The sequence below is a fragment of the Felis catus genome, chromosome F2 (genome assembly GCF_018350175.1).
Source record: "Felis catus isolate Fca126 chromosome F2, F.catus_Fca126_mat1.0, whole genome shotgun sequence".
Lineage (NCBI taxonomy): Eukaryota > Metazoa > Chordata > Mammalia > Carnivora > Felidae > Felis > Felis catus.
In genome coordinates this window covers 3,538-73,806 of record NC_058385.1, presented here as the reverse complement: position 1 = coordinate 73,806, position 70,269 = coordinate 3,538, and positions in this window count along the sequence as shown.

Here is a 70,269-nt window from a genome sequence, read left to right as displayed (position 1 = left end):
ACACGGTGGGGAAACGACATGTCCACGTACACCTGGTTTCACTAATTCAGAGGTGTTTGAAAAGCATGTGGGACCTACGGCGAAGGTGCGCCATACACTCAAGCTCTAAGAAACACTGTGGGGAAACCGTCCGTCACCGAACATCTTGTTTCATCAAGTTAGACATGTTTGCGAACCCGAGCGGTCAACTGTGACGAAAGTGGCATAAATCCGTCTCTGAGTGGAGGGCACAAGGGAGGGTGCCCGTCAGGATCAGTCTTCGGCTGCCAAGGCCACACACGTCGACGGGCCCCTGGTCGAGGAGGCCTCCGGAATCCTCTCGGGCAGCTGCAGCCGGGCCTGGGAGAACACCTGCTGTGAGCTTCCAGGTTCCATGCCGAGTGAGCCTGCACCGCTTCTGGACCCCAGGCCCGAGGTGTTGTCTCACGTTGGAATTGGGTCCGCACGGGGAGACAGCCTTAGCTAGGGTTAGGGCTCGGCCCAGGGACGTCGCCAGGGCCGAAGCGACTCTGGGCTCGTGATCTTCCCTCCAGGGCTAAAGTGAGGGCCCCTGCGACCCGGCGGCCTAAGTTCAGGGTTAGGGTTCGAGGTAGGCGTAGGTTCGGTGAAGGTTCCCAGTTCCGGGTGGGGATAGGGTTAGGGTTAGGTCCCAGGAGGCTCCAGGCGCCGAACGCACAGCAGGGCAGAAGTCTCCCCGAAGGGCTGAGTGGAGGGCGCAAGGGAGGGTGCCGGTCAGGATCAGTCTTGGGCTGCCAAGGCCACGCACGTCGATGGGCCCCGGTCGAGGAGGCCTCCGGAATCCTCCAGGGCAGCTGCAGCCGGGCCTGGGAGAACCCCTGCTCTGAGCTTCCGGGTTCCATGCCGAGTGAGCCTGCACCGCTTCTGGACCCCAGGCCCGTGGTGTTGTCACACGTTGGAATTGGGTCCGCACGGGGAGACAGCCTTAGCTAGGGTTAGGGTTCGGCCCAGGGACGTCGCCAGGGCCGAAGCGACTCTGGTCTCGTGATATTCCCTCGAGGGCTGCAGTGAGGGCCCATGCGACAAGGCGGCTCAAGTGCAGGGTTAGGGTTCGAGGCAGGCTTAGGTTTCGGTGGCGGGTCCCGGTTCGGGGTGGGTTTAGGGTTAGGGTTAGGTCCCAAGAGGTTCCAGGCGCCGAACCCACCGCCGGGCAATGTCTCCTCGAAGGGCTGAGTGGAGGGCACAAGGGAGGGTGCCGGTCAGGATCAGACTTTGGCTGCAAACGCCACAAGAGTCGATGGTTCCCCGGTAAGGCAGGCCACAGGAATCCTCTCGGGCAGCTGCAGCAGGGTTTGCACACGACCTGCTGACCTTCACTTAGACCTTCACCGACTTGTACGCCACCCGACAGCTTACTTGACAGACCTTCTCCACAAATCGCACTTTGACAGAGTTGAGACTGTGGCGCTTTCACCATAAGCCCTGCATTGATTTTCAAACACTTCGAACCTCGCAAGACGAGATTGGTTGTTGATCGATGGTGTTTCCTTACCCTGCTGCTCCACAGAATCGAGTCTATGGCACTTTCATGTATCCCAAGCACAGTTTTCCAAACACTTGAACCTGAGTGAAACCAGATGTTGATCGAACAGTGGTCTCCTCACGGAGTTGTGTCTATGGCACCTTGCCGAGGCCACTCAAGTGTTTCTAAACACTTCAGACTTTGAGAGACCAGGTATTAGTTGAAAGACGGTTGCCCCACAGTGTTGTTTCACAGGGGGGGGGCTATTTAGCACCATCCGCTTAGGCCCCTCATGGGTTTTCAAACACTTCCACCTTAGCGTAATGGGCTGTTACCTGAAAGGTGGTTTCCCCCGCAACATATCAGACAGGTGTGTATGTGGCACTTTTGATGTCGCCCCCCGCGTGGGTGTTCACGCACACTAAGTTAGCGCAACCCGACGTTAACTCTTAGATGTTGGCGCCACACAAACGTTTCACAGGGTTGAACGCCGGGCACTTTGGCTGTAGTCCCCGCAGGAGTTTGTCGCCACTTCTAGGGTCGTGAAACAAGACATTAGTTGAAAGGTGTGTTGTTTGCCAGAGTTGACGATGGGGCACTTTATTCATAGGCTTTAGGCATAGGTTTTGGAACACGCCTAGCAACGTGAAACCGTGAACTTCGTTGACAGATGGTTTCCCCACAGCAGTTTTTAGAGTCGGGGATATGTCACTTTCCCCACAGTCCCTAGTGTACGTTATAAAGCCGTTCTAACAGTGGAACAAGTGGTTCATGGAAAGATTTTTATCCCACAACATTGTTTCACAGAGTGGAGTCTATGGCACCTTCCTCTAGGTCCCTCATCAGTTTTTCAGCTTTTCTAAATTTCTGAAATCACATGGTAGCTGAAAGAGGTTTTCCCCTCAGTGTTGTCTCACCGAGTTGAGTAGACGGCACTTTCCTCATAGACCCGGCATAGGGTTTCACGTACTTCGGTTCGTGAAACAAGATAGTCGTTGAAAGACCGTCTCTCCCTCATACTCTTTCACACAATCCAGTATATGCCCCTTTCATCGTAATTCCCCCAAAACGTTTACAGAAACTTCTAACGGTGAAACAAGATGTTAGTTGAAGGATGGTTTCACCACACTGTTGTTTCACAGAGCTGGGTGATGGCGCTTTCCATCTAGTGGCCCGCGTGGGTTATCTAGCAGTTGCAAGTTAGTGACATCAAATGGTCGTGGAAAGATGGTTTCACCGCAGTGTTGTCTCACAGAGTGGCGATGATGGTGCTTCTCTCATCGTTGCTCGCGTATATTTTCCATCCCGTCCAAACCGTCCACATCTGGTTTCGCTACGATAGAAGTGTTTGAAAAAACCCATGCGGGGTCTACGGGGGAGAGGCAGTACCATATGTTCCACTCTGGGAAACAACACTTTGGGGAAACCGTCTTTCGACTGACACCTGGTGTCACTACGTTAGAAGCGTTGGAAAACGTATGAGGGGCCTACATGGAAAGGCCCCAGACTCAACTCTGGGAAACCAGCCCGTATGGAAACCAGCTTTCCACCAAGCTCTGCTCTCACCCTGATAGACGTGTCTGAAAACTATGCAGGGTCTGTGCGGAGAGTGCCATACACTCAAGTCAGTGATACAACACGGTGGGGAAACGACATTTCGACGTACACCGGGTTTCACTAATTCAGAGGTGTTTGAAAAGCATGTGGGACCTAAGGCGAAGGTGCGCCATACACTCAAACTCGAAGAAACACTGCGGGGAAACCGTCTGTCACCGAACATCTTGTTTCATCAAGTTAGACATGTTTGCGGACCCGAGCGGTGAACTGTGAGGAAAGTGGCATAAATTCGTCTCTGAGTGGAGGGAGGGCACAAGGGAGGGTGCCGGTCAGGATCAGTCTTCGGCTGCCAAGGCCACACACGTCGACGGGCCCCTGGTCGAGGAGGCCTCCGGAATCCTCTCGGGCAGCTGCAGCCGGTCCTGGGAAAACACCTGCTGTGAGCTTCCAGGTTCCATGCCGAGTGAGCCTGCACCGCTTCTGGACCCCAGGCCCGTGGTGTTGTCACACGTTGGAATTGGGTCCGCACGGGGAGACAGCCGTAGCTAGGGTTAGGGTTCGGCCCAGGGACGTCGCCAGGGCCGAAACGACTCGGGTCTCGTGATATTCCCTCCAGGGCTAAAGTGAGGGCCCCTGCGACCCGGCGGCCTAAGTTCAGGGTTAGGGTTCGAGGTAGGCGTAGGTTCGGTGAAGGTTCCCAGTTCCGGGTGGGGATAGGGTTAGGGTTAGGTCCCAGGAGGCTCCAGGCGCCGAACGCACAGCAGGGCAGAAGTCTCCCCGAAGGGCTGAGTGGAGGGCGCAAGGGAGGGTGCCGGTCAGGATCAGTCTTGGGCTGCCAAGGCCACGCACGTCGATGGGCCCCGGTCGAGGAGGCCTCCGGAATCCTCCAGGGCAGCTGCAGCCGGGCCTGGGAGAACCCCTGCTCTGAGCTTCCGGGTTCCATGCCGAGTGAGCCTGCACCGCTTCTGGACCCCAGGCGTGTGGTGGTGTCAGATGTTGGTATTGGGACCCCATGGGGAGAACGCCTTAGGTAGTGTCAGGTGTCATTCAGGGAGGTTGCCAGGGCCGATGCCCCTCCAGTCTCATGATCTCCCTCGAGGGCTGAAGTGAGGGCCCTTCCACAAGGCGGCTCAAGTGCAGCGTTAGGGTTCGAGGCAGGCTTAGGTTTCGGTGGCGGGTCCCGGTTCGGGGTGGGTTTAGGGTTGGGGTTAGGTTCCAGGAGGTTCCAGGCGCCGAACCCACTGCCGGGCAATGTTTCCTCGAAGGGCTGAGTGGAGGGCACAAGGGAGGGTGCCGGTCAGGATCAGACTTTAGCTGCAAACGCCACAAGAGTCGGTGGTTCCCCGGTAAGGCAGGCCACAGGAATCCTCTCGGGCAGCTGCAGCAGGGTTTGCAAACGACCTGCTGACCTTCACTTAGACCTTCACCGACTTGTACGCCACCCGACAGCTTACTTGACAGACCTTCTCCACAAATCGCACTTTGACAGAGTTGAGACTGTGGCGCTTTCACCATAAGCCCTGCATTGATTTTCAAACACTTCGAACCTCGCAAAACGAGTTGGTTGTTGATCGATGGTGTTTCCTTACCCTCCTGCTCCACAGAATCGAGTCTATGGCACTTTCATGTATCCCAAGCACAGTTTTCCAAACACTTGAACCTGAGTGAAACCAGATGTTGATCGAACAGTGGTCTCCTCACGGAGTTGTGTCTATGGCACCTTGCCGAGGCCACTCAAGTGTTTCTAAACACTTCAGACTTTGAGAGACCAGGTATTAGTTGAAAGACGGTTGCCCCACAGTGTTGTTTCACAGGGGGGGGGGCTATTTAGCACCATCCGCTTAGGCCCCTCATGGGTTTTCAAACACTTCCACCTTAGCGTAATGGGCTGTTACCTGAAAGGTGGTTTCCCCCGCAACATATCAGACAGGTGTGTATGTGGCACTTTTGATGTCGCCCCCCGCGTGGGTGTTCACGCACACTAAGTTAGCGCAACCCGACGTTAACTCTTAGATGTTGGCGCCACACAAACGTTTCACAGGGTTGAACGCCGGGCACTTTGGCTGTAGTCCCCGCAGGAGTTTGTCGCCACTTCTAGGGTCGTGAAACAAGACATTAGTTGAAAGGTGTGTTGTTTGCCAGAGTTGACGATGGGGCACTTTATTCATAGGCTTTAGGCATAGGTTTTGGAACACGCCTAGCAACGTGAAACCGTGAACTTCGTTGACAGATGGTTTCCCCACAGCAGTTTTTAGAGTCGGGGATATGTCACTTTCCCCACAGTCCCTAGTGTACGTTATAAAGCCGTTCTAACAGTGGAACAAGTGGTTCATGGAAAGATTTTTATCCCACAACATTGTTTCACAGAGTGGAGTCTATGGCACCTTCCTCTAGGTCCCTCATCAGTTTTTCAGCTTTTCTAAATTTCTGAAATCACATGGTAGCTGAAAGAGGTTTTCCCCTCAGTGTTGTCTCACCGAGTTGAGTAGACGGCACTTTCCTCATAGACCCGGCATAGGGTTTCACGTACTTCGGTTCGTGAAACAAGATAGTCGTTGAAAGACCGTCTCTCCCTCATACTCTTTCACACAATCCAGTATATGCCCCTTTCATCGTAATTCCCCCAAAACGTTTACAGAAACCTCTAACGGTGAAACAAGATGTTAGTTGAAGGATGGTTTCACCACACTGTTGTTTCACAGAGCTGAGTGATGGCGCTTTCCATCTAGTGGCCCGCGTGGGTTACCTAGCAGTTACAAGTGAGCGACATCAAATGGTCGTTGAAAGATGGTTTCACCACAGTGTTGTCTCACAGAGTGGCGATGATGGTGCTTCTCTCATCGTTGCTCGCGTACGTTTTCCAACCCGCCCAAACCGTCCACGTCTGGTTTCGCTAAGATAGAAGTGTTTGAAAAAACCCATGCGGGGTCTATGGGGATAGACAGTACCATATGTTCCACTCTGGGAAACAACACTTTGGGGAAACCGTCTTTCGACTGACACCTGGTTTCACTACGTTAGAAGCGTTGGAAAACGTATGAGGGGCCAACATGGAAAGGCCCCAGACTCAACTCTGGGAAACCAGCCCGTATGGAAACCAGCTTTCCACGAAGCTCTGCTCTCACCCTGATAGAAGTGTCTGAAAACTATGCAGGGTCTGTGCGGAGAGTGCCATACACTCAAGTCAGTGATACAACACGGTGGGGAAACGACATGTCCACGTACACCTGGTTTCACTAATTCAGAGGTGTTTGAAAAGCATGTGGGACCTACGGCGAAGGTGCGCCATACACTCAAACTCTAAGAAACACTGTGGGGAAACCGTCCGTCACCGAACATCTTGTTTCATCAAGTTAGACATGTTTGCGAACCCGAGCGGTGAACTGTGAGGAAAGTGGCATAAATCCGTCTCTGAGTGGAGGGAGGGCACAAGGGAGGGTGCCGGTCAGGATCAGTCTTCGGCTGCCAAGGCCACACACGTCGACGGGCCCCTGGTCGAGGAGGCCTCCGGAATCCTCTCGGGCAGCTGCAGCCGGGCCTGGGAAAACACCTGCTGTGAGCTTCCAGGTTCCATGCCGAGTGAGCCTGCACCGCTTCTGGACCCCAGGCCCGAGGTGTTGTCTCACGTTGGAATTGGGTCCGCACGGGGAGACAGCCTTAGCTAGGGTTAGGGTTCGGCCCAGGGACGTCGCCAGGGCCGAAGCGACTCTGGTCTCGTGATCTTCCCTCCAGGGCTAAAGTGAGGGCCCCTGCGACCCGGCGGCCTAAGTTCAGGGTTAGGGTTCGAGGTAGGCGTAGGTTCGGTGAAGGTTCCCAGTTCCGGGTGGGGATAGGGTTAGGGTTAGGTCCCAGGAGGCTCCAGGCGCCGAACGCACAGCAGGGCAGAAGTCTCCCCGAAGGGCTGAGTGGAGGGCGCAAGGGAGGGTGCCGGTTAGGATCAGTCTTTGGCTGCCAAGGCCACACACGTCGATGGGCCCCCGGTGGAGGATGCCTCCGGAAAGTACTCGGCAGCTACAGCCGGGGCCTGGGAAAGCACATGCTGAGCTTCCAGGTTCCATGCCGAGTGAGCCTGCACCGCTTCTAGACACCCGGTGCGTGGTGTTGTCACAGGTTTGTATAGGGTCCCCTCGGGGAGAGAGCCTTAGCTAAGTTTAGGCTTAGGGTTAGGGTTAGGTCCCAGGAGGCTCCAGGCGCCGAACGCACAGCAAGGCAGTAGTCTCCCTGAAAGGCTGAGTGGAGGGCACAAAGGAGCCTGCCGGTCAGGATCAGTCTTGGGCTGCCAAGGCCACGCACGTCGATGGGCCCCGGTCGAGGAGGCCTCCGGAATCCTCCAGGGCAGCTGCAGCCGGGCCTGGGAGAACCCCTGCTCTGAGCTTCCGGGTTCCATGCCGAGTGAGCCTGCACCGCTTCTGGACCCCAGGCCTGTGGTGTTGTCACACGTTGGAATTGGGTCCGCACGGGGAGACAGCCTTAGCTAGGGTTAGGTGTCGGCCCAGGGACGTCGCCAGGGCCGAAGCGACTCTGGTCTCGTGATCTTCCCTCGAGGGCTGAAGTGAGGGCCCTTGCGACAAGGCGGCTCAAGTGCAGGGTTAGGGTTCGAGGCAGGCTTAGGTTTCGGTGGCGGGTCCCGGTTCGGGGTGGGTTTAGGGTTAGGGTTAGGTCCCAGGAGGTTCCAGGCGCCGAACCCACTGCCGGGCAATGTTTCCTCGAAGGGCTGAGTGGAGGGCACAAGGGAGGGTGCCGGTCAGGATCAGACTTTGGCTGCAAACGCCACAAGAGTCGATGGTTCCCCGGTAAGGCAGGCCACAGGAATCCTCTCGGGCAGCTGCAGCAGGGTTTGCAAACGACCTGCTCTGAGCTTCCGGGTTCCATGCCGAGTGAGCCTGCACCGCTTCTGGACCCCAGGCGTGTGGTGGTGTCAGATGTTGGTATTGGGACCCCATGGGGAGAACGCCTTAGGTAGTGTCAGGTGTCATTCAGGGAGGTTGCCAGGGCCGATGCCCCTCCAGTCTCATGATCTCCCTCGAGGGCTGAAGTGAGGGCCCTTCCACAAGGCGGCTCAAGTGCAGCGTTAGGGTTCGAGGCAGACTTAGGTTTCGGTGGAGGGTCCCGGTTCGGGGTGGGTTTAGGGTTGGGGTTAGGTCCCAGGAGGCTCCAGGCGCCGAACGCACTGCCGGGCAATGTCTCCTCGAAGGGCTGAGTGGAGGGCACAAGGGAGGGTGCCGGTCAGGATGCCGGTCAGGGTGCCAGTGTTGTTTCACAGGGGGGTGGCTATTTAGCACCATCCGCTTAGGCCCCTCATGGGTTTTCAAACACTTCCACCTTAGCGTAATGGGCTGTTACTTGAAAGGTCGTTTCCCCCGCAACATATCAGACAGGTGTGTATGTGGCACTTTTGCTGTGGCCCCCGCGTGGGTGTTCACGCACGCACACCAAGTTAGCGAAACCAGACGTTAACTCTCAGATGTTGGCGCCACACAAACGTTTCACAGGGTTGAACACCGGGCACTTTGGCTGTAGTCCCCGCATGAGTTTTTCGCCACTTCCAGTGTCGTGAAACAAGACATTAGTTGAAAGATGTGTTGTTTGCCAGAGTTGACGATGGGGCACTTTATTCATAGGCTTTAGGCATAGGTTTTGGAACACGTCTAGCAACGTGAAACCGTGAACTTCGTTGACAGATGGGTTCCCCACAGCAGTTTTTAGAGTCGGGGATATGTCACTTTCCCCATAGTCCCTAGTGTATGTTAGAAAGCAAAGCAGTTCTAACAGTGAAACAAGTGGTTCATGGACAGATTTTTATCCCACACTATTGTTTCACAGCGTGGAGTATATGGCACCTTCCTCTAGGTCCCTCGTCAGTTTTTCAGCTTTTCTAAATTTCTGAAATCAGATGGTAGCTGAAAGAGGTTTTCACCTCAGTGTTGTCTCACAGAGTTGAGTATCCGGCACTTTCCTCATAGACCCGGCATAGGGTTTCAAGTGCTACTGTTCGTGAAACAAGATCTTCCTTGAAAGACCGTCTCTCCATCCTACTCTTTCACACAATCCAGTATATGCCCCTTTCATCGTAATTCCCCCAAAACGTTTCCAGAAACCTCTAACGGTGAAACAAGATGTTAGTTGAAGGATGGTTTCACCACACTGTTGTTTCACAGAGCTGAGTGATGGCGCTTTCCATCTAGTGGCCCGCGTGGGTTACCTAGCAGTTACAAGTGAGCGACATCAAATGGTAGTTGAAAGATGGTTTCACCACAGTGTTGTCTCACAGAGTGGCGATGAGGGTGCTTCTCTCATCGTTGCTCGCGTACGTTTTCCATCCCGCCCAAACCGTCCACATCTGGTTTCGCTAAGATAGAAGTGTTTGAAAAAACCCATGCGGGGTCTATGGGGATAGACAGTACCATATGTTGCACTCTGGGAAACAACACTTTGGGGAAACCGTCTTTCGACTGACACCTGGTTTCACTACGTTAGAAGCGTTTGAAAACGTATGAGGGGCCTACATGGAAAGGCCACAGACTCAACTCTGGGAAACCACCCAGTATGGAAACCAGCTTTCGACGAAGCTCTGCTCTCACCCTGATGGAAGTGTCTGAAAACTATGCAGGGTCTGTGCGGAGAGTGCCATACACTCAAGTCAGTGATACAGCACGGTGGGGAAACGACATGTCCACGTTCACCTGGTTTCACTAATTCAGAGGTGTTTGAAAAGCATGTGGGACCTACGGCGAAGGTGCGCCATACACTCAAACTCTAAGAAGCACTGTGCGGAAACCGTCCGTCACCTAACATCTTGTTTCATCAAGTTAGACATGTTTGCGAACCCGAGCGGTGAACTGTGAGGAAAGTGGCATAAATCCGTCTCTGAGTGGAGGGCACAAGGGAGGGTGCCGGTCAGGATCAGTCTTTGGCTGCCAAGGCCACACACGTCGATGGGCCCCTGGTCGAGGAGGCCTCCGGAATCCTCTCGGGCAGCTGCAGCCGGGCCTGGGAAAACACCTGCTGTGAGCTTCCAGGTTCCATGCCGAGTGAGCCTGCACCGCTTCTGGACCCCAGGCCCGAGGTGTTGTCTCACGTAGGAATTGGGGCTGCACGGGGTGGCAGCCTTAGCTAGGGTTAGGGTTCGGCTCAGGGACGTCGCCAGGGCCGAAGCGACTCTGGTCTCGTGATCTCCCTCGAGGGCTGATGTGAGGACCCATGCGACAAGGAGGCTCAAGTGCAGGGTTAGGGTTCGAGGCAGGGTTAGGGTTCGAGGTTTCCCTGGAGGGTCCCGGTTCGGGGTAGTGTTAGGGTTAGGGTTAGGTCCCAGGAGGCTCCAGGCGCCGAACGCACAGCAGGGCAGAAGTCTCCCCGAAGGGCTGAGTGGAGGGCGCAAGGGAGGGTGCCGGTTAGGATCAGTCTTTGGCTGCCAAGGCCACACACGTCGATGGGCCCCCGGTGGAGGATGCCTCCGGAAAGTACTCGGCAGCTACAGCCGGGGCCTGGGAAAGCACATGCTGAGCTTCCAGGTTCCATGCCGAGTGAGCCTGCACCGCTTCTAGACACCCGGTGCGTGGTGTTGTCACAGGTTTGTATAGGGTCCCCTCGGGGAGAGAGCCTTAGCTAAGTTTAGGCTTAGGGTTAGGGTTAGGTCCCAGGAGGCTCCAGGCGCCGAACGCACAGCAAGGCAGTAGTCTCCCTGAAAGGCTGAGTGGAGGGCACAAAGGAGCCTGCCGGTCAGGATCAGTCTTTGGCTGCCAAGGCCACACACGTCGATGGGCCCCTGGTCGAGGAGGCCTCCGGAATCCTCTCGGGCAGCTGCAGCCGGGCCTGGGAGAACACCTGCTGTCAGCTTCCAGGTTCCATGCCGAGTGAGCCTGCACCGCTTCTGGACCCCAGGCCCGAGGTGTTGTCTCACGTTGGAATTGGGTCCGCACGGGGAGACAGCCTTAGCTAGGGTTAGGGCTCGGCCCAGGGACGTCGCCAGGGCCGAAGCGACTCTGGTCTCGTGATCTCCCTCCAGGGCTAAAGTGAGGGCCCTTGCGACCCGGTGGCCTAAGTTCAGGGTTAGGGTTCGAGGTAGGCGTAGGTTCGGTGAAGGTTCCCAGTTCCTGGTGGGGATAGGGTTAGGGTTAGGTCCCAGGAGGCTCCAGGCGCCGAATGCACAGCAGGGCAGAAGTCTCCCCGAAGGGCTGAGTGGAGGGCGCAAGGGAGGGTGCCGGTCAGGATCAGTCTTGGGCTGCCAAGGCCACGCACGTCGATGGGCCCCGGTCGAGGAGGCCTCCGGAATCCTCCAGGGCAGCTGCAGCCGGGCCTGGGAGAACACCTGCTCTGAGCTTCCGGGTTCCATGCCGAGTGAGCCTGCACCGCTTCTGGACCCCAGGCGTGTGGTGGTGTCAGATGTTGGTATTGGGACCCCATGGGGAGAACGCCTTAGGTAGTGTCAGGTGTCATTCAGGGAGGTTGCCAGGGCCGATGCCCCTCCAGTCTCATGATCTCCCTCGAGGGCTGAAGTGAGGGCCCTTCCACAAGGCGGCTCAAGTGCAGCGTTAGGGTTCGAGGCAGACTTAGGTTTCGGTGGAGGGTCCCGGTTCGGGGTGGGTTTAGGGTTGGGGTTAGGTCCCAGGAGGCTCCAGGCGCCGAACGCACTGCCGGGCAATGTCTCCTCGAAGGGCTGAGTGGAGGGCACAAGGGAGGGTGCCGGTCAGGATGCCGGTCAGGGTGCCAGTGTTGTTTCACAGGGGGGTGGCTATTTAGCACCATCCGCTTAGGCCCCTCATGGGTTTTCAAACACTTCCACCTTAGCGTAATGGGCTGTTACTTGAAAGGTCGTTTCCCCCGCAACATATCAGACAGGTGTGTATGTGGCACTTTTGCTGTGGCCCCCGCGTGGGTGTTCACGCACGCACACCAAGTTAGCGAAACCAGACGTTAACTCTCAGATGTTGGCGCCACACAAACGTTTCACAGGGTTGAACACCGGGCACTTTGGCTGTAGTCCCCGCATGAGTTTTTCGCCACTTCCAGTGTCGTGAAACAAGACATTAGTTGAAAGATGTGTTGTTTGCCAGAGTTGACGATGGGGCACTTTATTCATAGGCTTTAGGCATAGGTTTTGGAACACGTCTAGCAACGTGAAACCGTGAACTTCGTTGACAGATGGGTTCCCCACAGCAGTTTTTAGAGTCGGGGATATGTCACTTTCCCCATAGTCCCTAGTGTATGTTAGAAAGCAAAGCAGTTCTAACAGTGAAACAAGTGGTTCATGGACAGATTTTTATCCCACACTATTGTTTCACAGCGTGGAGTATATGGCACCTTCCTCTAGGTCCCTCGTCAGTTTTTCAGCTTTTCTAAATTTCTGAAATCAGATGGTAGCTGAAAGAGGTTTTCACCTCAGTGTTGTCTCACAGAGTTGAGTATCCGGCACTTTCCTCATAGACCCGGCATAGGGTTTCAAGTGCTACTGTTCGTGAAACAAGATCTTCCTTGAAAGACCGTCTCTCCATCCTACTCTTTCACACAATCCAGTATATGCCCCTTTCATCGTAATTCCCCCAAAACGTTTCCAGAAACCTCTAACGGTGAAACAAGATGTTAGTTGAAGGATGGTTTCACCACACTGTTGTTTCACAGAGCTGAGTGATGGCGCTTTCCATCTAGTGGCCCGCGTGGGTTACCTAGCAGTTACAAGTGAGCGACATCAAATGGTAGTTGAAAGATGGTTTCACCACAGTGTTGTCTCACAGAGTGGCGATGAGGGTGCTTCTCTCATCGTTGCTCGCGTACGTTTTCCATCCCGCCCAAACCGTCCACATCTGGTTTCGCTAAGATAGAAGTGTTTGAAAAAACCCATGCGGGGTCTATGGGGATAGACAGTACCATATGTTGCACTCTGGGAAACAACACTTTGGGGAAACCGTCTTTCGACTGACACCTGGTTTCACTACGTTAGAAGCGTTTGAAAACGTATGAGGGGCCTACATGGAAAGGCCACAGACTCAACTCTGGGAAACCACCCAGTATGGAAACCAGCTTTCGACGAAGCTCTGCTCTCACCCTGATGGAAGTGTCTGAAAACTATGCAGGGTCTGTGCGGAGAGTGCCATACACTCAAGTCAGTGATACAGCACGGTGGGGAAACGACATGTCCACGTTCACCTGGTTTCACTAATTCAGAGGTGTTTGAAAAGCATGTGGGACCTACGGCGAAGGTGCGCCATACACTCAAACTCTAAGAAGCACTGTGCGGAAACCGTCCGTCACCTAACATCTTGTTTCATCAAGTTAGACATGTTTGCGAACCCGAGCGGTGAACCGTGAGGAAAGTGGCATAAATCCGTCTCTGAGTGGAGGGCACAAGGGAGGGTGCCGGTCAGGATCAGTCTTTGGCTGCCAAGGCCACACACGTCGATGGGCCCCTGGTCGAGGAGGCCTCCGGAATCCTCTCGGGCAGCTGCAGCCGGGCCTGGGAAAACACCTGCTGTGAGCTTCCAGGTTCCATGCCGAGTGAGCCTGCACCGCTTCTGGACCCCAGGCCCGAGGTGTTGTCTCACGTAGGAATTGGGGCTGCACGGGGTGGCAGCCTTAGCTAGGGTTAGGGTTCGGCTCAGGGACGTCGCCAGGGCCGAAGCGACTCTGGTCTCGTGATCTCCCTCGAGGGCTGATGTGAGGACCCATGCGACAAGGAGGCTCAAGTGCAGGGTTAGGGTTCGAGGCAGGGTTAGGGTTCGAGGTTTCCCTGGAGGGTCCCGGTTCGGGGTAGTGTTAGGGTTAGGGTTAGGTCCCAGGAGGCTCCAGGCGCCGAACGCACAGCAGGGCAGAAGTCTCCCCGAAGGGCTGAGTGGAGGGCGCAAGGGAGGGTGCCGGTTAGGATCAGTCTTTGGCTGCCAAGGCCACACACGTCGATGGGCCCCCGGTGGAGGATGCCTCCGGAAAGTACTCGGCAGCTACAGCCGGGGCCTGGGAAAGCACATGCTGAGCTTCCAGGTTCCATGCCGAGTGAGCCTGCACCGCTTCTAGACACCCGGTGCGTGGTGTTGTCACAGGTTTGTATAGGGTCCCCTCGGGGAGAGAGCCTTAGCTAAGTTTAGGCTTAGGGTTAGGGTTAGGTCCCAGGAGGCTCCAGGCGCCGAACGCACAGCAAGGCAGTAGTCTCCCTGAAAGGCTGAGTGGAGGGCACAAAGGAGCCTGCCGGTCAGGATCAGTCTTTGGCTGCCAAGGCCACACACGTCGATGGGCCCCTGGTCGAGGAGGCCTCCGGAATCCTCTCGGGCAGCTGCAGCCGGGCCTGGGAGAACACCTGCTGTCAGCTTCCAGGTTCCATGCCGAGTGAGCCTGCACCGCTTCTGGACCCCAGGCCCGAGGTGTTGTCTCACGTTGGAATTGGGTCCGCACGGGGAGACAGCCTTAGCTAGGGTTAGGGCTCGGCCCAGGGACGTCGCCAGGGCCGAAGCGACTCTGGTCTCGTGATCTCCCTCCAGGGCTAAAGTGAGGGCCCTTGCGACCCGGTGGCCTAAGTTCAGGGTTAGGGTTCGAGGTAGGCGTAGGTTCGGTGAAGGTTCCCAGTTCCTGGTGGGGATAGGGTTAGGGTTAGGTCCCAGGAGGCTCCAGGCGCCGAATGCACAGCAGGGCAGAAGTCTCCCCGAAGGGCTGAGTGGAGGGCGCAAGGGAGGGTGCCGGTCAGGATCAGTCTTGGGCTGCCAAGGCCACGCACGTCGATGGGCCCCGGTCGAGGAGGCCTCCGGAATCCTCCAGGGCAGCTGCAGCCGGGCCTGGGAGAACACCTGCTCTGAGCTTCCGGGTTCCATGCCGAGTGAGCCTGCACCGCTTCTGGACCCCAGGCGTGTGGTGGTGTCAGATGTTGGTATTGGGACCCCATGGGGAGAACGCCTTAGGTAGTGTCAGGTGTCATTCAGGGAGGTTGCCAGGGCCGATGCCCCTCCAGTCTCATGATCTCCCTCGAGGGCTGAAGTGAGGGCCCTTCCACAAGGCGGCTCAAGTGCAGCGTTAGGGTTCGAGGCAGACTTAGGTTTCGGTGGAGGGTCCCGGTTCGGGGTGGGTTTAGGGTTGGGGTTAGGTCCCAGGAGGCTCCAGGCGCCGAACGCACTGCCGGGCAATGTCTCCTCGAAGGGCTGAGTGGAGGGCACAAGGGAGGGTGCCGGTCAGGATGCCGGTCAGGGTGCCAGTGTTGTTTCACAGGGGGGTGGCTATTTAGCACCATCCGCTTAGGCCCCTCATGGGTTTTCAAACACTTCCACCTTAGCGTAATGGGCTGTTACTTGAAAGGTCGTTTCCCCCGCAACATATCAGACAGGTGTGTATGTGGCACTTTTGCTGTGGCCCCCGCGTGGGTGTTCACGCACGCACACCAAGTTAGCGAAACCAGACGTTAACTCTCAGATGTTGGCGCCACACAAACGTTTCACAGGGTTGAACACCGGGCACTTTGGCTGTAGTCCCCGCATGAGTTTTTCGCCACTTCCAGTGTCGTGAAACAAGACATTAGTTGAAAGATGTGTTGTTTGCCAGAGTTGACGATGGGGCACTTTATTCATAGGCTTTAGGCATAGGTTTTGGAACACGTCTAGCAACGTGAAACCGTGAACTTCGTTGACAGATGGGTTCCCCACAGCAGTTTTTAGAGTCGGGGATATGTCACTTTCCCCATAGTCCCTAGTGTATGTTAGAAAGCAAAGCAGTTCTAACAGTGAAACAAGTGGTTCATGGACAGATTTTTATCCCACACTATTGTTTCACAGCGTGGAGTATATGGCACCTTCCTCTAGGTCCCTCGTCAGTTTTTCAGCTTTTCTAAATTTCTGAAATCAGATGGTAGCTGAAAGAGGTTTTCACCTCAGTGTTGTCTCACAGAGTTGAGTATCCGGCACTTTCCTCATAGACCCGGCATAGGGTTTCAAGTGCTACTGTTCGTGAAACAAGATCTTCCTTGAAAGACCGTCTCTCCATCCTACTCTTTCACACAATCCAGTATATGCCCCTTTCATCGTAATTCCCCCAAAACGTTTCCAGAAACCTCTAACGGTGAAACAAGATGTTAGTTGAAGGATGGTTTCACCACACTGTTGTTTCACAGAGCTGAGTGATGGCGCTTTCCATCTAGTGGCCCGCGTGGGTTACCTAGCAGTTACAAGTGAGCGACATCAAATGGTAGTTGAAAGATGGTTTCACCACAGTGTTGTCTCACAGAGTGGCGATGAGGGTGCTTCTCTCATCGTTGCTCGCGTACGTTTTCCATCCCGCCCAAACCGTCCACATCTGGTTTCGCTAAGATAGAAGTGTTTGAAAAAACCCATGCGGGGTCTATGGGGATAGACAGTACCATATGTTGCACTCTGGGAAACAACACTTTGGGGAAACCGTCTTTCGACTGACACCTGGTTTCACTACGTTAGAAGCGTTTGAAACCGTATGAGGGGCCTACATGGAAAGGCCACAGACTCAACTCTGGGAAACCACCCAGTATGGAAACCAGCTTTCGACGAAGCTCTGCTCTCACCCTGATGGAAGTGTCTGAAAACTATGCAGGGTCTGTGCGGAGAGTGCCATACACTCAAGTCAGTGATACAGCACGGTGGGGAAACGACATGTCCACGTTCACCTGGTTTCACTAATTCAGAGGTGTTTGAAAAGCATGTGGGACCTACGGCGAAGGTGCGCCATACACTCAAACTCTAAGAAGCACTGTGCGGAAACCGTCCGTCACCTAACATCTTGTTTCATCAAGTTAGACATGTTTGCGAACCCGAGCGGTGAACTGTGAGGAAAGTGGCATAAATCCGTCTCTGAGTGGAGGGCACAAGGGAGGGTGCCGGTCAGGATCAGTCTTTGGCTGCCAAGGCCACACACGTCGATGGGCCCCTGGTCGAGGAGGCCTCCGGAATCCTCTCGGGCAGCTGCAGCCGGGCCTGGGAAAACACCTGCTGTGAGCTTCCAGGTTCCATGCCGAGTGAGCCTGCACCGCTTCTGGACCCCAGGCCCGAGGTGTTGTCTCACGTAGGAATTGGGGCTGCACGGGGTGGCAGCCTTAGCTAGGGTTAGGGTTCGGCTCAGGGACGTCGCCAGGGCCGAAGCGACTCTGGTCTCGTGATCTCCCTCGAGGGCTGATGTGAGGACCCATGCGACAAGGAGGCTCAAGTGCAGGGTTAGGGTTCGAGGCAGGGTTAGGGTTCGAGGTTTCCCTGGAGGGTCCCGGTTCGGGGTAGTGTTAGGGTTAGGGTTAGGTCCCAGGAGGCTCCAGGCGCCGAACGCACAGCAGGGCAGAAGTCTCCCCGAAGGGCTGAGTGGAGGGCGCAAGGGAGGGTGCCGGTTAGGATCAGTCTTTGGCTGCCAAGGCCACACACGTCGATGGGCCCCCGGTGGAGGATGCCTCCGGAAAGTACTCGGCAGCTACAGCCGGGGCCTGGGAAAGCACATGCTGAGCTTCCAGGTTCCATGCCGAGTGAGCCTGCACCGCTTCTAGACACCCGGTGCGTGGTGTTGTCACAGGTTTGTATAGGGTCCCCTCGGGGAGAGAGCCTTAGCTAAGTTTAGGCTTAGGGTTAGGGTTAGGTCCCAGGAGGCTCCAGGCGCCGAACGCACAGCAAGGCAGTAGTCTCCCTGAAAGGCTGAGTGGAGGGCACAAAGGAGCCTGCCGGTCAGGATCAGTCTTTGGCTGCCAAGGCCACACACGTCGATGGGCCCCTGGTCGAGGAGGCCTCCGGAATCCTCTCGGGCAGCTGCAGCCGGGCCTGGGAGAACACCTGCTGTCAGCTTCCAGGTTCCATGCCGAGTGAGCCTGCACCGCTTCTGGACCCCAGGCCCGAGGTGTTGTCTCACGTTGGAATTGGGTCCGCACGGGGAGACAGCCTTAGCTAGGGTTAGGGCTCGGCCCAGGGACGTCGCCAGGGCCGAAGCGACTCTGGTCTCGTGATCTCCCTCCAGGGCTAAAGTGAGGGCCCTTGCGACCCGGTGGCCTAAGTTCAGGGTTAGGGTTCGAGGTAGGCGTAGGTTCGGTGAAGGTTCCCAGTTCCTGGTGGGGATAGGGTTAGGGTTAGGTCCCAGGAGGCTCCAGGCGCCGAATGCACAGCAGGGCAGAAGTCTCCCCGAAGGGCTGAGTGGAGGGCGCAAGGGAGGGTGCCGGTCAGGATCAGTCTTGGGCTGCCAAGGCCACGCACGTCGATGGGCCCCGGTCGAGGAGGCCTCCGGAATCCTCCAGGGCAGCTGCAGCCGGGCCTGGGAGAACACCTGCTCTGAGCTTCCGGGTTCCATGCCGAGTGAGCCTGCACCGCTTCTGGACCCCAGGCGTGTGGTGGTGTCAGATGTTGGTATTGGGACCCCATGGGGAGAACGCCTTAGGTAGTGTCAGGTGTCATTCAGGGAGGTTGCCAGGGCCGATGCCCCTCCAGTCTCATGATCTCCCTCGAGGGCTGAAGTGAGGGCCCTTCCACAAGGCGGCTCAAGTGCAGCGTTAGGGTTCGAGGCAGACTTAGGTTTCGGTGGAGGGTCCCGGTTCGGGGTGGGTTTAGGGTTGGGGTTAGGTCCCAGGAGGCTCCAGGCGCCGAACGCACTGCCGGGCAATGTCTCCTCGAAGGGCTGAGTGGAGGGCACAAGGGAGGGTGCCGGTCAGGATGCCGGTCAGGGTGCCAGTGTTGTTTCACAGGGGGGTGGCTATTTAGCACCATCCGCTTAGGCCCCTCATGGGTTTTCAAACACTTCCACCTTAGCGTAATGGGCTGTTACTTGAAAGGTCGTTTCCCCCGCAACATATCAGACAGGTGTGTATGTGGCACTTTTGCTGTGGCCCCCGCGTGGGTGTTCACGCACGCACACCAAGTTAGCGAAACCAGACGTTAACTCTCAGATGTTGGCGCCACACAAACGTTTCACAGGGTTGAACACCGGGCACTTTGGCTGTAGTCCCCGCATGAGTTTTTCGCCACTTCCAGTGTCGTGAAACAAGACATTAGTTGAAAGATGTGTTGTTTGCCAGAGTTGACGATGGGGCACTTTATTCATAGGCTTTAGGCATAGGTTTTGGAACACGTCTAGCAACGTGAAACCGTGAACTTCGTTGACAGATGGGTTCCCCACAGCAGTTTTTAGAGTCGGGGATATGTCACTTTCCCCATAGTCCCTAGTGTATGTTAGAAAGCAAAGCAGTTCTAACAGTGAAACAAGTGGTTCATGGACAGATTTTTATCCCACACTATTGTTTCACAGCGTGGAGTATATGGCACCTTCCTCTAGGTCCCTCGTCAGTTTTTCAGCTTTTCTAAATTTCTGAAATCAGATGGTAGCTGAAAGAGGTTTTCACCTCAGTGTTGTCTCACAGAGTTGAGTATCCGGCACTTTCCTCATAGACCCGGCATAGGGTTTCAAGTGCTACTGTTCGTGAAACAAGATCTTCCTTGAAAGACCGTCTCTCCATCCTACTCTTTCACACAATCCAGTATATGCCCCTTTCATCGTAATTCCCCCAAAACGTTTCCAGAAACCTCTAACGGTGAAACAAGATGTTAGTTGAAGGATGGTTTCACCACACTGTTGTTTCACAGAGCTGAGTGATGGCGCTTTCCATCTAGTGGCCCGCGTGGGTTACCTAGCAGTTACAAGTGAGCGACATCAAATGGTAGTTGAAAGATGGTTTCACCACAGTGTTGTCTCACAGAGTGGCGATGAGGGTGCTTCTCTCATCGTTGCTCGCGTACGTTTTCCATCCCGCCCAAACCGTCCACATCTGGTTTCGCTAAGATAGAAGTGTTTGAAAAAACCCATGCGGGGTCTATGGGGATAGACAGTACCATATGTTGCACTCTGGGAAACAACACTTTGGGGAAACCGTCTTTCGACTGACACCTGGTTTCACTACGTTAGAAGCGTTTGAAACCGTATGAGGGGCCTACATGGAAAGGCCACAGACTCAACTCTGGGAAACCACCCAGTATGGAAACCAGCTTTCGACGAAGCTCTGCTCTCACCCTGATGGAAGTGTCTGAAAACTATGCAGGGTCTGTGCGGAGAGTGCCATACACTCAAGTCAGTGATACAGCACGGTGGGGAAACGACATGTCCACGTTCACCTGGTTTCACTAATTCAGAGGTGTTTGAAAAGCATGTGGGACCTACGGCGAAGGTGCGCCATACACTCAAACTCTAAGAAGCACTGTGCGGAAACCGTCCGTCACCTAACATCTTGTTTCATCAAGTTAGACATGTTTGCGAACCCGAGCGGTGAACTGTGAGGAAAGTGGCATAAATCCGTCTCTGAGTGGAGGGCACAAGGGAGGGTGCCGGTCAGGATCAGTCTTTGGCTGCCAAGGCCACACACGTCGATGGGCCCCTGGTCGAGGAGGCCTCCGGAATCCTCTCGGGCAGCTGCAGCCGGGCCTGGGAAAACACCTGCTGTGAGCTTCCAGGTTCCATGCCGAGTGAGCCTGCACCGCTTCTGGACCCCAGGCCCGAGGTGTTGTCTCACGTAGGAATTGGGGCTGCACGGGGTGGCAGCCTTAGCTAGGGTTAGGGTTCGGCTCAGGGACGTCGCCAGGGCCGAAGCGACTCTGGTCTCGTGATCTCCCTCGAGGGCTGATGTGAGGACCCATGCGACAAGGAGGCTCAAGTGCAGGGTTAGGGTTCGAGGCAGGGTTAGGGTTCGAGGTTTCCCTGGAGGGTCCCGGTTCGGGGTAGTGTTAGGGTTAGGGTTAGGTCCCAGGAGGCTCCAGGCGCCGAACGCACAGCAGGGCAGAAGTCTCCCCGAAGGGCTGAGTGGAGGGCGCAAGGGAGGGTGCCGGTTAGGATCAGTCTTTGGCTGCCAAGGCCACACACGTCGATGGGCCCCCGGTGGAGGATGCCTCCGGAAAGTACTCGGCAGCTACAGCCGGGGCCTGGGAAAGCACATGCTGAGCTTCCAGGTTCCATGCCGAGTGAGCCTGCACCGCTTCTAGACACCCGGTGCGTGGTGTTGTCACAGGTTTGTATAGGGTCCCCTCGGGGAGAGAGCCTTAGCTAAGTTTAGGCTTAGGGTTAGGGTTAGGTCCCAGGAGGCTCCAGGCGCCGAACGCACAGCAAGGCAGTAGTCTCCCTGAAAGGCTGAGTGGAGGGCACAAAGGAGCCTGCCGGTCAGGATCAGTCTTTGGCTGCCAAGGCCACACACGTCGATGGGCCCCTGGTCGAGGAGGCCTCCGGAATCCTCTCGGGCAGCTGCAGCCGGGCCTGGGAGAACACCTGCTGTCAGCTTCCAGGTTCCATGCCGAGTGAGCCTGCACCGCTTCTGGACCCCAGGCCCGAGGTGTTGTCTCACGTTGGAATTGGGTCCGCACGGGGAGACAGCCTTAGCTAGGGTTAGGGCTCGGCCCAGGGACGTCGCCAGGGCCGAAGCGACTCTGGTCTCGTGATCTCCCTCCAGGGCTAAAGTGAGGGCCCTTGCGACCCGGTGGCCTAAGTTCAGGGTTAGGGTTCGAGGTAGGCGTAGGTTCGGTGAAGGTTCCCAGTTCCTGGTGGGGATAGGGTTAGGGTTAGGTCCCAGGAGGCTCCAGGCGCCGAATGCACAGCAGGGCAGAAGTCTCCCCGAAGGGCTGAGTGGAGGGCGCAAGGGAGGGTGCCGGTCAGGATCAGTCTTGGGCTGCCAAGGCCACGCACGTCGATGGGCCCCGGTCGAGGAGGCCTCCGGAATCCTCCAGGGCAGCTGCAGCCGGGCCTGGGAGAACACCTGCTCTGAGCTTCCGGGTTCCATGCCGAGTGAGCCTGCACCGCTTCTGGACCCCAGGCGTGTGGTGGTGTCAGATGTTGGTATTGGGACCCCATGGGGAGAACGCCTTAGGTAGTGTCAGGTGTCATTCAGGGAGGTTGCCAGGGCCGATGCCCCTCCAGTCTCATGATCTCCCTCGAGGGCTGAAGTGAGGGCCCTTCCACAAGGCGGCTCAAGTGCAGCGTTAGGGTTCGAGGCAGACTTAGGTTTCGGTGGAGGGTCCCGGTTCGGGGTGGGTTTAGGGTTGGGGTTAGGTCCCAGGAGGCTCCAGGCGCCGAACGCACTGCCGGGCAATGTCTCCTCGAAGGGCTGAGTGGAGGGCACAAGGGAGGGTGCCGGTCAGGATGCCGGTCAGGGTGCCAGTGTTGTTTCACAGGGGGGTGGCTATTTAGCACCATCCGCTTAGGCCCCTCATGGGTTTTCAAACACTTCCACCTTAGCGTAATGGGCTGTTACTTGAAAGGTCGTTTCCCCCGCAACATATCAGACAGGTGTGTATGTGGCACTTTTGCTGTGGCCCCCGCGTGGGTGTTCACGCACGCACACCAAGTTAGCGAAACCAGACGTTAACTCTCAGATGTTGGCGCCACACAAACGTTTCACAGGGTTGAACACCGGGCACTTTGGCTGTAGTCCCCGCATGAGTTTTTCGCCACTTCCAGTGTCGTGAAACAAGACATTAGTTGAAAGATGTGTTGTTTGCCAGAGTTGACGATGGGGCACTTTATTCATAGGCTTTAGGCATAGGTTTTGGAACACGTCTAGCAACGTGAAACCGTGAACTTCGTTGACAGATGGGTTCCCCACAGCAGTTTTTAGAGTCGGGGATATGTCACTTTCCCCATAGTCCCTAGTGTATGTTAGAAAGCAAAGCAGTTCTAACAGTGAAACAAGTGGTTCATGGACAGATTTTTATCCCACACTATTGTTTCACAGCGTGGAGTATATGGCACCTTCCTCTAGGTCCCTCGTCAGTTTTTCAGCTTTTCTAAATTTCTGAAATCAGATGGTAGCTGAAAGAGGTTTTCACCTCAGTGTTGTCTCACAGAGTTGAGTATCCGGCACTTTCCTCATAGACCCGGCATAGGGTTTCAAGTGCTACTGTTCGTGAAACAAGATCTTCCTTGAAAGACCGTCTCTCCATCCTACTCTTTCACACAATCCAGTATATGCCCCTTTCATCGTAATTCCCCCAAAACGTTTCCAGAAACCTCTAACGGTGAAACAAGATGTTAGTTGAAGGATGGTTTCACCACACTGTTGTTTCACAGAGCTGAGTGATGGCGCTTTCCATCTAGTGGCCCGCGTGGGTTACCTAGCAGTTACAAGTGAGCGACATCAAATGGTAGTTGAAAGATGGTTTCACCACAGTGTTGTCTCACAGAGTGGCGATGAGGGTGCTTCTCTCATCGTTGCTCGCGTACGTTTTCCATCCCGCCCAAACCGTCCACATCTGGTTTCGCTAAGATAGAAGTGTTTGAAAAAACCCATGCGGGGTCTATGGGGATAGACAGTACCATATGTTGCACTCTGGGAAACAACACTTTGGGGAAACCGTCTTTCGACTGACACCTGGTTTCACTACGTTAGAAGCGTTTGAAACCGTATGAGGGGCCTACATGGAAAGGCCACAGACTCAACTCTGGGAAACCACCCAGTATGGAAACCAGCTTTCGACGAAGCTCTGCTCTCACCCTGATGGAAGTGTCTGAAAACTATGCAGGGTCTGTGCGGAGAGTGCCATACACTCAAGTCAGTGATACAGCACGGTGGGGAAACGACATGTCCACGTTCACCTGGTTTCACTAATTCAGAGGTGTTTGAAAAGCATGTGGGACCTACGGCGAAGGTGCGCCATACACTCAAACTCTAAGAAGCACTGTGCGGAAACCGTCCGTCACCTAACATCTTGTTTCATCAAGTTAGACATGTTTGCGAACCCGAGCGGTGAACTGTGAGGAAAGTGGCATAAATCCGTCTCTGAGTGGAGGGCACAAGGGAGGGTGCCGGTCAGGATCAGTCTTTGGCTGCCAAGGCCACACACGTCGATGGGCCCCTGGTCGAGGAGGCCTCCGGAATCCTCTCGGGCAGCTGCAGCCGGGCCTGGGAAAACACCTGCTGTGAGCTTCCAGGTTCCATGCCGAGTGAGCCTGCACCGCTTCTGGACCCCAGGCCCGAGGTGTTGTCTCACGTAGGAATTGGGGCTGCACGGGGTGGCAGCCTTAGCTAGGGTTAGGGTTCGGCTCAGGGACGTCGCCAGGGCCGAAGCGACTCTGGTCTCGTGATCTCCCTCGAGGGCTGATGTGAGGACCCATGCGACAAGGAGGCTCAAGTGCAGGGTTAGGGTTCGAGGCAGGGTTAGGGTTCGAGGTTTCCCTGGAGGGTCCCGGTTCGGGGTAGTGTTAGGGTTAGGGTTAGGTCCCAGGAGGCTCCAGGCGCCGAACGCACAGCAGGGCAGAAGTCTCCCCGAAGGGCTGAGTGGAGGGCGCAAGGGAGGGTGCCGGTTAGGATCAGTCTTTGGCTGCCAAGGCCACACACGTCGATGGGCCCCCGGTGGAGGATGCCTCCGGAAAGTACTCGGCAGCTACAGCCGGGGCCTGGGAAAGCACATGCTGAGCTTCCAGGTTCCATGCCGAGTGAGCCTGCACCGCTTCTAGACACCCGGTGCGTGGTGTTGTCACAGGTTTGTATAGGGTCCCCTCGGGGAGAGAGCCTTAGCTAAGTTTAGGCTTAGGGTTAGGGTTAGGTCCCAGGAGGCTCCAGGCGCCGAACGCACAGCAAGGCAGTAGTCTCCCTGAAAGGCTGAGTGGAGGGCACAAAGGAGCCTGCCGGTCAGGATCAGTCTTTGGCTGCCAAGGCCACACACGTCGATGGGCCCCTGGTCGAGGAGGCCTCCGGAATCCTCTCGGGCAGCTGCAGCCGGGCCTGGGAGAACACCTGCTGTCAGCTTCCAGGTTCCATGCCGAGTGAGCCTGCACCGCTTCTGGACCCCAGGCCCGAGGTGTTGTCTCACGTTGGAATTGGGTCCGCACGGGGAGACAGCCTTAGCTAGGGTTAGGGCTCGGCCCAGGGACGTCGCCAGGGCCGAAGCGACTCTGGTCTCGTGATCTCCCTCCAGGGCTAAAGTGAGGGCCCTTGCGACCCGGTGGCCTAAGTTCAGGGTTAGGGTTCGAGGTAGGCGTAGGTTCGGTGAAGGTTCCCAGTTCCTGGTGGGGATAGGGTTAGGGTTAGGTCCCAGGAGGCTCCAGGCGCCGAATGCACAGCAGGGCAGAAGTCTCCCCGAAGGGCTGAGTGGAGGGCGCAAGGGAGGGTGCCGGTCAGGATCAGTCTTGGGCTGCCAAGGCCACGCACGTCGATGGGCCCCGGTCGAGGAGGCCTCCGGAATCCTCCAGGGCAGCTGCAGCCGGGCCTGGGAGAACACCTGCTCTGAGCTTCCGGGTTCCATGCCGAGTGAGCCTGCACCGCTTCTGGACCCCAGGCGTGTGGTGGTGTCAGATGTTGGTATTGGGACCCCATGGGGAGAACGCCTTAGGTAGTGTCAGGTGTCATTCAGGGAGGTTGCCAGGGCCGATGCCCCTCCAGTCTCATGATCTCCCTCGAGGGCTGAAGTGAGGGCCCTTCCACAAGGCGGCTCAAGTGCAGCGTTAGGGTTCGAGGCAGACTTAGGTTTCGGTGGAGGGTCCCGGTTCGGGGTGGGTTTAGGGTTGGGGTTAGGTCCCAGGAGGCTCCAGGCGCCGAACGCACTGCCGGGCAATGTCTCCTCGAAGGGCTGAGTGGAGGGCACAAGGGAGGGTGCCGGTCAGGATGCCGGTCAGGGTGCCAGTGTTGTTTCACAGGGGGGTGGCTATTTAGCACCATCCGCTTAGGCCCCTCATGGGTTTTCAAACACTTCCACCTTAGCGTAATGGGCTGTTACTTGAAAGGTCGTTTCCCCCGCAACATATCAGACAGGTGTGTATGTGGCACTTTTGCTGTGGCCCCCGCGTGGGTGTTCACGCACGCACACCAAGTTAGCGAAACCAGACGTTAACTCTCAGATGTTGGCGCCACACAAACGTTTCACAGGGTTGAACACCGGGCACTTTGGCTGTAGTCCCCGCATGAGTTTTTCGCCACTTCCAGTGTCGTGAAACAAGACATTAGTTGAAAGATGTGTTGTTTGCCAGAGTTGACGATGGGGCACTTTATTCATAGGCTTTAGGCATAGGTTTTGGAACACGTCTAGCAACGTGAAACCGTGAACTTCGTTGACAGATGGGTTCCCCACAGCAGTTTTTAGAGTCGGGGATATGTCACTTTCCCCATAGTCCCTAGTGTATGTTAGAAAGCAAAGCAGTTCTAACAGTGAAACAAGTGGTTCATGGACAGATTTTTATCCCACACTATTGTTTCACAGCGTGGAGTATATGGCACCTTCCTCTAGGTCCCTCGTCAGTTTTTCAGCTTTTCTAAATTTCTGAAATCAGATGGTAGCTGAAAGAGGTTTTCACCTCAGTGTTGTCTCACAGAGTTGAGTATCCGGCACTTTCCTCATAGACCCGGCATAGGGTTTCAAGTGCTACTGTTCGTGAAACAAGATCTTCCTTGAAAGACCGTCTCTCCATCCTACTCTTTCACACAATCCAGTATATGCCCCTTTCATCGTAATTCCCCCAAAACGTTTCCAGAAACCTCTAACGGTGAAACAAGATGTTAGTTGAAGGATGGTTTCACCACACTGTTGTTTCACAGAGCTGAGTGATGGCGCTTTCCATCTAGTGGCCCGCGTGGGTTACCTAGCAGTTACAAGTGAGCGACATCAAATGGTAGTTGAAAGATGGTTTCACCACAGTGTTGTCTCACAGAGTGGCGATGAGGGTGCTTCTCTCATCGTTGCTCGCGTACGTTTTCCATCCCGCCCAAACCGTCCACATCTGGTTTCGCTAAGATAGAAGTGTTTGAAAAAACCCATGCGGGGTCTATGGGGATAGACAGTACCATATGTTGCACTCTGGGAAACAACACTTTGGGGAAACCGTCTTTCGACTGACACCTGGTTTCACTACGTTAGAAGCGTTTGAAACCGTATGAGGGGCCTACATGGAAAGGCCACAGACTCAACTCTGGGAAACCACCCAGTATGGAAACCAGCTTTCGACGAAGCTCTGCTCTCACCCTGATGGAAGTGTCTGAAAACTATGCAGGGTCTGTGCGGAGAGTGCCATACACTCAAGTCAGTGATACAGCACGGTGGGGAAACGACATGTCCACGTTCACCTGGTTTCACTAATTCAGAGGTGTTTGAAAAGCATGTGGGACCTACGGCGAAGGTGCGCCATACACTCAAACTCTAAGAAGCACTGTGCGGAAACCGTCCGTCACCTAACATCTTGTTTCATCAAGTTAGACATGTTTGCGAACCCGAGCGGTGAACTGTGAGGAAAGTGGCATAAATCCGTCTCTGAGTGGAGGGCACAAGGGAGGGTGCCGGTCAGGATCAGTCTTTGGCTGCCAAGGCCACACACGTCGATGGGCCCCTGGTCGAGGAGGCCTCCGGAATCCTCTCGGGCAGCTGCAGCCGGGCCTGGGAAAACACCTGCTGTGAGCTTCCAGGTTCCATGCCGAGTGAGCCTGCACCGCTTCTGGACCCCAGGCCCGAGGTGTTGTCTCACGTAGGAATTGGGGCTGCACGGGGTGGCAGCCTTAGCTAGGGTTAGGGTTCGGCTCAGGGACGTCGCCAGGGCCGAAGCGACTCTGGTCTCGTGATCTCCCTCGAGGGCTGATGTGAGGACCCATGCGACAAGGAGGCTCAAGTGCAGGGTTAGGGTTCGAGGCAGGGTTAGGGTTCGAGGTTTCCCTGGAGGGTCCCGGTTCGGGGTAGTGTTAGGGTTAGGGTTAGGTCCCAGGAGGCTCCAGGCGCCGAACGCACAGCAGGGCAGAAGTCTCCCCGAAGGGCTGAGTGGAGGGCGCAAGGGAGGGTGCCGGTTAGGATCAGTCTTTGGCTGCCAAGGCCACACACGTCGATGGGCCCCCGGTGGAGGATGCCTCCGGAAAGTACTCGGCAGCTACAGCCGGGGCCTGGGAAAGCACATGCTGAGCTTCCAGGTTCCATGCCGAGTGAGCCTGCACCGCTTCTAGACACCCGGTGCGTGGTGTTGTCACAGGTTTGTATAGGGTCCCCTCGGGGAGAGAGCCTTAGCTAAGTTTAGGCTTAGGGTTAGGGTTAGGTCCCAGGAGGCTCCAGGCGCCGAACGCACAGCAAGGCAGTAGTCTCCCTGAAAGGCTGAGTGGAGGGCACAAAGGAGCCTGCCGGTCAGGATCAGTCTTTGGCTGCCAAGGCCACACACGTCGATGGGCCCCTGGTCGAGGAGGCCTCCGGAATCCTCTCGGGCAGCTGCAGCCGGGCCTGGGAGAACACCTGCTGTCAGCTTCCAGGTTCCATGCCGAGTGAGCCTGCACCGCTTCTGGACCCCAGGCCCGAGGTGTTGTCTCACGTTGGAATTGGGTCCGCACGGGGAGACAGCCTTAGCTAGGGTTAGGGCTCGGCCCAGGGACGTCGCCAGGGCCGAAGCGACTCTGGTCTCGTGATCTCCCTCCAGGGCTAAAGTGAGGGCCCTTGCGACCCGGTGGCCTAAGTTCAGGGTTAGGGTTCGAGGTAGGCGTAGGTTCGGTGAAGGTTCCCAGTTCCTGGTGGGGATAGGGTTAGGGTTAGGTCCCAGGAGGCTCCAGGCGCCGAATGCACAGCAGGGCAGAAGTCTCCCCGAAGGGCTGAGTGGAGGGCGCAAGGGAGGGTGCCGGTCAGGATCAGTCTTGGGCTGCCAAGGCCACGCACGTCGATGGGCCCCGGTCGAGGAGGCCTCCGGAATCCTCCAGGGCAGCTGCAGCCGGGCCTGGGAGAACACCTGCTCTGAGCTTCCGGGTTCCATGCCGAGTGAGCCTGCACCGCTTCTGGACCCCAGGCGTGTGGTGGTGTCAGATGTTGGTATTGGGACCCCATGGGGAGAACGCCTTAGGTAGTGTCAGGTGTCATTCAGGGAGGTTGCCAGGGCCGATGCCCCTCCAGTCTCATGATCTCCCTCGAGGGCTGAAGTGAGGGCCCTTCCACAAGGCGGCTCAAGTGCAGCGTTAGGGTTCGAGGCAGACTTAGGTTTCGGTGGAGGGTCCCGGTTCGGGGTGGGTTTAGGGTTGGGGTTAGGTCCCAGGAGGCTCCAGGCGCCGAACGCACTGCCGGGCAATGTCTCCTCGAAGGGCTGAGTGGAGGGCACAAGGGAGGGTGCCGGTCAGGATGCCGGTCAGGGTGCCAGTGTTGTTTCACAGGGGGGTGGCTATTTAGCACCATCCGCTTAGGCCCCTCATGGGTTTTCAAACACTTCCACCTTAGCGTAATGGGCTGTTACTTGAAAGGTCGTTTCCCCCGCAACATATCAGACAGGTGTGTATGTGGCACTTTTGCTGTGGCCCCCGCGTGGGTGTTCACGCACGCACACCAAGTTAGCGAAACCAGACGTTAACTCTCAGATGTTGGCGCCACACAAACGTTTCACAGGGTTGAACACCGGGCACTTTGGCTGTAGTCCCCGCATGAGTTTTTCGCCACTTCCAGTGTCGTGAAACAAGACATTAGTTGAAAGATGTGTTGTTTGCCAGAGTTGACGATGGGGCACTTTATTCATAGGCTTTAGGCATAGGTTTTGGAACACGTCTAGCAACGTGAAACCGTGAACTTCGTTGACAGATGGGTTCCCCACAGCAGTTTTTAGAGTCGGGGATATGTCACTTTCCCCATAGTCCCTAGTGTATGTTAGAAAGCAAAGCAGTTCTAACAGTGAAACAAGTGGTTCATGGACAGATTTTTATCCCACACTATTGTTTCACAGCGTGGAGTATATGGCACCTTCCTCTAGGTCCCTCGTCAGTTTTTCAGCTTTTCTAAATTTCTGAAATCAGATGGTAGCTGAAAGAGGTTTTCACCTCAGTGTTGTCTCACAGAGTTGAGTATCCGGCACTTTCCTCATAGACCCGGCATAGGGTTTCAAGTGCTACTGTTCGTGAAACAAGATCTTCCTTGAAAGACCGTCTCTCCATCCTACTCTTTCACACAATCCAGTATATGCCCCTTTCATCGTAATTCCCCCAAAACGTTTCCAGAAACCTCTAACGGTGAAACAAGATGTTAGTTGAAGGATGGTTTCACCACACTGTTGTTTCACAGAGCTGAGTGATGGCGCTTTCCATCTAGTGGCCCGCGTGGGTTACCTAGCAGTTACAAGTGAGCGACATCAAATGGTAGTTGAAAGATGGTTTCACCACAGTGTTGTCTCACAGAGTGGCGATGAGGGTGCTTCTCTCATCGTTGCTCGCGTACGTTTTCCATCCCGCCCAAACCGTCCACATCTGGTTTCGCTAAGATAGAAGTGTTTGAAAAAACCCATGCGGGGTCTATGGGGATAGACAGTACCATATGTTGCACTCTGGGAAACAACACTTTGGGGAAACCGTCTTTCGACTGACACCTGGTTTCACTACGTTAGAAGCGTTTGAAAACGTATGAGGGGCCTACATGGAAAGGCCACAGACTCAACTCTGGGAAACCACCCAGTATGGAAACCAGCTTTCGACGAAGCTCTGCTCTCACCCTGATGGAAGTGTCTGAAAACTATGCAGGGTCTGTGCGGAGAGTGCCATACACTCAAGTCAGTGATACAGCACGGTGGGGAAACGACATGTCCACGTTCACCTGGTTTCACTAATTCAGAGGTGTTTGAAAAGCATGTGGGACCTACGGCGAAGGTGCGCCATACACTCAAACTCTAAGAAGCACTGTGCGGAAACCGTCCGTCACCTAACATCTTGTTTCATCAAGTTAGACATGTTTGCGAACCCGAGCGGTGAACTGTGAGGAAAGTGGCATAAATCCGTCTCTGAGTGGAGGGCACAAGGGAGGGTGCCGGTCAGGATCAGTCTTTGGCTGCCAAGGCCACACACGTCGATGGGCCCCTGGTCGAGGAGGCCTCCGGAATCCTCTCGGGCAGCTGCAGCCGGGCCTGGGAAAACACCTGCTGTGAGCTTCCAGGTTCCATGCCGAGTGAGCCTGCACCGCTTCTGGACCCCAGGCCCGAGGTGTTGTCTCACGTAGGAATTGGGGCTGCACGGGGTGGCAGCCTTAGCTAGGGTTAGGGTTCGGCTCAGGGACGTCGCCAGGGCCGAAGCGACTCTGGTCTCGTGATCTCCCTCGAGGGCTGATGTGAGGACCCATGCGACAAGGAGGCTCAAGTGCAGGGTTAGGGTTCGAGGCAGGGTTAGGGTTCGAGGTTTCCCTGGAGGGTCCCGGTTCGGGGTAGTGTTAGGGTTAGGGTTAGGTCCCAGGAGGCTCCAGGCGCCGAACGCACAGCAGGGCAGAAGTCTCCCCGAAGGGCTGAGTGGAGGGCGCAAGGGAGGGTGCCGGTTAGGATCAGTCTTTGGCTGCCAAGGCCACACACGTCGATGGGCCCCCGGTGGAGGATGCCTCCGGAAAGTACTCGGCAGCTACAGCCGGGGCCTGGGAAAGCACATGCTGAGCTTCCAGGTTCCATGCCGAGTGAGCCTGCACCGCTTCTAGACACCCGGTGCGTGGTGTTGTCACAGGTTTGTATAGGGTCCCCTCGGGGAGAGAGCCTTAGCTAAGTTTAGGCTTAGGGTTAGGGTTAGGTCCCAGGAGGCTCCAGGCGCCGAACGCACAGCAAGGCAGTAGTCTCCCTGAAAGGCTGAGTGGAGGGCACAAAGGAGCCTGCCGGTCAGGATCAGTCTTTGGCTGCCAAGGCCACACACGTCGATGGGCCCCTGGTCGAGGAGGCCTCCGGAATCCTCTCGGGCAGCTGCAGCCGGGCCTGGGAGAACACCTGCTGTCAGCTTCCAGGTTCCATGCCGAGTGAGCCTGCACCGCTTCTGGACCCCAGGCCCGAGGTGTTGTCTCACGTTGGAATTGGGTCCGCACGGGGAGACAGCCTTAGCTAGGGTTAGGGCTCGGCCCAGGGACGTCGCCAGGGCCGAAGCGACTCTGGTCTCGTGATCTCCCTCCAGGGCTAAAGTGAGGGCCCTTGCGACCCGGTGGCCTAAGTTCAGGGTTAGGGTTCGAGGTAGGCGTAGGTTCGGTGAAGGTTCCCAGTTCCTGGTGGGGATAGGGTTAGGGTTAGGTCCCAGGAGGCTCCAGGCGCCGAATGCACAGCAGGGCAGAAGTCTCCCCGAAGGGCTGAGTGGAGGGCGCAAGGGAGGGTGCCGGTCAGGATCAGTCTTGGGCTGCCAAGGCCACGCACGTCGATGGGCCCCGGTCGAGGAGGCCTCCGGAATCCTCCAGGGCAGCTGCAGCCGGGCCTGGGAGAACACCTGCTCTGAGCTTCCGGGTTCCATGCCGAGTGAGCCTGCACCGCTTCTGGACCCCAGGCGTGTGGTGGTGTCAGATGTTGGTATTGGGACCCCATGGGGAGAACGCCTTAGGTAGTGTCAGGTGTCATTCAGGGAGGTTGCCAGGGCCGATGCCCCTCCAGTCTCATGATCTCCCTCGAGGGCTGAAGTGAGGGCCCTTCCACAAGGCGGCTCAAGTGCAGCGTTAGGGTTCGAGGCAGACTTAGGTTTCGGTGGAGGGTCCCGGTTCGGGGTGGGTTTAGGGTTGGGGTTAGGTCCCAGGAGGCTCCAGGCGCCGAACGCACTGCCGGGCAATGTCTCCTCGAAGGGCTGAGTGGAGGGCACAAGGGAGGGTGCCGGTCAGGATGCCGGTCAGGGTGCCAGTGTTGTTTCACAGGGGGGTGGCTATTTAGCACCATCCGCTTAGGCCCCTCATGGGTTTTCAAACACTTCCACCTTAGCGTAATGGGCTGTTACTTGAAAGGTCGTTTCCCCCGCAACATATCAGACAGGTGTGTATGTGGCACTTTTGCTGTGGCCCCCGCGTGGGTGTTCACGCACGCACACCAAGTTAGCGAAACCAGACGTTAACTCTCAGATGTTGGCGCCACACAAACGTTTCACAGGGTTGAACACCGGGCACTTTGGCTGTAGTCCCCGCATGAGTTTTTCGCCACTTCCAGTGTCGTGAAACAAGACATTAGTTGAAAGATGTGTTGTTTGCCAGAGTTGACGATGGGGCACTTTATTCATAGGCTTTAGGCATAGGTTTTGGAACACGTCTAGCAACGTGAAACCGTGAACTTCGTTGACAGATGGGTTCCCCACAGCAGTTTTTAGAGTCGGGGATATGTCACTTTCCCCATAGTCCCTAGTGTATGTTAGAAAGCAAAGCAGTTCTAACAGTGAAACAAGTGGTTCATGGACAGATTTTTATCCCACACTATTGTTTCACAGCGTGGAGTATATGGCACCTTCCTCTAGGTCCCTCGTCAGTTTTTCAGCTTTTCTAAATTTCTGAAATCAGATGGTAGCTGAAAGAGGTTTTCACCTCAGTGTTGTCTCACAGAGTTGAGTATCCGGCACTTTCCTCATAGACCCGGCATAGGGTTTCAAGTGCTACTGTTCGTGAAACAAGATCTTCCTTGAAAGACCGTCTCTCCATCCTACTCTTTCACACAATCCAGTATATGCCCCTTTCATCGTAATTCCCCCAAAACGTTTCCAGAAACCTCTAACGGTGAAACAAGATGTTAGTTGAAGGATGGTTTCACCACACTGTTGTTTCACAGAGCTGAGTGATGGCGCTTTCCATCTAGTGGCCCGCGTGGGTTACCTAGCAGTTACAAGTGAGCGACATCAAATGGTAGTTGAAAGATGGTTTCACCACAGTGTTGTCTCACAGAGTGGCGATGAGGGTGCTTCTCTCATCGTTGCTCGCGTACGTTTTCCATCCCGCCCAAACCGTCCACATCTGGTTTCGCTAAGATAGAAGTGTTTGAAAAAACCCATGCGGGGTCTATGGGGATAGACAGTACCATATGTTGCACTCTGGGAAACAACACTTTGGGGAAACCGTCTTTCGACTGACACCTGGTTTCACTACGTTAGAAGCGTTTGAAAACGTATGAGGGGCCTACATGGAAAGGCCACAGACTCAACTCTGGGAAACCACCCAGTATGGAAACCAGCTTTCGACGAAGCTCTGCTCTCACCCTGATGGAAGTGTCTGAAAACTATGCAGGGTCTGTGCGGAGAGTGCCATACACTCAAGTCAGTGATACAGCACGGTGGGGAAACGACATGTCCACGTTCACCTGGTTTCACTAATTCAGAGGTGTTTGAAAAGCATGTGGGACCTACGGCGAAGGTGCGCCATACACTCAAACTCTAAGAAGCACTGTGCGGAAACCGTCCGTCACCTAACATCTTGTTTCATCAAGTTAGACATGTTTGCGAACCCGAGCGGTGAACTGTGAGGAAAGTGGCATAAATCCGTCTCTGAGTGGAGGGCACAAGGGAGGGTGCCGGTCAGGATCAGTCTTTGGCTGCCAAGGCCACACACGTCGATGGGCCCCTGGTCGAGGAGGCCTCCGGAATCCTCTCGGGCAGCTGCAGCCGGGCCTGGGAAAACACCTGCTGTGAGCTTCCAGGTTCCATGCCGAGTGAGCCTGCACCGCTTCTGGACCCCAGGCCCGAGGTGTTGTCTCACGTAGGAATTGGGGCTGCACGGGGTGGCAGCCTTAGCTAGGGTTAGGGTTCGGCTCAGGGACGTCGCCAGGGCCGAAGCGACTCTGGTCTCGTGATCTCCCTCGAGGGCTGATGTGAGGACCCATGCGACAAGGAGGCTCAAGTGCAGGGTTAGGGTTCGAGGCAGGGTTAGGGTTCGAGGTTTCCCTGGAGGGTCCCGGTTCGGGGTAGTGTTAGGGTTAGGGTTAGGTCCCAGGAGGCTCCAGGCGCCGAACGCACAGCAGGGCAGAAGTCTCCCCGAAGGGCTGAGTGGAGGGCGCAAGGGAGGGTGCCGGTTAGGATCAGTCTTTGGCTGCCAAGGCCACACACGTCGATGGGCCCCCGGTGGAGGATGCCTCCGGAAAGTACTCGGCAGCTACAGCCGGGGCCTGGGAAAGCACATGCTGAGCTTCCAGGTTCCATGCCGAGTGAGCCTGCACCGCTTCTAGACACCCGGTGCGTGGTGTTGTCACAGGTTTGTATAGGGTCCCCTCGGGGAGAGAGCCTTAGCTAAGTTTAGGCTTAGGGTTAGGGTTAGGTCCCAGGAGGCTCCAGGCGCCGAACGCACAGCAAGGCAGTAGTCTCCCTGAAAGGCTGAGTGGAGGGCACAAAGGAGCCTGCCGGTCAGGATCAGTCTTTGGCTGCCAAGGCCACACACGTCGATGGGCCCCTGGTCGAGGAGGCCTCCGGAATCCTCTCGGGCAGCTGCAGCCGGGCCTGGGAGAACACCTGCTGTCAGCTTCCAGGTTCCATGCCGAGTGAGCCTGCACCGCTTCTGGACCCCAGGCCCGAGGTGTTGTCTCACGTTGGAATTGGGTCCGCACGGGGAGACAGCCTTAGCTAGGGTTAGGGCTCGGCCCAGGGACGTCGCCAGGGCCGAAGCGACTCTGGTCTCGTGATCTCCCTCCAGGGCTAAAGTGAGGGCCCTTGCGACCCGGTGGCCTAAGTTCAGGGTTAGGGTTCGAGGTAGGCGTAGGTTCGGTGAAGGTTCCCAGTTCCTGGTGGGGATAGGGTTAGGGTTAGGTCCCAGGAGGCTCCAGGCGCCGAATGCACAGCAGGGCAGAAGTCTCCCCGAAGGGCTGAGTGGAGGGCGCAAGGGAGGGTGCCGGTCAGGATCAGTCTTGGGCTGCCAAGGCCACGCACGTCGATGGGCCCCGGTCGAGGAGGCCTCCGGAATCCTCCAGGGCAGCTGCAGCCGGGCCTGGGAGAACACCTGCTCTGAGCTTCCGGGTTCCATGCCGAGTGAGCCTGCACCGCTTCTGGACCCCAGGCGTGTGGTGGTGTCAGATGTTGGTATTGGGACCCCATGGGGAGAACGCCTTAGGTAGTGTCAGGTGTCATTCAGGGAGGTTGCCAGGGCCGATGCCCCTCCAGTCTCATGATCTCCCTCGAGGGCTGAAGTGAGGGCCCTTCCACAAGGCGGCTCAAGTGCAGCGTTAGGGTTCGAGGCAGACTTAGGTTTCGGTGGAGGGTCCCGGTTCGGGGTGGGTTTAGGGTTGGGGTTAGGTCCCAGGAGGCTCCAGGCGCCGAACGCACTGCCGGGCAATGTCTCCTCGAAGGGCTGAGTGGAGGGCACAAGGGAGGGTGCCGGTCAGGATGCCGGTCAGGGTGCCAGTGTTGTTTCACAGGGGGGTGGCTATTTAGCACCATCCGCTTAGGCCCCTCATGGGTTTTCAAACACTTCCACCTTAGCGTAATGGGCTGTTACTTGAAAGGTCGTTTCCCCCGCAACATATCAGACAGGTGTGTATGTGGCACTTTTGCTGTGGCCCCCGCGTGGGTGTTCACGCACGCACACCAAGTTAGCGAAACCAGACGTTAACTCTCAGATGTTGGCGCCACACAAACGTTTCACAGGGTTGAACACCGGGCACTTTGGCTGTAGTCCCCGCATGAGTTTTTCGCCACTTCCAGTGTCGTGAAACAAGACATTAGTTGAAAGATGTGTTGTTTGCCAGAGTTGACGATGGGGCACTTTATTCATAGGCTTTAGGCATAGGTTTTGGAACACGTCTAGCAACGTGAAACCGTGAACTTCGTTGACAGATGGGTTCCCCACAGCAGTTTTTAGAGTCGGGGATATGTCACTTTCCCCATAGTCCCTAGTGTATGTTAGAAAGCAAAGCAGTTCTAACAGTGAAACAAGTGGTTCATGGACAGATTTTTATCCCACACTATTGTTTCACAGCGTGGAGTATATGGCACCTTCCTCTAGGTCCCTCGTCAGTTTTTCAGCTTTTCTAAATTTCTGAAATCAGATGGTAGCTGAAAGAGGTTTTCACCTCAGTGTTGTCTCACAGAGTTGAGTATCCGGCACTTTCCTCATAGACCCGGCATAGGGTTTCAAGTGCTACTGTTCGTGAAACAAGATCTTCCTTGAAAGACCGTCTCTCCATCCTACTCTTTCACACAATCCAGTATATGCCCCTTTCATCGTAATTCCCCCAAAACGTTTCCAGAAACCTCTAACGGTGAAACAAGATGTTAGTTGAAGGATGGTTTCACCACACTGTTGTTTCACAGAGCTGAGTGATGGCGCTTTCCATCTAGTGGCCCGCGTGGGTTACCTAGCAGTTACAAGTGAGCGACATCAAATGGTAGTTGAAAGATGGTTTCACCACAGTGTTGTCTCACAGAGTGGCGATGAGGGTGCTTCTCTCATCGTTGCTCGCGTACGTTTTCCATCCCGCCCAAACCGTCCACATCTGGTTTCGCTAAGATAGAAGTGTTTGAAAAAACCCATGCGGGGTCTATGGGGATAGACAGTACCATATGTTGCACTCTGGGAAACAACACTTTGGGGAAACCGTCTTTCGACTGACACCTGGTTTCACTACGTTAGAAGCGTTTGAAAACGTATGAGGGGCCTACATGGAAAGGCCACAGACTCAACTCTGGGAAACCACCCAGTATGGAAACCAGCTTTCGACGAAGCTCTGCTCTCACCCTGATGGAAGTGTCTGAAAACTATGCAGGGTCTGTGCGGAGAGTGCCATACACTCAAGTCAGTGATACAGCACGGTGGGGAAACGACATGTCCACGTTCACCTGGTTTCACTAATTCAGAGGTGTTTGAAAAGCATGTGGGACCTACGGCGAAGGTGCGCCATACACTCAAACTCTAAGAAGCACTGTGCGGAAACCGTCCGTCACCTAACATCTTGTTTCATCAAGTTAGACATGTTTGCGAACCCGAGCGGTGAACTGTGAGGAAAGTGGCATAAATCCGTCTCTGAGTGGAGGGCACAAGGGAGGGTGCCGGTCAGGATCAGTCTTTGGCTGCCAAGGCCACACACGTCGATGGGCCCCTGGTCGAGGAGGCCTCCGGAATCCTCTCGGGCAGCTGCAGCCGGGCCTGGGAAAACACCTGCTGTGAGCTTCCAGGTTCCATGCCGAGTGAGCCTGCACCGCTTCTGGACCCCAGGCCCGAGGTGTTGTCTCACGTAGGAATTGGGGCTGCACGGGGTGGCAGCCTTAGCTAGGGTTAGGGTTCGGCTCAGGGACGTCGCCAGGGCCGAAGCGACTCTGGTCTCGTGATCTCCCTCGAGGGCTGATGTGAGGACCCATGCGACAAGGAGGCTCAAGTGCAGGGTTAGGGTTCGAGGCAGGGTTAGGGTTCGAGGTTTCCCTGGAGGGTCCCGGTTCGGGGTAGTGTTAGGGTTAGGGTTAGGTCCCAGGAGGCTCCAGGCGCCGAACGCACAGCAGGGCAGAAGTCTCCCCGAAGGGCTGAGTGGAGGGCGCAAGGGAGGGTGCCGGTTAGGATCAGTCTTTGGCTGCCAAGGCCACACACGTCGATGGGCCCCCGGTGGAGGATGCCTCCGGAAAGTACTCGGCAGCTACAGCCGGGGCCTGGGAAAGCACATGCTGAGCTTCCAGGTTCCATGCCGAGTGAGCCTGCACCGCTTCTAGACACCCGGTGCGTGGTGTTGTCACAGGTTTGTATAGGGTCCCCTCGGGGAGAGAGCCTTAGCTAAGTTTAGGCTTAGGGTTAGGGTTAGGTCCCAGGAGGCTCCAGGCGCCGAACGCACAGCAAGGCAGTAGTCTCCCTGAAAGGCTGAGTGGAGGGCACAAAGGAGCCTGCCGGTCAGGATCAGTCTTTGGCTGCCAAGGCCACACACGTCGATGGGCCCCTGGTCGAGGAGGCCTCCGGAATCCTCTCGGGCAGCTGCAGCCGGGCCTGGGAGAACACCTGCTGTCAGCTTCCAGGTTCCATGCCGAGTGAGCCTGCACCGCTTCTGGACCCCAGGCCCGAGGTGTTGTCTCACGTTGGAATTGGGTCCGCACGGGGAGACAGCCTTAGCTAGGGTTAGGGCTCGGCCCAGGGACGTCGCCAGGGCCGAAGCGACTCTGGTCTCGTGATCTCCCTCCAGGGCTAAAGTGAGGGCCCTTGCGACCCGGTGGCCTAAGTTCAGGGTTAGGGTTCGAGGTAGGCGTAGGTTCGGTGAAGGTTCCCAGTTCCTGGTGGGGATAGGGTTAGGGTTAGGTCCCAGGAGGCTCCAGGCGCCGAATGCACAGCAGGGCAGAAGTCTCCCCGAAGGGCTGAGTGGAGGGCGCAAGGGAGGGTGCCGGTCAGGATCAGTCTTGGGCTGCCAAGGCCACGCACGTCGATGGGCCCCGGTCGAGGAGGCCTCCGGAATCCTCCAGGGCAGCTGCAGCCGGGCCTGGGAGAACACCTGCTCTGAGCTTCCGGGTTCCATGCCGAGTGAGCCTGCACCGCTTCTGGACCCCAGGCGTGTGGTGGTGTCAGATGTTGGTATTGGGACCCCATGGGGAGAACGCCTTAGGTAGTGTCAGGTGTCATTCAGGGAGGTTGCCAGGGCCGATGCCCCTCCAGTCTCATGATCTCCCTCGAGGGCTGAAGTGAGGGCCCTTCCACAAGGCGGCTCAAGTGCAGCGTTAGGGTTCGAGGCAGACTTAGGTTTCGGTGGAGGGTCCCGGTTCGGGGTGGGTTTAGGGTTGGGGTTAGGTCCCAGGAGGCTCCAGGCGCCGAACGCACTGCCGGGCAATGTCTCCTCGAAGGGCTGAGTGGAGGGCACAAGGGAGGGTGCCGGTCAGGATGCCGGTCAGGGTGCCAGTGTTGTTTCACAGGGGGGTGGCTATTTAGCACCATCCGCTTAGGCCCCTCATGGGTTTTCAAACACTTCCACCTTAGCGTAATGGGCTGTTACTTGAAAGGTCGTTTCCCCCGCAACATATCAGACAGGTGTGTATGTGGCACTTTTGCTGTGGCCCCCGCGTGGGTGTTCACGCACGCACACCAAGTTAGCGAAACCAGACGTTAACTCTCAGATGTTGGCGCCACACAAACGTTTCACAGGGTTGAACACCGGGCACTTTGGCTGTAGTCCCCGCATGAGTTTTTCGCCACTTCCAGTGTCGTGAAACAAGACATTAGTTGAAAGATGTGTTGTTTGCCAGAGTTGACGATGGGGCACTTTATTCATAGGCTTTAGGCATAGGTTTTGGAACACGTCTAGCAACGTGAAACCGTGAACTTCGTTGACAGATGGGTTCCCCACAGCAGTTTTTAGAGTCGGGGATATGTCACTTTCCCCATAGTCCCTAGTGTATGTTAGAAAGCAAAGCAGTTCTAACAGTGAAACAAGTGGTTCATGGACAGATTTTTATCCCACACTATTGTTTCACAGCGTGGAGTATATGGCACCTTCCTCTAGGTCCCTCGTCAGTTTTTCAGCTTTTCTAAATTTCTGAAATCAGATGGTAGCTGAAAGAGGTTTTCACCTCAGTGTTGTCTCACAGAGTTGAGTATCCGGCACTTTCCTCATAGACCCGGCATAGGGTTTCAAGTGCTACTGTTCGTGAAACAAGATCTTCCTTGAAAGACCGTCTCTCCATCCTACTCTTTCACACAATCCAGTATATGCCCCTTTCATCGTAATTCCCCCAAAACGTTTCCAGAAACCTCTAACGGTGAAACAAGATGTTAGTTGAAGGATGGTTTCACCACACTGTTGTTTCACAGAGCTGAGTGATGGCGCTTTCCATCTAGTGGCCCGCGTGGGTTACCTAGCAGTTACAAGTGAGCGACATCAAATGGTAGTTGAAAGATGGTTTCACCACAGTGTTGTCTCACAGAGTGGCGATGAGGGTGCTTCTCTCATCGTTGCTCGCGTACGTTTTCCATCCCGCCCAAACCGTCCACATCTGGTTTCGCTAAGATAGAAGTGTTTGAAAAAACCCATGCGGGGTCTATGGGGATAGACAGTACCATATGTTGCACTCTGGGAAACAACACTTTGGGGAAACCGTCTTTCGACTGACACCTGGTTTCACTACGTTAGAAGCGTTTGAAAACGTATGAGGGGCCTACATGGAAAGGCCACAGACTCAACTCTGGGAAACCACCCAGTATGGAAACCAGCTTTCGACGAAGCTCTGCTCTCACCCTGATGGAAGTGTCTGAAAACTATGCAGGGTCTGTGCGGAGAGTGCCATACACTCAAGTCAGTGATACAGCACGGTGGGGAAACGACATGTCCACGTTCACCTGGTTTCACTAATTCAGAGGTGTTTGAAAAGCATGTGGGACCTACGGCGAAGGTGCGCCATACACTCAAACTCTAAGAAGCACTGTGCGGAAACCGTCCGTCACCTAACATCTTGTTTCATCAAGTTAGACATGTTTGCGAACCCGAGCGGTGAACTGTGAGGAAAGTGGCATAAATCCGTCTCTGAGTGGAGGGCACAAGGGAGGGTGCCGGTCAGGATCAGTCTTTGGCTGCCAAGGCCACACACGTCGATGGGCCCCTGGTCGAGGAGGCCTCCGGAATCCTCTCGGGCAGCTGCAGCCGGGCCTGGGAAAACACCTGCTGTGAGCTTCCAGGTTCCATGCCGAGTGAGCCTGCACCGCTTCTGGACCCCAGGCCCGAGGTGTTGTCTCACGTAGGAATTGGGGCTGCACGGGGTGGCAGCCTTAGCTAGGGTTAGGGTTCGGCTCAGGGACGTCGCCAGGGCCGAAGCGACTCTGGTCTCGTGATCTCCCTCGAGGGCTGATGTGAGGACCCATGCGACAAGGAGGCTCAAGTGCAGGGTTAGGGTTCGAGGCAGGGTTAGGGTTCGAGGTTTCCCTGGAGGGTCCCGGTTCGGGGTAGTGTTAGGGTTAGGGTTAGGTCCCAGGAGGCTCCAGGCGCCGAACGCACAGCAGGGCAGAAGTCTCCCCGAAGGGCTGAGTGGAGGGCGCAAGGGAGGGTGCCGGTTAGGATCAGTCTTTGGCTGCCAAGGCCACACACGTCGATGGGCCCCCGGTGGAGGATGCCTCCGGAAAGTACTCGGCAGCTACAGCCGGGGCCTGGGAAAGCACATGCTGAGCTTCCAGGTTCCATGCCGAGTGAGCCTGCACCGCTTCTAGACACCCGGTGCGTGGTGTTGTCACAGGTTTGTATAGGGTCCCCTCGGGGAGAGAGCCTTAGCTAAGTTTAGGCTTAGGGTTAGGGTTAGGTCCCAGGAGGCTCCAGGCGCCGAACGCACAGCAAGGCAGTAGTCTCCCTGAAAGGCTGAGTGGAGGGCACAAAGGAGCCTGCCGGTCAGGATCAGTCTTTGGCTGCCAAGGCCACACACGTCGATGGGCCCCTGGTCGAGGAGGCCTCCGGAATCCTCTCGGGCAGCTGCAGCCGGGCCTGGGAGAACACCTGCTGTCAGCTTCCAGGTTCCATGCCGAGTGAGCCTGCACCGCTTCTGGACCCCAGGCCCGAGGTGTTGTCTCACGTTGGAATTGGGTCCGCACGGGGAGACAGCCTTAGCTAGGGTTAGGGCTCGGCCCAGGGACGTCGCCAGGGCCGAAGCGACTCTGGTCTCGTGATCTCCCTCCAGGGCTAAAGTGAGGGCCCTTGCGACCCGGTGGCCTAAGTTCAGGGTTAGGGTTCGAGGTAGGCGTAGGTTCGGTGAAGGTTCCCAGTTCCTGGTGGGGATAGGGTTAGGGTTAGGTCCCAGGAGGCTCCAGGCGCCGAATGCACAGCAGGGCAGAAGTCTCCCCGAAGGGCTGAGTGGAGGGCGCAAGGGAGGGTGCCGGTCAGGATCAGTCTTGGGCTGCCAAGGCCACGCACGTCGATGGGCCCCGGTCGAGGAGGCCTCCGGAATCCTCCAGGGCAGCTGCAGCCGGGCCTGGGAGAACACCTGCTCTGAGCTTCCGGGTTCCATGCCGAGTGAGCCTGCACCGCTTCTGGACCCCAGGCGTGTGGTGGTGTCAGATGTTGGTATTGGGACCCCATGGGGAGAACGCCTTAGGTAGTGTCAGGTGTCATTCAGGGAGGTTGCCAGGGCCGATGCCCCTCCAGTCTCATGATCTCCCTCGAGGGCTGAAGTGAGGGCCCTTCCACAAGGCGGCTCAAGTGCAGCGTTAGGGTTCGAGGCAGACTTAGGTTTCGGTGGAGGGTCCCGGTTCGGGGTGGGTTTAGGGTTGGGGTTAGGTCCCAGGAGGCTCCAGGCGCCGAACGCACTGCCGGGCAATGTCTCCTCGAAGGGCTGAGTGGAGGGCACAAGGGAGGGTGCCGGTCAGGATGCCGGTCAGGGTGCCAGTGTTGTTTCACAGGGGGGTGGCTATTTAGCACCATCCGCTTAGGCCCCTCATGGGTTTTCAAACACTTCCACCTTAGCGTAATGGGCTGTTACTTGAAAGGTCGTTTCCCCCGCAACATATCAGACAGGTGTGTATGTGGCACTTTTGCTGTGGCCCCCGCGTGGGTGTTCACGCACGCACACCAAGTTAGCGAAACCAGACGTTAACTCTCAGATGTTGGCGCCACACAAACGTTTCACAGGGTTGAACACCGGGCACTTTGGCTGTAGTCCCCGCATGAGTTTTTCGCCACTTCCAGTGTCGTGAAACAAGACATTAGTTGAAAGATGTGTTGTTTGCCAGAGTTGACGATGGGGCACTTTATTCATAGGCTTTAGGCATAGGTTTTGGAACACGTCTAGCAACGTGAAACCGTGAACTTCGTTGACAGATGGGTTCCCCACAGCAGTTTTTAGAGTCGGGGATATGTCACTTTCCCCATAGTCCCTAGTGTATGTTAGAAAGCAAAGCAGTTCTAACAGTGAAACAAGTGGTTCATGGACAGATTTTTATCCCACACTATTGTTTCACAGCGTGGAGTATATGGCACCTTCCTCTAGGTCCCTCGTCAGTTTTTCAGCTTTTCTAAATTTCTGAAATCAGATGGTAGCTGAAAGAGGTTTTCACCTCAGTGTTGTCTCACAGAGTTGAGTATCCGGCACTTTCCTCATAGACCCGGCATAGGGTTTCAAGTGCTACTGTTCGTGAAACAAGATCTTCCTTGAAAGACCGTCTCTCCATCCTACTCTTTCACACAATCCAGTATATGCCCCTTTCATCGTAATTCCCCCAAAACGTTTCCAGAAACCTCTAACGGTGAAACAAGATGTTAGTTGAAGGATGGTTTCACCACACTGTTGTTTCACAGAGCTGAGTGATGGCGCTTTCCATCTAGTGGCCCGCGTGGGTTACCTAGCAGTTACAAGTGAGCGACATCAAATGGTAGTTGAAAGATGGTTTCACCACAGTGTTGTCTCACAGAGTGGCGATGAGGGTGCTTCTCTCATCGTTGCTCGCGTACGTTTTCCATCCCGCCCAAACCGTCCACATCTGGTTTCGCTAAGATAGAAGTGTTTGAAAAAACCCATGCGGGGTCTATGGGGATAGACAGTACCATATGTTGCACTCTGGGAAACAACACTTTGGGGAAACCGTCTTTCGACTGACACCTGGTTTCACTACGTTAGAAGCGTTTGAAAACGTATGAGGGGCCTACATGGAAAGGCCACAGACTCAACTCTGGGAAACCACCCAGTATGGAAACCAGCTTTCGACGAAGCTCTGCTCTCACCCTGATGGAAGTGTCTGAAAACTATGCAGGGTCTGTGCGGAGAGTGCCATACACTCAAGTCAGTGATACAGCACGGTGGGGAAACGACATGTCCACGTTCACCTGGTTTCACTAATTCAGAGGTGTTTGAAAAGCATGTGGGACCTACGGCGAAGGTGCGCCATACACTCAAACTCTAAGAAGCACTGTGCGGAAACCGTCCGTCACCTAACATCTTGTTTCATCAAGTTAGACATGTTTGCGAACCCGAGCGGTGAACTGTGAGGAAAGTGGCATAAATCCGTCTCTGAGTGGAGGGCACAAGGGAGGGTGCCGGTCAGGATCAGTCTTTGGCTGCCAAGGCCACACACGTCGATGGGCCCCTGGTCGAGGAGGCCTCCGGAATCCTCTCGGGCAGCTGCAGCCGGGCCTGGGAAAACACCTGCTGTGAGCTTCCAGGTTCCATGCCGAGTGAGCCTGCACCGCTTCTGGACCCCAGGCCCGAGGTGTTGTCTCACGTAGGAATTGGGGCTGCACGGGGTGGCAGCCTTAGCTAGGGTTAGGGTTCGGCTCAGGGACGTCGCCAGGGCCGAAGCGACTCTGGTCTCGTGATCTCCCTCGAGGGCTGATGTGAGGACCCATGCGACAAGGAGGCTCAAGTGCAGGGTTAGGGTTCGAGGCAGGGTTAGGGTTCGAGGTTTCCCTGGAGGGTCCCGGTTCGGGGTAGTGTTAGGGTTAGGGTTAGGTCCCAGGAGGCTCCAGGCGCCGAACGCACAGCAGGGCAGAAGTCTCCCCGAAGGGCTGAGTGGAGGGCGCAAGGGAGGGTGCCGGTTAGGATCAGTCTTTGGCTGCCAAGGCCACACACGTCGATGGGCCCCCGGTGGAGGATGCCTCCGGAAAGTACTCGGCAGCTACAGCCGGGGCCTGGGAAAGCACATGCTGAGCTTCCAGGTTCCATGCCGAGTGAGCCTGCACCGCTTCTAGACACCCGGTGCGTGGTGTTGTCACAGGTTTGTATAGGGTCCCCTCGGGGAGAGAGCCTTAGCTAAGTTTAGGCTTAGGGTTAGGGTTAGGTCCCAGGAGGCTCCAGGCGCCGAACGCACAGCAAGGCAGTAGTCTCCCTGAAAGGCTGAGTGGAGGGCACAAAGGAGCCTGCCGGTCAGGATCAGTCTTTGGCTGCCAAGGCCACACACGTCGATGGGCCCCTGGTCGAGGAGGCCTCCGGAATCCTCTCGGGCAGCTGCAGCCGGGCCTGGGAGAACACCTGCTGTCAGCTTCCAGGTTCCATGCCGAGTGAGCCTGCACCGCTTCTGGACCCCAGGCCCGAGGTGTTGTCTCACGTTGGAATTGGGTCCGCACGGGGAGACAGCCTTAGCTAGGGTTAGGGCTCGGCCCAGGGACGTCGCCAGGGCCGAAGCGACTCTGGTCTCGTGATCTCCCTCCAGGGCTAAAGTGAGGGCCCTTGCGACCCGGTGGCCTAAGTTCAGGGTTAGGGTTCGAGGTAGGCGTAGGTTCGGTGAAGGTTCCCAGTTCCTGGTGGGGATAGGGTTAGGGTTAGGTCCCAGGAGGCTCCAGGCGCCGAATGCACAGCAGGGCAGAAGTCTCCCCGAAGGGCTGAGTGGAGGGCGCAAGGGAGGGTGCCGGTCAGGATCAGTCTTGGGCTGCCAAGGCCACGCACGTCGATGGGCCCCGGTCGAGGAGGCCTCCGGAATCCTCCAGGGCAGCTGCAGCCGGGCCTGGGAGAACACCTGCTCTGAGCTTCCGGGTTCCATGCCGAGTGAGCCTGCACCGCTTCTGGACCCCAGGCGTGTGGTGGTGTCAGATGTTGGTATTGGGACCCCATGGGGAGAACGCCTTAGGTAGTGTCAGGTGTCATTCAGGGAGGTTGCCAGGGCCGATGCCCCTCCAGTCTCATGATCTCCCTCGAGGGCTGAAGTGAGGGCCCTTCCACAAGGCGGCTCAAGTGCAGCGTTAGGGTTCGAGGCAGACTTAGGTTTCGGTGGAGGGTCCCGGTTCGGGGTGGGTTTAGGGTTGGGGTTAGGTCCCAGGAGGCTCCAGGCGCCGAACGCACTGCCGGGCAATGTCTCCTCGAAGGGCTGAGTGGAGGGCACAAGGGAGGGTGCCGGTCAGGATGCCGGTCAGGGTGCCAGTGTTGTTTCACAGGGGGGTGGCTATTTAGCACCATCCGCTTAGGCCCCTCATGGGTTTTCAAACACTTCCACCTTAGCGTAATGGGCTGTTACTTGAAAGGTCGTTTCCCCCGCAACATATCAGACAGGTGTGTATGTGGCACTTTTGCTGTGGCCCCCGCGTGGGTGTTCACGCACGCACACCAAGTTAGCGAAACCAGACGTTAACTCTCAGATGTTGGCGCCACACAAACGTTTCACAGGGTTGAACACCGGGCACTTTGGCTGTAGTCCCCGCATGAGTTTTTCGCCACTTCCAGTGTCGTGAAACAAGACATTAGTTGAAAGATGTGTTGTTTGCCAGAGTTGACGATGGGGCACTTTATTCATAGGCTTTAGGCATAGGTTTTGGAACACGTCTAGCAACGTGAAACCGTGAACTTCGTTGACAGATGGGTTCCCCACAGCAGTTTTTAGAGTCGGGGATATGTCACTTTCCCCATAGTCCCTAGTGTATGTTAGAAAGCAAAGCAGTTCTAACAGTGAAACAAGTGGTTCATGGACAGATTTTTATCCCACACTATTGTTTCACAGCGTGGAGTATATGGCACCTTCCTCTAGGTCCCTCGTCAGTTTTTCAGCTTTTCTAAATTTCTGAAATCAGATGGTAGCTGAAAGAGGTTTTCACCTCAGTGTTGTCTCACAGAGTTGAGTATCCGGCACTTTCCTCATAGACCCGGCATAGGGTTTCAAGTGCTACTGTTCGTGAAACAAGATCTTCCTTGAAAGACCGTCTCTCCATCCTACTCTTTCACACAATCCAGTATATGCCCCTTTCATCGTAATTCCCCCAAAACGTTTCCAGAAACCTCTAACGGTGAAACAAGATGTTAGTTGAAGGATGGTTTCACCACACTGTTGTTTCACAGAGCTGAGTGATGGCGCTTTCCATCTAGTGGCCCGCGTGGGTTACCTAGCAGTTACAAGTGAGCGACATCAAATGGTAGTTGAAAGATGGTTTCACCACAGTGTTGTCTCACAGAGTGGCGATGAGGGTGCTTCTCTCATCGTTGCTCGCGTACGTTTTCCATCCCGCCCAAACCGTCCACATCTGGTTTCGCTAAGATAGAAGTGTTTGAAAAAACCCATGCGGGGTCTATGGGGATAGACAGTACCATATGTTGCACTCTGGGAAACAACACTTTGGGGAAACCGTCTTTCGACTGACACCTGGTTTCACTACGTTAGAAGCGTTTGAAAACGTATGAGGGGCCTACATGGAAAGGCCACAGACTCAACTCTGGGAAACCACCCAGTATGGAAACCAGCTTTCGACGAAGCTCTGCTCTCACCCTGATGGAAGTGTCTGAAAACTATGCAGGGTCTGTGCGGAGAGTGCCATACACTCAAGTCAGTGATACAGCACGGTGGGGAAACGACATGTCCACGTTCACCTGGTTTCACTAATTCAGAGGTGTTTGAAAAGCATGTGGGACCTACGGCGAAGGTGCGCCATACACTCAAACTCTAAGAAGCACTGTGCGGAAACCGTCCGTCACCTAACATCTTGTTTCATCAAGTTAGACATGTTTGCGAACCCGAGCGGTGAACTGTGAGGAAAGTGGCATAAATCCGTCTCTGAGTGGAGGGCACAAGGGAGGGTGCCGGTCAGGATCAGTCTTTGGCTGCCAAGGCCACACACGTCGATGGGCCCCTGGTCGAGGAGGCCTCCGGAATCCTCTCGGGCAGCTGCAGCCGGGCCTGGGAAAACACCTGCTGTGAGCTTCCAGGTTCCATGCCGAGTGAGCCTGCACCGCTTCTGGACCCCAGGCCCGAGGTGTTGTCTCACGTAGGAATTGGGGCTGCACGGGGTGGCAGCCTTAGCTAGGGTTAGGGTTCGGCTCAGGGACGTCGCCAGGGCCGAAGCGACTCTGGTCTCGTGATCTCCCTCGAGGGCTGATGTGAGGACCCATGCGACAAGGAGGCTCAAGTGCAGGGTTAGGGTTCGAGGCAGGGTTAGGGTTCGAGGTTTCCCTGGAGGGTCCCGGTTCGGGGTAGTGTTAGGGTTAGGGTTAGGTCCCAGGAGGCTCCAGGCGCCGAACGCACAGCAGGGCAGAAGTCTCCCCGAAGGGCTGAGTGGAGGGCGCAAGGGAGGGTGCCGGTTAGGATCAGTCTTTGGCTGCCAAGGCCACACACGTCGATGGGCCCCCGGTGGAGGATGCCTCCGGAAAGTACTCGGCAGCTACAGCCGGGGCCTGGGAAAGCACATGCTGAGCTTCCAGGTTCCATGCCGAGTGAGCCTGCACCGCTTCTAGACACCCGGTGCGTGGTGTTGTCACAGGTTTGTATAGGGTCCCCTCGGGGAGAGAGCCTTAGCTAAGTTTAGGCTTAGGGTTAGGGTTAGGTCCCAGGAGGCTCCAGGCGCCGAACGCACAGCAAGGCAGTAGTCTCCCTGAAAGGCTGAGTGGAGGGCACAAAGGAGCCTGCCGGTCAGGATCAGTCTTTGGCTGCCAAGGCCACACACGTCGATGGGCCCCTGGTCGAGGAGGCCTCCGGAATCCTCTCGGGCAGCTGCAGCCGGGCCTGGGAGAACACCTGCTGTCAGCTTCCAGGTTCCATGCCGAGTGAGCCTGCACCGCTTCTGGACCCCAGGCCCGAGGTGTTGTCTCACGTTGGAATTGGGTCCGCACGGGGAGACAGCCTTAGCTAGGGTTAGGGCTCGGCCCAGGGACGTCGCCAGGGCCGAAGCGACTCTGGTCTCGTGATCTCCCTCCAGGGCTAAAGTGAGGGCCCTTGCGACCCGGTGGCCTAAGTTCAGGGTTAGGGTTCGAGGTAGGCGTAGGTTCGGTGAAGGTTCCCAGTTCCTGGTGGGGATAGGGTTAGGGTTAGGTCCCAGGAGGCTCCAGGCGCCGAATGCACAGCAGGGCAGAAGTCTCCCCGAAGGGCTGAGTGGAGGGCGCAAGGGAGGGTGCCGGTCAGGATCAGTCTTGGGCTGCCAAGGCCACGCACGTCGATGGGCCCCGGTCGAGGAGGCCTCCGGAATCCTCCAGGGCAGCTGCAGCCGGGCCTGGGAGAACACCTGCTCTGAGCTTCCGGGTTCCATGCCGAGTGAGCCTGCACCGCTTCTGGACCCCAGGCGTGTGGTGGTGTCAGATGTTGGTATTGGGACCCCATGGGGAGAACGCCTTAGGTAGTGTCAGGTGTCATTCAGGGAGGTTGCCAGGGCCGATGCCCCTCCAGTCTCATGATCTCCCTCGAGGGCTGAAGTGAGGGCCCTTCCACAAGGCGGCTCAAGTGCAGCGTTAGGGTTCGAGGCAGACTTAGGTTTCGGTGGAGGGTCCCGGTTCGGGGTGGGTTTAGGGTTGGGGTTAGGTCCCAGGAGGCTCCAGGCGCCGAACGCACTGCCGGGCAATGTCTCCTCGAAGGGCTGAGTGGAGGGCACAAGGGAGGGTGCCGGTCAGGATGCCGGTCAGGGTGCCAGTGTTGTTTCACAGGGGGGTGGCTATTTAGCACCATCCGCTTAGGCCCCTCATGGGTTTTCAAACACTTCCACCTTAGCGTAATGGGCTGTTACTTGAAAGGTCGTTTCCCCCGCAACATATCAGACAGGTGTGTATGTGGCACTTTTGCTGTGGCCCCCGCGTGGGTGTTCACGCACGCACACCAAGTTAGCGAAACCAGACGTTAACTCTCAGATGTTGGCGCCACACAAACGTTTCACAGGGTTGAACACCGGGCACTTTGGCTGTAGTCCCCGCATGAGTTTTTCGCCACTTCCAGTGTCGTGAAACAAGACATTAGTTGAAAGATGTGTTGTTTGCCAGAGTTGACGATGGGGCACTTTATTCATAGGCTTTAGGCATAGGTTTTGGAACACGTCTAGCAACGTGAAACCGTGAACTTCGTTGACAGATGGGTTCCCCACAGCAGTTTTTAGAGTCGGGGATATGTCACTTTCCCCATAGTCCCTAGTGTATGTTAGAAAGCAAAGCAGTTCTAACAGTGAAACAAGTGGTTCATGGACAGATTTTTATCCCACACTATTGTTTCACAGCGTGGAGTATATGGCACCTTCCTCTAGGTCCCTCGTCAGTTTTTCAGCTTTTCTAAATTTCTGAAATCAGATGGTAGCTGAAAGAGGTTTTCACCTCAGTGTTGTCTCACAGAGTTGAGTATCCGGCACTTTCCTCATAGACCCGGCATAGGGTTTCAAGTGCTACTGTTCGTGAAACAAGATCTTCCTTGAAAGACCGTCTCTCCATCCTACTCTTTCACACAATCCAGTATATGCCCCTTTCATCGTAATTCCCCCAAAACGTTTCCAGAAACCTCTAACGGTGAAACAAGATGTTAGTTGAAGGATGGTTTCACCACACTGTTGTTTCACAGAGCTGAGTGATGGCGCTTTCCATCTAGTGGCCCGCGTGGGTTACCTAGCAGTTACAAGTGAGCGACATCAAATGGTAGTTGAAAGATGGTTTCACCACAGTGTTGTCTCACAGAGTGGCGATGAGGGTGCTTCTCTCATCGTTGCTCGCGTACGTTTTCCATCCCGCCCAAACCGTCCACATCTGGTTTCGCTAAGATAGAAGTGTTTGAAAAAACCCATGCGGGGTCTATGGGGATAGACAGTACCATATGTTGCACTCTGGGAAACAACACTTTGGGGAAACCGTCTTTCGACTGACACCTGGTTTCACTACGTTAGAAGCGTTTGAAAACGTATGAGGGGCCTACATGGAAAGGCCACAGACTCAACTCTGGGAAACCACCCAGTATGGAAACCAGCTTTCGACGAAGCTCTGCTCTCACCCTGATGGAAGTGTCTGAAAACTATGCAGGGTCTGTGCGGAGAGTGCCATACACTCAAGTCAGTGATACAGCACGGTGGGGAAACGACATGTCCACGTTCACCTGGTTTCACTAATTCAGAGGTGTTTGAAAAGCATGTGGGACCTACGGCGAAGGTGCGCCATACACTCAAACTCTAAGAAGCACTGTGCGGAAACCGTCCGTCACCTAACATCTTGTTTCATCAAGTTAGACATGTTTGCGAACCCGAGCGGTGAACTGTGAGGAAAGTGGCATAAATCCGTCTCTGAGTGGAGGGCACAAGGGAGGGTGCCGGTCAGGATCAGTCTTTGGCTGCCAAGGCCACACACGTCGATGGGCCCCTGGTCGAGGAGGCCTCCGGAATCCTCTCGGGCAGCTGCAGCCGGGCCTGGGAAAACACCTGCTGTGAGCTTCCAGGTTCCATGCCGAGTGAGCCTGCACCGCTTCTGGACCCCAGGCCCGAGGTGTTGTCTCACGTAGGAATTGGGGCTGCACGGGGTGGCAGCCTTAGCTAGGGTTAGGGTTCGGCTCAGGGACGTCGCCAGGGCCGAAGCGACTCTGGTCTCGTGATCTCCCTCGAGGGCTGATGTGAGGACCCATGCGACAAGGAGGCTCAAGTGCAGGGTTAGGGTTCGAGGCAGGGTTAGGGTTCGAGGTTTCCCTGGAGGGTCCCGGTTCGGGGTAGTGTTAGGGTTAGGGTTAGGTCCCAGGAGGCTCCAGGCGCCGAACGCACAGCAGGGCAGAAGTCTCCCCGAAGGGCTGAGTGGAGGGCGCAAGGGAGGGTGCCGGTTAGGATCAGTCTTTGGCTGCCAAGGCCACACACGTCGATGGGCCCCCGGTGGAGGATGCCTCCGGAAAGTACTCGGCAGCTACAGCCGGGGCCTGGGAAAGCACATGCTGAGCTTCCAGGTTCCATGCCGAGTGAGCCTGCACCGCTTCTAGACACCCGGTGCGTGGTGTTGTCACAGGTTTGTATAGGGTCCCCTCGGGGAGAGAGCCTTAGCTAAGTTTAGGCTTAGGGTTAGGGTTAGGTCCCAGGAGGCTCCAGGCGCCGAACGCACAGCAAGGCAGTAGTCTCCCTGAAAGGCTGAGTGGAGGGCACAAAGGAGCCTGCCGGTCAGGATCAGTCTTTGGCTGCCAAGGCCACACACGTCGATGGGCCCCTGGTCGAGGAGGCCTCCGGAATCCTCTCGGGCAGCTGCAGCCGGGCCTGGGAGAACACCTGCTGTCAGCTTCCAGGTTCCATGCCGAGTGAGCCTGCACCGCTTCTGGACCCCAGGCCCGAGGTGTTGTCTCACGTTGGAATTGGGTCCGCACGGGGAGACAGCCTTAGCTAGGGTTAGGGCTCGGCCCAGGGACGTCGCCAGGGCCGAAGCGACTCTGGTCTCGTGATCTCCCTCCAGGGCTAAAGTGAGGGCCCTTGCGACCCGGTGGCCTAAGTTCAGGGTTAGGGTTCGAGGTAGGCGTAGGTTCGGTGAAGGTTCCCAGTTCCTGGTGGGGATAGGGTTAGGGTTAGGTCCCAGGAGGCTCCAGGCGCCGAATGCACAGCAGGGCAGAAGTCTCCCCGAAGGGCTGAGTGGAGGGCGCAAGGGAGGGTGCCGGTCAGGATCAGTCTTGGGCTGCCAAGGCCACGCACGTCGATGGGCCCCGGTCGAGGAGGCCTCCGGAATCCTCCAGGGCAGCTGCAGCCGGGCCTGGGAGAACACCTGCTCTGAGCTTCCGGGTTCCATGCCGAGTGAGCCTGCACCGCTTCTGGACCCCAGGCGTGTGGTGGTGTCAGATGTTGGTATTGGGACCCCATGGGGAGAACGCCTTAGGTAGTGTCAGGTGTCATTCAGGGAGGTTGCCAGGGCCGATGCCCCTCCAGTCTCATGATCTCCCTCGAGGGCTGAAGTGAGGGCCCTTCCACAAGGCGGCTCAAGTGCAGCGTTAGGGTTCGAGGCAGACTTAGGTTTCGGTGGAGGGTCCCGGTTCGGGGTGGGTTTAGGGTTGGGGTTAGGTCCCAGGAGGCTCCAGGCGCCGAACGCACTGCCGGGCAATGTCTCCTCGAAGGGCTGAGTGGAGGGCACAAGGGAGGGTGCCGGTCAGGATGCCGGTCAGGGTGCCAGTGTTGTTTCACAGGGGGGTGGCTATTTAGCACCATCCGCTTAGGCCCCTCATGGGTTTTCAAACACTTCCACCTTAGCGTAATGGGCTGTTACTTGAAAGGTCGTTTCCCCCGCAACATATCAGACAGGTGTGTATGTGGCACTTTTGCTGTGGCCCCCGCGTGGGTGTTCACGCACGCACACCAAGTTAGCGAAACCAGACGTTAACTCTCAGATGTTGGCGCCACACAAACGTTTCACAGGGTTGAACACCGGGCACTTTGGCTGTAGTCCCCGCATGAGTTTTTCGCCACTTCCAGTGTCGTGAAACAAGACATTAGTTGAAAGATGTGTTGTTTGCCAGAGTTGACGATGGGGCACTTTATTCATAGGCTTTAGGCATAGGTTTTGGAACACGTCTAGCAACGTGAAACCGTGAACTTCGTTGACAGATGGGTTCCCCACAGCAGTTTTTAGAGTCGGGGATATGTCACTTTCCCCATAGTCCCTAGTGTATGTTAGAAAGCAAAGCAGTTCTAACAGTGAAACAAGTGGTTCATGGACAGATTTTTATCCCACACTATTGTTTCACAGCGTGGAGTATATGGCACCTTCCTCTAGGTCCCTCGTCAGTTTTTCAGCTTTTCTAAATTTCTGAAATCAGATGGTAGCTGAAAGAGGTTTTCACCTCAGTGTTGTCTCACAGAGTTGAGTATCCGGCACTTTCCTCATAGACCCGGCATAGGGTTTCAAGTGCTACTGTTCGTGAAACAAGATCTTCCTTGAAAGACCGTCTCTCCATCCTACTCTTTCACACAATCCAGTATATGCCCCTTTCATCGTAATTCCCCCAAAACGTTTCCAGAAACCTCTAACGGTGAAACAAGATGTTAGTTGAAGGATGGTTTCACCACACTGTTGTTTCACAGAGCTGAGTGATGGCGCTTTCCATCTAGTGGCCCGCGTGGGTTACCTAGCAGTTACAAGTGAGCGACATCAAATGGTAGTTGAAAGATGGTTTCACCACAGTGTTGTCTCACAGAGTGGCGATGAGGGTGCTTCTCTCATCGTTGCTCGCGTACGTTTTCCATCCCGCCCAAACCGTCCACATCTGGTTTCGCTAAGATAGAAGTGTTTGAAAAAACCCATGCGGGGTCTATGGGGATAGACAGTACCATATGTTGCACTCTGGGAAACAACACTTTGGGGAAACCGTCTTTCGACTGACACCTGGTTTCACTACGTTAGAAGCGTTTGAAAACGTATGAGGGGCCTACATGGAAAGGCCACAGACTCAACTCTGGGAAACCACCCAGTATGGAAACCAGCTTTCGACGAAGCTCTGCTCTCACCCTGATGGAAGTGTCTGAAAACTATGCAGGGTCTGTGCGGAGAGTGCCATACACTCAAGTCAGTGATACAGCACGGTGGGGAAACGACATGTCCACGTTCACCTGGTTTCACTAATTCAGAGGTGTTTGAAAAGCATGTGGGACCTACGGCGAAGGTGCGCCATACACTCAAACTCTAAGAAGCACTGTGCGGAAACCGTCCGTCACCTAACATCTTGTTTCATCAAGTTAGACATGTTTGCGAACCCGAGCGGTGAACTGTGAGGAAAGTGGCATAAATCCGTCTCTGAGTGGAGGGCACAAGGGAGGGTGCCGGTCAGGATCAGTCTTTGGCTGCCAAGGCCACACACGTCGATGGGCCCCTGGTCGAGGAGGCCTCCGGAATCCTCTCGGGCAGCTGCAGCCGGGCCTGGGAAAACACCTGCTGTGAGCTTCCAGGTTCCATGCCGAGTGAGCCTGCACCGCTTCTGGACCCCAGGCCCGAGGTGTTGTCTCACGTAGGAATTGGGGCTGCACGGGGTGGCAGCCTTAGCTAGGGTTAGGGTTCGGCTCAGGGACGTCGCCAGGGCCGAAGCGACTCTGGTCTCGTGATCTCCCTCGAGGGCTGATGTGAGGACCCATGCGACAAGGAGGCTCAAGTGCAGGGTTAGGGTTCGAGGCAGGGTTAGGGTTCGAGGTTTCCCTGGAGGGTCCCGGTTCGGGGTAGTGTTAGGGTTAGGGTTAGGTCCCAGGAGGCTCCAGGCGCCGAACGCACAGCAGGGCAGAAGTCTCCCCGAAGGGCTGAGTGGAGGGCGCAAGGGAGGGTGCCGGTTAGGATCAGTCTTTGGCTGCCAAGGCCACACACGTCGATGGGCCCCCGGTGGAGGATGCCTCCGGAAAGTACTCGGCAGCTACAGCCGGGGCCTGGGAAAGCACATGCTGAGCTTCCAGGTTCCATGCCGAGTGAGCCTGCACCGCTTCTAGACACCCGGTGCGTGGTGTTGTCACAGGTTTGTATAGGGTCCCCTCGGGGAGAGAGCCTTAGCTAAGTTTAGGCTTAGGGTTAGGGTTAGGTCCCAGGAGGCTCCAGGCGCCGAACGCACAGCAAGGCAGTAGTCTCCCTGAAAGGCTGAGTGGAGGGCACAAAGGAGCCTGCCGGTCAGGATCAGTCTTTGGCTGCCAAGGCCACACACGTCGATGGGCCCCTGGTCGAGGAGGCCTCCGGAATCCTCTCGGGCAGCTGCAGCCGGGCCTGGGAGAACACCTGCTGTCAGCTTCCAGGTTCCATGCCGAGTGAGCCTGCACCGCTTCTGGACCCCAGGCCCGAGGTGTTGTCTCACGTTGGAATTGGGTCCGCACGGGGAGACAGCCTTAGCTAGGGTTAGGGCTCGGCCCAGGGACGTCGCCAGGGCCGAAGCGACTCTGGTCTCGTGATCTCCCTCCAGGGCTAAAGTGAGGGCCCTTGCGACCCGGTGGCCTAAGTTCAGGGTTAGGGTTCGAGGTAGGCGTAGGTTCGGTGAAGGTTCCCAGTTCCTGGTGGGGATAGGGTTAGGGTTAGGTCCCAGGAGGCTCCAGGCGCCGAATGCACAGCAGGGCAGAAGTCTCCCCGAAGGGCTGAGTGGAGGGCGCAAGGGAGGGTGCCGGTCAGGATCAGTCTTGGGCTGCCAAGGCCACGCACGTCGATGGGCCCCGGTCGAGGAGGCCTCCGGAATCCTCCAGGGCAGCTGCAGCCGGGCCTGGGAGAACACCTGCTCTGAGCTTCCGGGTTCCATGCCGAGTGAGCCTGCACCGCTTCTGGACCCCAGGCGTGTGGTGGTGTCAGATGTTGGTATTGGGACCCCATGGGGAGAACGCCTTAGGTAGTGTCAGGTGTCATTCAGGGAGGTTGCCAGGGCCGATGCCCCTCCAGTCTCATGATCTCCCTCGAGGGCTGAAGTGAGGGCCCTTCCACAAGGCGGCTCAAGTGCAGCGTTAGGGTTCGAGGCAGACTTAGGTTTCGGTGGAGGGTCCCGGTTCGGGGTGGGTTTAGGGTTGGGGTTAGGTCCCAGGAGGCTCCAGGCGCCGAACGCACTGCCGGGCAATGTCTCCTCGAAGGGCTGAGTGGAGGGCACAAGGGAGGGTGCCGGTCAGGATGCCGGTCAGGGTGCCAGTGTTGTTTCACAGGGGGGTGGCTATTTAGCACCATCCGCTTAGGCCCCTCATGGGTTTTCAAACACTTCCACCTTAGCGTAATGGGCTGTTACTTGAAAGGTCGTTTCCCCCGCAACATATCAGACAGGTGTGTATGTGGCACTTTTGCTGTGGCCCCCGCGTGGGTGTTCACGCACGCACACCAAGTTAGCGAAACCAGACGTTAACTCTCAGATGTTGGCGCCACACAAACGTTTCACAGGGTTGAACACCGGGCACTTTGGCTGTAGTCCCCGCATGAGTTTTTCGCCACTTCCAGTGTCGTGAAACAAGACATTAGTTGAAAGATGTGTTGTTTGCCAGAGTTGACGATGGGGCACTTTATTCATAGGCTTTAGGCATAGGTTTTGGAACACGTCTAGCAACGTGAAACCGTGAACTTCGTTGACAGATGGGTTCCCCACAGCAGTTTTTAGAGTCGGGGATATGTCACTTTCCCCATAGTCCCTAGTGTATGTTAGAAAGCAAAGCAGTTCTAACAGTGAAACAAGTGGTTCATGGACAGATTTTTATCCCACACTATTGTTTCACAGCGTGGAGTATATGGCACCTTCCTCTAGGTCCCTCGTCAGTTTTTCAGCTTTTCTAAATTTCTGAAATCAGATGGTAGCTGAAAGAGGTTTTCACCTCAGTGTTGTCTCACAGAGTTGAGTATCCGGCACTTTCCTCATAGACCCGGCATAGGGTTTCAAGTGCTACTGTTCGTGAAACAAGATCTTCCTTGAAAGACCGTCTCTCCATCCTACTCTTTCACACAATCCAGTATATGCCCCTTTCATCGTAATTCCCCCAAAACGTTTCCAGAAACCTCTAACGGTGAAACAAGATGTTAGTTGAAGGATGGTTTCACCACACTGTTGTTTCACAGAGCTGAGTGATGGCGCTTTCCATCTAGTGGCCCGCGTGGGTTACCTAGCAGTTACAAGTGAGCGACATCAAATGGTAGTTGAAAGATGGTTTCACCACAGTGTTGTCTCACAGAGTGGCGATGAGGGTGCTTCTCTCATCGTTGCTCGCGTACGTTTTCCATCCCGCCCAAACCGTCCACATCTGGTTTCGCTAAGATAGAAGTGTTTGAAAAAACCCATGCGGGGTCTATGGGGATAGACAGTACCATATGTTGCACTCTGGGAAACAACACTTTGGGGAAACCGTCTTTCGACTGACACCTGGTTTCACTACGTTAGAAGCGTTTGAAAACGTATGAGGGGCCTACATGGAAAGGCCACAGACTCAACTCTGGGAAACCACCCAGTATGGAAACCAGCTTTCGACGAAGCTCTGCTCTCACCCTGATGGAAGTGTCTGAAAACTATGCAGGGTCTGTGCGGAGAGTGCCATACACTCAAGTCAGTGATACAGCACGGTGGGGAAACGACATGTCCACGTTCACCTGGTTTCACTAATTCAGAGGTGTTTGAAAAGCATGTGGGACCTACGGCGAAGGTGCGCCATACACTCAAACTCTAAGAAGCACTGTGCGGAAACCGTCCGTCACCTAACATCTTGTTTCATCAAGTTAGACATGTTTGCGAACCCGAGCGGTGAACTGTGAGGAAAGTGGCATAAATCCGTCTCTGAGTGGAGGGCACAAGGGAGGGTGCCGGTCAGGATCAGTCTTTGGCTGCCAAGGCCACACACGTCGATGGGCCCCTGGTCGAGGAGGCCTCCGGAATCCTCTCGGGCAGCTGCAGCCGGGCCTGGGAAAACACCTGCTGTGAGCTTCCAGGTTCCATGCCGAGTGAGCCTGCACCGCTTCTGGACCCCAGGCCCGAGGTGTTGTCTCACGTAGGAATTGGGGCTGCACGGGGTGGCAGCCTTAGCTAGGGTTAGGGTTCGGCTCAGGGACGTCGCCAGGGCCGAAGCGACTCTGGTCTCGTGATCTCCCTCGAGGGCTGATGTGAGGACCCATGCGACAAGGAGGCTCAAGTGCAGGGTTAGGGTTCGAGGCAGGGTTAGGGTTCGAGGTTTCCCTGGAGGGTCCCGGTTCGGGGTAGTGTTAGGGTTAGGGTTAGGTCCCAGGAGGCTCCAGGCGCCGAACGCACAGCAGGGCAGAAGTCTCCCCGAAGGGCTGAGTGGAGGGCGCAAGGGAGGGTGCCGGTTAGGATCAGTCTTTGGCTGCCAAGGCCACACACGTCGATGGGCCCCCGGTGGAGGATGCCTCCGGAAAGTACTCGGCAGCTACAGCCGGGGCCTGGGAAAGCACATGCTGAGCTTCCAGGTTCCATGCCGAGTGAGCCTGCACCGCTTCTAGACACCCGGTGCGTGGTGTTGTCACAGGTTTGTATAGGGTCCCCTCGGGGAGAGAGCCTTAGCTAAGTTTAGGCTTAGGGTTAGGGTTAGGTCCCAGGAGGCTCCAGGCGCCGAACGCACAGCAAGGCAGTAGTCTCCCTGAAAGGCTGAGTGGAGGGCACAAAGGAGCCTGCCGGTCAGGATCAGTCTTTGGCTGCCAAGGCCACACACGTCGATGGGCCCCTGGTCGAGGAGGCCTCCGGAATCCTCTCGGGCAGCTGCAGCCGGGCCTGGGAGAACACCTGCTGTCAGCTTCCAGGTTCCATGCCGAGTGAGCCTGCACCGCTTCTGGACCCCAGGCCCGAGGTGTTGTCTCACGTTGGAATTGGGTCCGCACGGGGAGACAGCCTTAGCTAGGGTTAGGGCTCGGCCCAGGGACGTCGCCAGGGCCGAAGCGACTCTGGTCTCGTGATCTCCCTCCAGGGCTAAAGTGAGGGCCCTTGCGACCCGGTGGCCTAAGTTCAGGGTTAGGGTTCGAGGTAGGCGTAGGTTCGGTGAAGGTTCCCAGTTCCTGGTGGGGATAGGGTTAGGGTTAGGTCCCAGGAGGCTCCAGGCGCCGAATGCACAGCAGGGCAGAAGTCTCCCCGAAGGGCTGAGTGGAGGGCGCAAGGGAGGGTGCCGGTCAGGATCAGTCTTGGGCTGCCAAGGCCACGCACGTCGATGGGCCCCGGTCGAGGAGGCCTCCGGAATCCTCCAGGGCAGCTGCAGCCGGGCCTGGGAGAACACCTGCTCTGAGCTTCCGGGTTCCATGCCGAGTGAGCCTGCACCGCTTCTGGACCCCAGGCGTGTGGTGGTGTCAGATGTTGGTATTGGGACCCCATGGGGAGAACGCCTTAGGTAGTGTCAGGTGTCATTCAGGGAGGTTGCCAGGGCCGATGCCCCTCCAGTCTCATGATCTCCCTCGAGGGCTGAAGTGAGGGCCCTTCCACAAGGCGGCTCAAGTGCAGCGTTAGGGTTCGAGGCAGACTTAGGTTTCGGTGGAGGGTCCCGGTTCGGGGTGGGTTTAGGGTTGGGGTTAGGTCCCAGGAGGCTCCAGGCGCCGAACGCACTGCCGGGCAATGTCTCCTCGAAGGGCTGAGTGGAGGGCACAAGGGAGGGTGCCGGTCAGGATGCCGGTCAGGGTGCCAGTGTTGTTTCACAGGGGGGTGGCTATTTAGCACCATCCGCTTAGGCCCCTCATGGGTTTTCAAACACTTCCACCTTAGCGTAATGGGCTGTTACTTGAAAGGTCGTTTCCCCCGCAACATATCAGACAGGTGTGTATGTGGCACTTTTGCTGTGGCCCCCGCGTGGGTGTTCACGCACGCACACCAAGTTAGCGAAACCAGACGTTAACTCTCAGATGTTGGCGCCACACAAACGTTTCACAGGGTTGAACACCGGGCACTTTGGCTGTAGTCCCCGCATGAGTTTTTCGCCACTTCCAGTGTCGTGAAACAAGACATTAGTTGAAAGATGTGTTGTTTGCCAGAGTTGACGATGGGGCACTTTATTCATAGGCTTTAGGCATAGGTTTTGGAACACGTCTAGCAACGTGAAACCGTGAACTTCGTTGACAGATGGGTTCCCCACAGCAGTTTTTAGAGTCGGGGATATGTCACTTTCCCCATAGTCCCTAGTGTATGTTAGAAAGCAAAGCAGTTCTAACAGTGAAACAAGTGGTTCATGGACAGATTTTTATCCCACACTATTGTTTCACAGCGTGGAGTATATGGCACCTTCCTCTAGGTCCCTCGTCAGTTTTTCAGCTTTTCTAAATTTCTGAAATCAGATGGTAGCTGAAAGAGGTTTTCACCTCAGTGTTGTCTCACAGAGTTGAGTATCCGGCACTTTCCTCATAGACCCGGCATAGGGTTTCAAGTGCTACTGTTCGTGAAACAAGATCTTCCTTGAAAGACCGTCTCTCCATCCTACTCTTTCACACAATCCAGTATATGCCCCTTTCATCGTAATTCCCCCAAAACGTTTCCAGAAACCTCTAACGGTGAAACAAGATGTTAGTTGAAGGATGGTTTCACCACACTGTTGTTTCACAGAGCTGAGTGATGGCGCTTTCCATCTAGTGGCCCGCGTGGGTTACCTAGCAGTTACAAGTGAGCGACATCAAATGGTAGTTGAAAGATGGTTTCACCACAGTGTTGTCTCACAGAGTGGCGATGAGGGTGCTTCTCTCATCGTTGCTCGCGTACGTTTTCCATCCCGCCCAAACCGTCCACATCTGGTTTCGCTAAGATAGAAGTGTTTGAAAAAACCCATGCGGGGTCTATGGGGATAGACAGTACCATATGTTGCACTCTGGGAAACAACACTTTGGGGAAACCGTCTTTCGACTGACACCTGGTTTCACTACGTTAGAAGCGTTTGAAACCGTATGAGGGGCCTACATGGAAAGGCCACAGACTCAACTCTGGGAAACCACCCAGTATGGAAACCAGCTTTCGACGAAGCTCTGCTCTCACCCTGATGGAAGTGTCTGAAAACTATGCAGGGTCTGTGCGGAGAGTGCCATACACTCAAGTCAGTGATACAGCACGGTGGGGAAACGACATGTCCACGTTCACCTGGTTTCACTAATTCAGAGGTGTTTGAAAAGCATGTGGGACCTACGGCGAAGGTGCGCCATACACTCAAACTCTAAGAAGCACTGTGCGGAAACCGTCCGTCACCTAACATCTTGTTTCATCAAGTTAGACATGTTTGCGAACCCGAGCGGTGAACTGTGAGGAAAGTGGCATAAATCCGTCTCTGAGTGGAGGGCACAAGGGAGGGTGCCGGTCAGGATCAGTCTTTGGCTGCCAAGGCCACACACGTCGATGGGCCCCTGGTCGAGGAGGCCTCCGGAATCCTCTCGGGCAGCTGCAGCCGGGCCTGGGAAAACACCTGCTGTGAGCTTCCAGGTTCCATGCCGAGTGAGCCTGCACCGCTTCTGGACCCCAGGCCCGAGGTGTTGTCTCACGTAGGAATTGGGGCTGCACGGGGTGGCAGCCTTAGCTAGGGTTAGGGTTCGGCTCAGGGACGTCGCCAGGGCCGAAGCGACTCTGGTCTCGTGATCTCCCTCGAGGGCTGATGTGAGGACCCATGCGACAAGGAGGCTCAAGTGCAGGGTTAGGGTTCGAGGCAGGGTTAGGGTTCGAGGTTTCCCTGGAGGGTCCCGGTTCGGGGTAGTGTTAGGGTTAGGGTTAGGTCCCAGGAGGCTCCAGGCGCCGAACGCACAGCAGGGCAGAAGTCTCCCCGAAGGGCTGAGTGGAGGGCGCAAGGGAGGGTGCCGGTTAGGATCAGTCTTTGGCTGCCAAGGCCACACACGTCGATGGGCCCCCGGTGGAGGATGCCTCCGGAAAGTACTCGGCAGCTACAGCCGGGGCCTGGGAAAGCACATGCTGAGCTTCCAGGTTCCATGCCGAGTGAGCCTGCACCGCTTCTAGACACCCGGTGCGTGGTGTTGTCACAGGTTTGTATAGGGTCCCCTCGGGGAGAGAGCCTTAGCTAAGTTTAGGCTTAGGGTTAGGGTTAGGTCCCAGGAGGCTCCAGGCGCCGAACGCACAGCAAGGCAGTAGTCTCCCTGAAAGGCTGAGTGGAGGGCACAAAGGAGCCTGCCGGTCAGGATCAGTCTTTGGCTGCCAAGGCCACACACGTCGATGGGCCCCTGGTCGAGGAGGCCTCCGGAATCCTCTCGGGCAGCTGCAGCCGGGCCTGGGAGAACACCTGCTGTCAGCTTCCAGGTTCCATGCCGAGTGAGCCTGCACCGCTTCTGGACCCCAGGCCCGAGGTGTTGTCTCACGTTGGAATTGGGTCCGCACGGGGAGACAGCCTTAGCTAGGGTTAGGGCTCGGCCCAGGGACGTCGCCAGGGCCGAAGCGACTCTGGTCTCGTGATCTCCCTCCAGGGCTAAAGTGAGGGCCCTTGCGACCCGGTGGCCTAAGTTCAGGGTTAGGGTTCGAGGTAGGCGTAGGTTCGGTGAAGGTTCCCAGTTCCTGGTGGGGATAGGGTTAGGGTTAGGTCCCAGGAGGCTCCAGGCGCCGAATGCACAGCAGGGCAGAAGTCTCCCCGAAGGGCTGAGTGGAGGGCGCAAGGGAGGGTGCCGGTCAGGATCAGTCTTGGGCTGCCAAGGCCACGCACGTCGATGGGCCCCGGTCGAGGAGGCCTCCGGAATCCTCCAGGGCAGCTGCAGCCGGGCCTGGGAGAACACCTGCTCTGAGCTTCCGGGTTCCATGCCGAGTGAGCCTGCACCGCTTCTGGACCCCAGGCGTGTGGTGGTGTCAGATGTTGGTATTGGGACCCCATGGGGAGAACGCCTTAGGTAGTGTCAGGTGTCATTCAGGGAGGTTGCCAGGGCCGATGCCCCTCCAGTCTCATGATCTCCCTCGAGGGCTGAAGTGAGGGCCCTTCCACAAGGCGGCTCAAGTGCAGCGTTAGGGTTCGAGGCAGACTTAGGTTTCGGTGGAGGGTCCCGGTTCGGGGTGGGTTTAGGGTTGGGGTTAGGTCCCAGGAGGCTCCAGGCGCCGAACGCACTGCCGGGCAATGTCTCCTCGAAGGGCTGAGTGGAGGGCACAAGGGAGGGTGCCGGTCAGGATGCCGGTCAGGGTGCCAGTGTTGTTTCACAGGGGGGTGGCTATTTAGCACCATCCGCTTAGGCCCCTCATGGGTTTTCAAACACTTCCACCTTAGCGTAATGGGCTGTTACTTGAAAGGTCGTTTCCCCCGCAACATATCAGACAGGTGTGTATGTGGCACTTTTGCTGTGGCCCCCGCGTGGGTGTTCACGCACGCACACCAAGTTAGCGAAACCAGACGTTAACTCTCAGATGTTGGCGCCACACAAACGTTTCACAGGGTTGAACACCGGGCACTTTGGCTGTAGTCCCCGCATGAGTTTTTCGCCACTTCCAGTGTCGTGAAACAAGACATTAGTTGAAAGATGTGTTGTTTGCCAGAGTTGACGATGGGGCACTTTATTCATAGGCTTTAGGCATAGGTTTTGGAACACGTCTAGCAACGTGAAACCGTGAACTTCGTTGACAGATGGGTTCCCCACAGCAGTTTTTAGAGTCGGGGATATGTCACTTTCCCCATAGTCCCTAGTGTATGTTAGAAAGCAAAGCAGTTCTAACAGTGAAACAAGTGGTTCATGGACAGATTTTTATCCCACACTATTGTTTCACAGCGTGGAGTATATGGCACCTTCCTCTAGGTCCCTCGTCAGTTTTTCAGCTTTTCTAAATTTCTGAAATCAGATGGTAGCTGAAAGAGGTTTTCACCTCAGTGTTGTCTCACAGAGTTGAGTATCCGGCACTTTCCTCATAGACCCGGCATAGGGTTTCAAGTGCTACTGTTCGTGAAACAAGATCTTCCTTGAAAGACCGTCTCTCCATCCTACTCTTTCACACAATCCAGTATATGCCCCTTTCATCGTAATTCCCCCAAAACGTTTCCAGAAACCTCTAACGGTGAAACAAGATGTTAGTTGAAGGATGGTTTCACCACACTGTTGTTTCACAGAGCTGAGTGATGGCGCTTTCCATCTAGTGGCCCGCGTGGGTTACCTAGCAGTTACAAGTGAGCGACATCAAATGGTAGTTGAAAGATGGTTTCACCACAGTGTTGTCTCACAGAGTGGCGATGAGGGTGCTTCTCTCATCGTTGCTCGCGTACGTTTTCCATCCCGCCCAAACCGTCCACATCTGGTTTCGCTAAGATAGAAGTGTTTGAAAAAACCCATGCGGGGTCTATGGGGATAGACAGTACCATATGTTGCACTCTGGGAAACAACACTTTGGGGAAACCGTCTTTCGACTGACACCTGGTTTCACTACGTTAGAAGCGTTTGAAACCGTATGAGGGGCCTACATGGAAAGGCCACAGACTCAACTCTGGGAAACCACCCAGTATGGAAACCAGCTTTCGACGAAGCTCTGCTCTCACCCTGATGGAAGTGTCTGAAAACTATGCAGGGTCTGTGCGGAGAGTGCCATACACTCAAGTCAGTGATACAGCACGGTGGGGAAACGACATGTCCACGTTCACCTGGTTTCACTAATTCAGAGGTGTTTGAAAAGCATGTGGGACCTACGGCGAAGGTGCGCCATACACTCAAACTCTAAGAAGCACTGTGCGGAAACCGTCCGTCACCTAACATCTTGTTTCATCAAGTTAGACATGTTTGCGAACCCGAGCGGTGAACTGTGAGGAAAGTGGCATAAATCCGTCTCTGAGTGGAGGGCACAAGGGAGGGTGCCGGTCAGGATCAGTCTTTGGCTGCCAAGGCCACACACGTCGATGGGCCCCTGGTCGAGGAGGCCTCCGGAATCCTCTCGGGCAGCTGCAGCCGGGCCTGGGAAAACACCTGCTGTGAGCTTCCAGGTTCCATGCCGAGTGAGCCTGCACCGCTTCTGGACCCCAGGCCCGAGGTGTTGTCTCACGTAGGAATTGGGGCTGCACGGGGTGGCAGCCTTAGCTAGGGTTAGGGTTCGGCTCAGGGACGTCGCCAGGGCCGAAGCGACTCTGGTCTCGTGATCTCCCTCGAGGGCTGATGTGAGGACCCATGCGACAAGGAGGCTCAAGTGCAGGGTTAGGGTTCGAGGCAGGGTTAGGGTTCGAGGTTTCCCTGGAGGGTCCCGGTTCGGGGTAGTGTTAGGGTTAGGGTTAGGTCCCAGGAGGCTCCAGGCGCCGAACGCACAGCAGGGCAGAAGTCTCCCCGAAGGGCTGAGTGGAGGGCGCAAGGGAGGGTGCCGGTTAGGATCAGTCTTTGGCTGCCAAGGCCACACACGTCGATGGGCCCCCGGTGGAGGATGCCTCCGGAAAGTACTCGGCAGCTACAGCCGGGGCCTGGGAAAGCACATGCTGAGCTTCCAGGTTCCATGCCGAGTGAGCCTGCACCGCTTCTAGACACCCGGTGCGTGGTGTTGTCACAGGTTTGTATAGGGTCCCCTCGGGGAGAGAGCCTTAGCTAAGTTTAGGCTTAGGGTTAGGGTTAGGTCCCAGGAGGCTCCAGGCGCCGAACGCACAGCAAGGCAGTAGTCTCCCTGAAAGGCTGAGTGGAGGGCACAAAGGAGCCTGCCGGTCAGGATCAGTCTTTGGCTGCCAAGGCCACACACGTCGATGGGCCCCTGGTCGAGGAGGCCTCCGGAATCCTCTCGGGCAGCTGCAGCCGGGCCTGGGAGAACACCTGCTGTCAGCTTCCAGGTTCCATGCCGAGTGAGCCTGCACCGCTTCTGGACCCCAGGCCCGAGGTGTTGTCTCACGTTGGAATTGGGTCCGCACGGGGAGACAGCCTTAGCTAGGGTTAGGGCTCGGCCCAGGGACGTCGCCAGGGCCGAAGCGACTCTGGTCTCGTGATCTCCCTCCAGGGCTAAAGTGAGGGCCCTTGCGACCCGGTGGCCTAAGTTCAGGGTTAGGGTTCGAGGTAGGCGTAGGTTCGGTGAAGGTTCCCAGTTCCTGGTGGGGATAGGGTTAGGGTTAGGTCCCAGGAGGCTCCAGGCGCCGAATGCACAGCAGGGCAGAAGTCTCCCCGAAGGGCTGAGTGGAGGGCGCAAGGGAGGGTGCCGGTCAGGATCAGTCTTGGGCTGCCAAGGCCACGCACGTCGATGGGCCCCGGTCGAGGAGGCCTCCGGAATCCTCCAGGGCAGCTGCAGCCGGGCCTGGGAGAACACCTGCTCTGAGCTTCCGGGTTCCATGCCGAGTGAGCCTGCACCGCTTCTGGACCCCAGGCGTGTGGTGGTGTCAGATGTTGGTATTGGGACCCCATGGGGAGAACGCCTTAGGTAGTGTCAGGTGTCATTCAGGGAGGTTGCCAGGGCCGATGCCCCTCCAGTCTCATGATCTCCCTCGAGGGCTGAAGTGAGGGCCCTTCCACAAGGCGGCTCAAGTGCAGCGTTAGGGTTCGAGGCAGACTTAGGTTTCGGTGGAGGGTCCCGGTTCGGGGTGGGTTTAGGGTTGGGGTTAGGTCCCAGGAGGCTCCAGGCGCCGAACGCACTGCCGGGCAATGTCTCCTCGAAGGGCTGAGTGGAGGGCACAAGGGAGGGTGCCGGTCAGGATGCCGGTCAGGGTGCCAGTGTTGTTTCACAGGGGGGTGGCTATTTAGCACCATCCGCTTAGGCCCCTCATGGGTTTTCAAACACTTCCACCTTAGCGTAATGGGCTGTTACTTGAAAGGTCGTTTCCCCCGCAACATATCAGACAGGTGTGTATGTGGCACTTTTGCTGTGGCCCCCGCGTGGGTGTTCACGCACGCACACCAAGTTAGCGAAACCAGACGTTAACTCTCAGATGTTGGCGCCACACAAACGTTTCACAGGGTTGAACACCGGGCACTTTGGCTGTAGTCCCCGCATGAGTTTTTCGCCACTTCCAGTGTCGTGAAACAAGACATTAGTTGAAAGATGTGTTGTTTGCCAGAGTTGACGATGGGGCACTTTATTCATAGGCTTTAGGCATAGGTTTTGGAACACGTCTAGCAACGTGAAACCGTGAACTTCGTTGACAGATGGGTTCCCCACAGCAGTTTTTAGAGTCGGGGATATGTCACTTTCCCCATAGTCCCTAGTGTATGTTAGAAAGCAAAGCAGTTCTAACAGTGAAACAAGTGGTTCATGGACAGATTTTTATCCCACACTATTGTTTCACAGCGTGGAGTATATGGCACCTTCCTCTAGGTCCCTCGTCAGTTTTTCAGCTTTTCTAAATTTCTGAAATCAGATGGTAGCTGAAAGAGGTTTTCACCTCAGTGTTGTCTCACAGAGTTGAGTATCCGGCACTTTCCTCATAGACCCGGCATAGGGTTTCAAGTGCTACTGTTCGTGAAACAAGATCTTCCTTGAAAGACCGTCTCTCCATCCTACTCTTTCACACAATCCAGTATATGCCCCTTTCATCGTAATTCCCCCAAAACGTTTCCAGAAACCTCTAACGGTGAAACAAGATGTTAGTTGAAGGATGGTTTCACCACACTGTTGTTTCACAGAGCTGAGTGATGGCGCTTTCCATCTAGTGGCCCGCGTGGGTTACCTAGCAGTTACAAGTGAGCGACATCAAATGGTAGTTGAAAGATGGTTTCACCACAGTGTTGTCTCACAGAGTGGCGATGAGGGTGCTTCTCTCATCGTTGCTCGCGTACGTTTTCCATCCCGCCCAAACCGTCCACATCTGGTTTCGCTAAGATAGAAGTGTTTGAAAAAACCCATGCGGGGTCTATGGGGATAGACAGTACCATATGTTGCACTCTGGGAAACAACACTTTGGGGAAACCGTCTTTCGACTGACACCTGGTTTCACTACGTTAGAAGCGTTTGAAAACGTATGAGGGGCCTACATGGAAAGGCCACAGACTCAACTCTGGGAAACCACCCAGTATGGAAACCAGCTTTCGACGAAGCTCTGCTCTCACCCTGATGGAAGTGTCTGAAAACTATGCAGGGTCTGTGCGGAGAGTGCCATACACTCAAGTCAGTGATACAGCACGGTGGGGAAACGACATGTCCACGTTCACCTGGTTTCACTAATTCAGAGGTGTTTGAAAAGCATGTGGGACCTACGGCGAAGGTGCGCCATACACTCAAACTCTAAGAAGCACTGTGCGGAAACCGTCCGTCACCTAACATCTTGTTTCATCAAGTTAGACATGTTTGCGAACCCGAGCGGTGAACTGTGAGGAAAGTGGCATAAATCCGTCTCTGAGTGGAGGGCACAAGGGAGGGTGCCGGTCAGGATCAGTCTTTGGCTGCCAAGGCCACACACGTCGATGGGCCCCTGGTCGAGGAGGCCTCCGGAATCCTCTCGGGCAGCTGCAGCCGGGCCTGGGAAAACACCTGCTGTGAGCTTCCAGGTTCCATGCCGAGTGAGCCTGCACCGCTTCTGGACCCCAGGCCCGAGGTGTTGTCTCACGTAGGAATTGGGGCTGCACGGGGTGGCAGCCTTAGCTAGGGTTAGGGTTCGGCTCAGGGACGTCGCCAGGGCCGAAGCGACTCTGGTCTCGTGATCTCCCTCGAGGGCTGATGTGAGGACCCATGCGACAAGGAGGCTCAAGTGCAGGGTTAGGGTTCGAGGCAGGGTTAGGGTTCGAGGTTTCCCTGGAGGGTCCCGGTTCGGGGTAGTGTTAGGGTTAGGGTTAGGTCCCAGGAGGCTCCAGGCGCCGAACGCACAGCAGGGCAGAAGTCTCCCCGAAGGGCTGAGTGGAGGGCGCAAGGGAGGGTGCCGGTTAGGATCAGTCTTTGGCTGCCAAGGCCACACACGTCGATGGGCCCCCGGTGGAGGATGCCTCCGGAAAGTACTCGGCAGCTACAGCCGGGGCCTGGGAAAGCACATGCTGAGCTTCCAGGTTCCATGCCGAGTGAGCCTGCACCGCTTCTAGACACCCGGTGCGTGGTGTTGTCACAGGTTTGTATAGGGTCCCCTCGGGGAGAGAGCCTTAGCTAAGTTTAGGCTTAGGGTTAGGGTTAGGTCCCAGGAGGCTCCAGGCGCCGAACGCACAGCAAGGCAGTAGTCTCCCTGAAAGGCTGAGTGGAGGGCACAAAGGAGCCTGCCGGTCAGGATCAGTCTTTGGCTGCCAAGGCCACACACGTCGATGGGCCCCTGGTCGAGGAGGCCTCCGGAATCCTCTCGGGCAGCTGCAGCCGGGCCTGGGAGAACACCTGCTGTCAGCTTCCAGGTTCCATGCCGAGTGAGCCTGCACCGCTTCTGGACCCCAGGCCCGAGGTGTTGTCTCACGTTGGAATTGGGTCCGCACGGGGAGACAGCCTTAGCTAGGGTTAGGGCTCGGCCCAGGGACGTCGCCAGGGCCGAAGCGACTCTGGTCTCGTGATCTCCCTCCAGGGCTAAAGTGAGGGCCCTTGCGACCCGGTGGCCTAAGTTCAGGGTTAGGGTTCGAGGTAGGCGTAGGTTCGGTGAAGGTTCCCAGTTCCTGGTGGGGATAGGGTTAGGGTTAGGTCCCAGGAGGCTCCAGGCGCCGAATGCACAGCAGGGCAGAAGTCTCCCCGAAGGGCTGAGTGGAGGGCGCAAGGGAGGGTGCCGGTCAGGATCAGTCTTGGGCTGCCAAGGCCACGCACGTCGATGGGCCCCGGTCGAGGAGGCCTCCGGAATCCTCCAGGGCAGCTGCAGCCGGGCCTGGGAGAACACCTGCTCTGAGCTTCCGGGTTCCATGCCGAGTGAGCCTGCACCGCTTCTGGACCCCAGGCGTGTGGTGGTGTCAGATGTTGGTATTGGGACCCCATGGGGAGAAC